Raw genomic sequence first — 72089 nt, forward strand, 5'->3', positions numbered from 1 at the left:
AGTTTTCTTTGTTTCTTGCTTTCCTTCTCTCTTTTTATTAAGGATACAATATAAATGTTTTTATAATACTGCTTGCCCATTTCAGAAATTACTATTTTTTTTTTTTCTCTATTAAGCAGTACTGCTAAGGGATATCAGCCTCAGTATTTATAACTTTAAGAGATTTTTGTTAAGAAGGCAATTTTCTCTTAAAATGAGCTTCTGGAAATAGATTAGTATAGAAAAGACCTGTAAGATGGGTGCTTTGTAATCATGAATAAAAAGCCAAACTACTCCTCTTCAAAGCAACATATCAAAGGTGCTCTAAAATTAGAGTGATAGCTCACTTATTTTTCTAAACAGAAAGATAAATGATGGCTTTAATCAATAGTAAGCATCAAAAATAAATCAGGAAGTACACAGGATATGTAACCATAGGGTTAAGTAGTCTAAACAGCAACTTGATATTTTGTTTTTAAAGAATTTTTTATTACATATTTTAATGAAGTTTAATTTTATTTATCATTGAATTGAGTGGTAGAAAGCAAAGCTCACTTGAGTCATTGAAATACCTAGGGTATTCCATTTAAAAACAAGAAATTAAAAAGAAATCTTACTGTTACTTTCAAGTGAAGTTTTGCTTTTTTCTCAAATGCTGTAACTTCTGATTTAACAAAAAATTATATCAAGAAAGAGACATGCAGCCAAAACTAAAAGACTAGATCATACTTTCACATTGTGTGTTTTGTTTGGGAAATTTACTGGAAAATCCCCATATATCTATGAATGGAAAAGGGAGTAGAAGAGAATACATTTTCACTATCTACTTCTATTCATTCTTTTATAAGATAAGTTGAAATGTTTGCCTATTATTAAAAGCTTCTGGATGAAAATGGTCCCTGAATTTTGTGAGACTGGTCATACCTCTAATTTGCAGGCCTTCATTTATGTATGTCTTATGCTTTTAGTTCTACCAGCAATGCAAAATTACTCTAATTGCTTACAAAGGATTAAACTGCTGGAGGGCTACCTTAGCAGGCTGTCAGAAAGCTGGTGCATCCACACAGGACTGTTCAATATTGTGCAGAAGAGCAAGGTAGGATTCTTCTTGGAGTGTTTTAATAGGACGATTCAGTTTTTCTCTATCTGCTGCAATAATAGAGACTTCTTGACCCATCCTATGGAAGTGTTGTTATTCTTTCAGTATTTGTCTTAGGAAAGCCTGGTGAGGTTGAGACCATGTGAAGAACCGTGAGAGACCTAGATATCATAAAAAGGGTAATTGAAAAGGACTGAAGTGTCAAAGATGGTGTCCTTCTTTGTACAGGGGTAGCAAATTAATTCATCGGTTATGTAGAGACAAATAATTTGTAGTAGTATAAAACAATTCTGTCCCTTTAGCATATTACATAGTGGTGTCTGTACAGATGATAGCACACAAAATTTTTTTTAGCAAACTTGCTGAATTATTTTGTGTATGTATAAATACAGATTTGCAAATTTGTATGTGTAAAAATCACTGGAAGGCAGTCTAAGATAATCAACATTCATTTGTGAATATGTTAGAGCTGCATTTTCAGCAACAAAAATGCTGTAAAAAAACAATAAAATACTTGAAAAATCTGGTACTTCTATGCAGCTGGAGGAGCCTATATTTTATTCTGTAAGGTAGATCTGTATACTGGAAAACCTGAATAGAATAAAATTAGCATAAATTCAGATTTTCTTGGGAAAAAAAAAAAAGTACATCTAGTTCTGGATAAAGAGTTTTAAGGGTATGCATTATACGCTGTCATAAGGATTTGTAGGCTTACTGAGTAATGTGTGACTCTGTCACTAGCTGCATAATTAAAAAAAAAGTTATTCCATCTCCTTTCTGCAGAATGCTTCTTAGAGTCTTGAGCTCAGTGACTTTTACAAACACTGGAAATGAATTGATCAAATAATCTTCAGAACCACTGTGCTGTCATTTTTTCATTCGCTATGCAATTCTTTTCTCTGTGTGCTAAATCATGTGGAAGGGAGAGAGGCACATGCTATAATCTCAGTAACAATAATTGGATTAAACACCTCATTTTTTTTAGTAACTCTCAGCATTTTAAAAATGTCATGCTTTGAAGAACCATGCGAGTATTAAGTGTAGACTTGCAAGTGTTTTCAATTTCCATTTCTGTGCTGCACATTTTCAAGTACTGTACAGAAAAAGCATTTACAAAACATCTAGGCAGCTAAATGTTCATGGTGCATAATTAATAGCTGCATGGAATCTGGTGAACAATATACTTAGAATACTTAGTCTGGAAGTAATTGTGCCATATGCAAATATTTCCTAGAGTCATATGATCCAGTCTTTTATTTACTTGTTTATTTTAAGGTTTAGATGGTATTATCAGTAACATGCAGAGAAATAAGGTTTATATTTTTCTGCTGTAAGCTGATCATCTTCACAATCATCATCTCACTGCTGTAGAGACCCTACTTTTTACCTGGTAACGGACAAAAGAAATGCCTTTGTTGCATACGCTATAAATTTTTATTCACCTATCTGTGCTATGTCAAATCCTGATTATTACAGTTTGATCAGTGTTCTGAAATTCAGAAAAAATGGATTCTGCCAAAAATAAGGTAAGGAAAAGATACCTTATAATTTATGAGAATGATTTTAATCGTGACAGTATCTCACGGCTCTTGTTTAATTTAGACTTATATAAATAAAATGTATAAATCAAATCTAAAGCTTTCTAGTTGACTTTAACCACTTTCATTTCTTTTGTTACTTCTCCTATTTTCCATTTTTCTAACTCACTCTCTATGCAGGCAGGTGAAAGAGCTCTGAAAAGGAAACAAGAGAGAAAGGGAGGATCTCAACAATCAAGCTTTTGTTTTGTTTTTGCTCTTTTTTCCTCCTAAGAGCTCTCATGAGTTAATTTTAAATAACATTAAAACCACTAACTCCACAGTTTGGTAATAATTTGAAAGATAGTTAGTGGACACTGAACAAATTTAAAGATTTGCATATTCCTAAATCAGAATTTTTGTGTCCCATTCTATCCATAAACTAAAGCTTAAAAAAGTAGCCAATGCCTATTTAAACTGCACATGCTTTAAGCCATGCTCCTTTAAAAATAATATTATTATTATTACAAAAAAAAAAAGCCTAAGAAGAAAAATCAGTAGGCCAGATAGACAAAACAAAATGGAAATATTTTTATATGCCTTTGTACTTATTTTCTTGAAGTAAAAGCTACTTTAATGGTCATGTCAAGATTAATCTGGCACTTCTAAATAAAAATGGTGTGTTTAATTAGTCAAACCAATATCTGGTATGTCAAAAGTCAGAACTGGTGCCTTGGTGGAAAAGCAGGGCTTCTTCTGGGGATTGGTGGACAGCCTTGATGTAGAGATGGAATACAAAATATGCTCAAAACAACCAACCAACCAAACCAAACTGAACAGGACCAACCAACCAACCAAAAAAAAAAAAAAAAACACAAAAAAAACAGCAAAACAAAACACAAAACAACAACAACAAAAAGGGAAAGACTGTTATCAAGATACAATAATGTGGACAAATTTCAGTTGAGACATACTGTTTTCACTTGGTATGGACATTAGTTCCAGATTCACTGGGGCTATAAAGATTTTTTATTTTTTTTTCTGGTATCTCTAAGGTGTAATCCTCTTGCTCCAGCAAAGCCATTCATCTCACCAGTACAATACTTGTAGGATTGAGGTTCATTCTAGGTTTTTTAAACTTCTGCGCAAATTGTGTGTGACCCACATACCTTACTGACTCCCCTTGCCTCCCCTTATTTGAGGTCATAAAAACTAGTAAAGCAACAGCACAAATACTATATTACCACTTGATGGAATACTACTGAATAAGCTTCAGCTTATTTACAGTGTACATAGAATAACACTGTTGCTTTTTTTCCCCCATTTTTCTTATTCTCTTTAATATATTCCCTTAAAAGCATGCTTACTTAAAGTAATAACTATGATTTGAGGCCTCAGTATAGTCTAAAACCTTTATGATTCACAATAGCTTTTCTTCTGGCAAGCTTTCATAAAAGTTTAGTGCAGCACTTGTGCTCGACAACAAATCTGCACATAATACAAGGAAATTTCACTCTTTGCCCCTGGAAAACGTGTTATTATGTTGCTCAGAGATGCTTGTGGTGACAGTGACCACTGTGTGGCAGGTGTACCATGATGTTTGATAATAAAATCCCTATGGGAAGCTGCATATTCTCTTAATGTCAATTCCTTCCTGCCAGCTTCAGCTTTTGAATGATAGATGTTTCAATTAAAGCTATTAAGAAATGCACAAAGTAACTTGCCCAATTCCTGTTAACCCTAAATAGGTCTGTGACGTTATGGAATAAATCTGACTGTTAATAAGAATACATTTTTTCAAAACTGACATTATTCCTAGCTTCCAAGCAAGAAAAGTAAAGAAACTGAAGAGAAATCTTAAAAGAAAGCTTCAATTTCCAAAGATGCCTCAAGTACTGGCCAGAAGTAGTGAGACAGTGAAAATTCCAAATGTCATTTTCTCTAAATCTTCTCTTAAATTATTGGCTTAATGCTGGTTTGACAAAAAAGAGAGAGTTTAGTTGCCCATCTAATTGGGGACTGAAAGAGTGTTCAATGGCTGTTTTAATACCATGGTTGGGTTTAAGGAAATCTCATTTTGCCTATGGCTCTCTTTCCTAGTTTGAAGTTATTATCCAATTAACATGTAACACTAGAAACTGTGCATGTTAGTGACTGGTAAATATGGTAACATGGTAAAAGTGATATTAAGGCCATGATTTTATTTGTCTGGAAAAAAATGGGACATTTAGCAAATAACCTATAACTACATTAGCTCTACTCACTACAATTTATTTCCAGGGCTTTTCATTCATGGGTCATGTGACTTAAAGCTATAATTTTTATGCTATAGTTTTTATGTCAATCACAGATTTGATTGAAATAAATTCAGCAAAAGTTTAAGAGAAGAATATCCAAAGATTATTGGGCTTATAGGAAAAAATTAGAAAGCAGACAACCTCCTCCTCCCCTTCTCCCCCACCCCATCCTGAGGAGCCGTAAGACAAATGTAAGGAGGGAAAATGAACGTGACTGATTCCATTCTTGGCTAAGTGATCAAATACTGAGTGTATATAACTCTGAAGGCTTTTGACGCATCTCTGGTGAGACATGGGGGAGGAACATATTTTTCATTTACAGCATTGATGTGTGCTTCACCTTATTTTTGGAATACCAGCTTCAGAGCTGTCATCTTGCAGCTTTCGTGAATGCAATCTTCATAGTAGATGTTAGCTCATATTTCAATCTTACATTGTCAAAGCTCATATCATTGTGAAGAAGATCATGGTAGAGTTTTAATACTTGTTTTTATTAGTTTAACAAAATACAAGAAAACCTCATGATGCCAAACTATTATACTGATAGAGACAGATTAGAAGAAAGGAATCAAAGACTTCAGGCAACCACAACTTCGGTCAGAAAAAGATAAACACTTACACAATGATTATTTGACTCCCATGCCAATTAACCCAGAATACCACTAGTATTTAGGTATTGCTCAGACCCAGCTTCTAGTACCTTTTCTTTTAGCAAACTGGAAAGTTGTGTGGAATCTTCATTAATTCTCCAGAGAGAGACTACTTTAAGAAACCTTTCTCTTTACAAACATTCTCAGTATGTTACAAATAATTATTTTTATTCCCAAAGGTAGAATAGCTTTATTTTATGTATATGTATGCATGCATGTACATACATAGGCTTACATGCATTTTCTACATGCATTTTCTAAAAAGTCACTGTTTACAGAGGGCTTTCTGCCACCTCTCCTCTAGTTTCATCCCCTAATAAATCAAAAAAAATAGATCACACTGCCCTTTTTAATATCAAATCTTTAAAGCACCATGCAGAAATCTAACTTTAGGTATACAGCTTTACTATATTCTTTCTTTAGACTGTGATTTTGTATCTTTTTGCTTTTATAGTTAACTGTTTAAAAAAAAAATGTTTACAGTTTGATCTGGGTACAGGATGACCTGACTACCTAAATCCTGGAAGCTAGTCTTTTTTTTTTTTTTTTTTTTTTTTTTTAACCCCAAAAAATCGAGCAAGGAAAAATGGAAGCCTGGCATTAAATCATTTTTACTTATGTTAAGTGTCTGTCTGGTGAATGTTCCACAAACAGAAAATAAGTGAAATTAGTTCAGCAATAAATTGATTTGACAATATACTCTAGTCTTACTAACTTTTATTATTGTATAGCATAATTAATCTACAATGTTCTAGCATTAGGAGAACATATATGTTAATGTCCTGATTTATCAATTTATATGTCATATCTGGAAAAATTCTGATGAAAGAGGAATAAACTAGAGTAAAATTTAAGCATAATTTTACATTAGTTCATCCTTTTGGTGTAAACTGTATTACAGTTGATACAACGAAGGAAGGGATGCCATCCAAAGGGACCTGGACAAGCTTGAGAAGTGGGCCCATATGAACCTAATGAGGTTCAACAAATCCAAGTGCAAGGTGCTGCTAGGTCAGCCTTGACCTGGGTCAAGGCAATCCCAGACGTGAGTACAGAGTGGGAGAAGAACTTATTGAGAGAAGCCCTACAGAGAAGGACTTGGGGGTTCTGGTGGATGAAAGGCTTGGCATAAACCAGCAGTGTGTGCTTGCAGCCCAGAAGGCCAACTGCATCCTGGGCTGCATCAAAAGATGAGTGGCCAGCAGGTCAAGGGAGGTGATTGTCCCCCTCTACTCGGCCCTTGGGGGGCCCCACCTGGAGTGCTGCATCCAGGTCTGGGTTCCCCAGCACAAGAAGGATGAAGACCTGTTAGAGCAGGTCCAGAGCAGGGCCGCAAAGATGCTCAGAGGGTTGGAGCACCTCTGCTATGAAGAAAAGCTGAGAGAGATGGGGATGTTCAGCCTGGAGAAGAAAAGGCTCCAGGGAGAGAGACCTCATTGCAGCTTTTCAGTACTTAAAGGGGGCTTATAAAAAAGATGCAGAGCAACTTTTTGCTCAGGCAGACAGTGACAGGACAAGAGGAAATGGTTTTCAACTGAAAAAAAATACTAGATTTAGATGAGATATTCAGAAGAAATCCCTCACTCAGAGGGTGGTGAATCACTGGAACCATTTGCCAAGAGAATTTGTGAATGCCCCATCCCTGGAAGTGCCAAAGCCAGGCTGGATGGGGCTTTGAGCAACCTGGTCTAGTGGGAGGTGTCCCTGCCCATGGCAGGGATGTTGGAACTACATGATTTTAGGGTCCCCTCCAACCCAAAGTGTCCTATGATTCTATGATAGCTGTAGATACCAAATTAAACTGTAATTATAATTCTTTTTTTTATCACTTCCTTGAGTGCATTTTCCTATCTCTTATACAGCATGTTATGTTGGCACCCAAGTGAGGTATTGTTCTTAGGAGTCTTTCTCATGATACAGAAGGTGAAAGGTGGTTATTAAAGAAAGCAATAAATCTTTACTTAATAACTTGCAATTCTGGCCCTGACATTTTGTGGTACAGAGGTCACCTTCTTCATTGACTGCGATTGTATTTGGTTCAGCTGGAAATCAAAACCACAAGAAGATATGAAATAGCAACGTAAAAATGCTAAGATGTAACAGAAGTAAACGGGATTGTCTTTGCTTTCTTTATTTCCAAAAAGAATTGGAACAATAACCTTATCTCAGATAAAATGACGGCTATTCAGTTTACAGTTGTAATTCAAGTATGAAGGTAAGCACAAGAAATATTACTGGAACTGAAACATTACATTCCACTTCCCTATTTTTTTTTTCATGTCACTCATCTTTAAAATACTTCAATTTATCATATATGAAATATTGGAACTGAAACATTACATTCCACTTCCCTATTTTTTTTTTTATGTCACTCATCTTTAAAATACTTCAATTTATCATATATAAAATATGGACAGTACTTACCTATTTGCTGTGATGTCTGTCAAGAGACAGTAATTCTTGTGGCACTTTCTGATCTCTTTCCTTGGAAGGTGCAGCATAAGAGAGGCAGTGGCCTGTATTGCTTCTTCTGTTCGTAACGAAAATCCAAATTTCAAAGGTGCTGTCAGGCAAGTCTAAGTGTGAATGTTCCATGATTTATTCTCAGTTTGTGATAGATACCATGATTATATTAATTTAGAAGTATGTGTGTTTTTTTTTGGTTGGTTTGTTTGTTTGTTTTGGTGTGTTTGTTGTTGTTTGGTTGGTTTTCCAGAGAAGATTAAAAAACAACTATGTAGAAATTAATTTTTCCAGGGAGGCAGGTCTGTAGGTGGAGACATTAGACCATATTTCAATTATAAGCATTTACACTTAAGATACTGCTTTTAATTTATGATCATAACTAGACGAGTCAACTTTAGGAAGAGACATGGCAATGGTAAGAGGAGCAAGAAACAGACTGTTAAAAAATGAATTGCTTGTTACCATGATACTGGAGGATTTTATGGTTACAATCACTGAGTAGATACACAGTATGCAAGCTAATCTTGTCCTTATTGCAGATTCGCAGACACTATATATTATGTTGGTGGACAACAGTATCCTACAATACATTTTTCTCCAGCTATTAGCACACCTATATTTTAAGGACTTAATTGTATAAAGTATGAGCTGCTGGTTGTTACAGAATTTTTGTTGGTTGCTTTATTACTATTATTATTATTAATGCTGACTGTTCTCTTCTGCTTTAACAAAATGCCATTGCTATCAACTTGTGATGGATTCTTACTGAGGACCTCTGAAAAGTTAGAAAAGATAGGCAATGTGTAAAAGAAATTGTTGCAGCTTTTGTTTGAAAAGATCTAGAGCCTTAACAGGTGAAATATCCTTAGAAAATGTATGTTTTAAAATCATACCTGACCTGAATTGTTGAATTTTTGAATTGTCTTCAGCTAAGTTATTCATAAAGTCAGGTTCTTCAAAGAGTTTACAGGATAGCATAGTTGTTTTACATATTAGTCCACTAGTGTAATTTTGTCCTGCATAAATAAAATATTCTTCAAATAAATTTTAATCCCATTTTAAAAAATAGGAGAGAAGCTGTTTAGAAGAACATTAGGTTTTTTATATTCTAAAGATATGGTTTATCTTTCAACTATAGATGTGTCCATGTATCCATGAGACATCATAAAATAGGAATAGCTGTACAATACAATATTTTATCTACAAAATAGTGGCCATAAATCATTTCAGAAAGAATAATGTAACAATAAACTCATACAATGACACTTCCCTAAACATCCAGGTCGCTGAGTTTTAGAATTTCCTCCTGTCAAAAAACAATACAAACTATTTGTTACAGCAGAGCAGTTCACAAATGAATGAAAATTTACTCTAAATTTTACCCCTAGATTTTTATGTTATGTTAAAGACTGAAGAATAAGCACTCCCAGCATCACAGAACTATGGTGTTATAGTAGTTTACCTGAAACGTGGAAAATATTATGAAAATACAAACTTAATTTTGATTAGGTTTCCTTGGGTAGAACTCCTGTGGTCACAAAATATGGGCCACATAGCTTTAGTTGTGATCTTAACAGTCCATTTAAAAACAAAATTAAATTCTCATTTTTCCTGTTTTCTTTTTGACTGGTTTGTAGAATGTATATATACATATAATTAGGATACTTCTCTTGCTTTATATTCTGTAGAAAACAACATAATATTGAAATATTTAAACTTTACTGATTCCACAAAGGAATCGGGAGCTAGAATCCTATTTTTACACATGCTATTCTAGTAAAAAACACGTCTTCTTAAGCAACAAGCAAAACCAAACAATATGTAAAAGCTAACACCCATATTGTCCTCCAAGAGCAAAAGTACACCTTCACTTTATCAGGGGATAAAGAGATTCAGCATAACTATCACAGGGGAATGTAAAACTTTGAAAGAGTAGTTGAAGTAACAGCTTTGTATGTGTGCATTGAATGCAAACAAATACCAGGTGCAAAACAAAACAAAACAAAAAAAAACAGCTTGTAGATATACTAGAATGAGTAAGTTATGAAAAACAATGTATCTTGTACAAAATTAATGTTTATTGCAGCCACATGGAAAAAAGCAAAGATGGAAGAGATGCTATTTAATTAGGCAGCAGCTTCATTTCGGTAATTCTTTTGGGAACCCCTTGCAATAATTTACTATTTAGTGCAGTTCATGATCACTTTCTTAATAATTCTGACTTGATGGAAGGCTCTATGCCTCTTAATGGAGAATAATCAGCTTTTATGTTGGATACTTCTAATTTGTGATACTGCTAATTTTTTTTTTATTTTATTTTTTTTTTTCCCGTTTTTCAGAGTACTAGATGACTGCATGCCCCATGGAATAACAACCCTTAATAGACAGCTTAACTGGTGGAGAATCCAAGATTCATATCCTTATTATTTCTGAGAAAGCTAATAGCTGCTTGTTTAACATTGAATGTTATTAATTCAATTTAATCAGAAATTAATCAGATTTAGACCTCAACTGATTAATCATTTTTTTTTTTTATATATATTTTATTTTATTTTTAAAAGAATCCTTCTGGTTCATAATTAATATATTTCCTGGACATATGTTGTCTGATTAACAGAACATAACATACACAGGCTTTTGTATTGGGCTTACATGGCAAGTTTTTGGTAGCGGGGGCTGCAGGGGTTGCCTCTGTGAGAAGGGCCCAGCAGCTGCCCCATGTTAGATACCAGCCAGTTCTAGCTGGCTCCAAAGGGCTGCTGGCCAAAATGCTGGCCAGAGCTGAGACGATGTTGTCTCTGCCTCTGTGAGAGCAGACTTAAGAAAGGGGAAAAAAATATGCACAAAAGCAGCTAGGGCACTGAGGAGTGAGAAACAGCCCTGCAGACACCAAGGTCAGTGCAGAACGGGAGCAGGAGGTGCTCCAGGCACACAGCAGAAGTTCCCCAGTGGCCTGTGGAGAGGCCCCTGGTGGAGCAGGCTGTCCCCCTGCAGCCCATGGGTCCCACATGGAGCAGATCTCCACGCTGCAGCCAGTGGAGGAGCCCCCGGTGGAGCAGGTGGATGTGGCCTGGAAGAGGCTGTGGCCCCTGTGGGAGCAGGCCCCGTGCCGGAGCTCCAGCCCGTGGAGAGGAGCCCACGCACAGCCATTTTCATAGGCTATTTATATATTTTGTGTGCTTACGCGGCTGAATGTGGGACATGCTGTATGTTATGCAGGATATTGTTCATATGGCCAAGCATATAGACCAAGCATGTATCAGCAGAGAGTCTAGGACTTCCAGTTGGGTCTGCAGATACCTCAGATGCAACAGTACTGAAAGTTGCAGCTGGTAAATTTCACGAATCTTGCTCTTCATTTTATTCACACCTTTTCCCAGAGCACAAAGGACTGACTGTGCAGGAATCTCCAGTGTTCTTCCTGGGGACCCAGGAGTTGGACTTGATCTTTGTGGGTTCCTTTCAACTCAGATATTCTACAATTCTATGATTCTAGGTTGGAGCAGTTTGCTCCTGATGGATGGACTCTGTGGTACAGATCCATATTGGAGCAGTTCTTGAAGAGCTGCTGCCTGTGGGAAGCCCACACAGGATCAGTTTGGGAAGGATGGCATCCCGTGGGAGGGACCCCAGCTGTGGGGTGGACTCCATACTGGGGCAGGGGCATAGAGTGACTGAATGAGTGGCGGAGACAAAGCATTACAGACTAACTACAACCCCCATTCCCCCTTCCCCTACACCGTCTGGGGGGAGGACATCAAAGAGGGGATGATGTTTTTAGTTTGCTTGTAGTTTTTCAGTGCTCTAGTCTGTCAGTTATAGGCAATAAATTATATTAATGTCCCCACAGTGAGTCTATTTTGCCTGTGATAATTGTTGAGTGATCTCCCTGTCCTTATCTTAACTCTTGAGCCCTTTCCATCACATTTTCTTGGCCTTTCCCTTTCAGGAACGGGAGTGCGAGAGTGGTTGTGGTGGAGCTAAGCTGCCCAGCTGGGTAAAACCAGCTTTCCACTTCCTAGTCAGTATTATCTATCAAAGAACTTAGGAAAAGTTTACAGCCAATATGCAAGTTAATTTGCTTTAAAATTCTTTTCATAAGATGCTTGAAAGATCAAATCCTTAAACATCCCAAACTGTCCCTAGCTTCCAACTTTGGTTGCTTCCAACTACCAAACAATTTCAAAATGCATTTATGCAACATCTGTCCAATGATGTTCTAAACAGAACCAGAAATAAATATTTACCCTCACTTCCAATTTCTTTTCCTCTATATCTTAACGATCTGCTGGTGTGCAGAAATGCTGAAACATCTGAGGTGCAGTAACATTCTAAGGGGAATTGACTTCCTACCTGAACGCCAATTATTTAATTGTTGTATGTGGATCAAATGAAATAGGAACTCAGAAGCTTTCATTTCTACACTGAACAGATTTCTTGCAATTCTAGGATAGGGAAACAGCTGCCACTTTCATTAAAGGGAAAAATGTACATTTTAATCAGTTCAGTACTCAAAATATCAACTCATTTCTTTGTGATACCTTTTGGATGTACTAGAAAACGACTTTTTTGGGGGGATGAGAAGAAATTTAGAATTAGACTATCAACCCACCAGAGTTCATTGAAGTTCTGTGTAATTAACAGAGTTCTCTTAAGACCTGGTGAGCTAACACTGAGTAGATTAAAGCCTAGAAAAATTCTTCAGAAGGTAAAATTTATTAAAAACAAACAAAATCCCTGAATGAATGTATAGTTTCTGAAATGTTCTGGTTTGACAGCCCTAGAGAACAGAGTCATATCTATTCATCCAAACAAAAGGTACAGTGGAAGTAACAGCATACTAGCTGCCCTCTATTTCTACCATTATGGGAGAGAAAGGATGGATGAGTGCCTCAAAGGAACCAGAAAGAAAATATGTCTGAAGTTGGAAAAGCTAAGTGGATCTGTTGGGGTGAATGCTTATAATAATGGAAACACATGCACAGCAAGCTCTGAAAGAAAAAAAAAAAAAAAAAAGAAAAAAAAGGGGGGGGGAGGGAGGGGGCTCTGTAAAAGGTTGTAAAAGTCTGACATTGAATTCAGTTTACTAGCAAGTTGAATCTGACTTTAGTTGTCTAACTTTATTCAAGTAATTCTAATAAGAGTACAGAGGCCAGGTTTAGACACTGTGCTTCTGGCTTAAATAGTACATGTGGCTGTCATCCCAACTCTTAGTCCAAATAAAGTGGAAGAAAATGGCAAAATTGAATTCATGATCTAGCAAGTGCTTCTGGACTTCTCTGTATCTGCTAGTTGGCTTATGCTAGCAGCTGAGTAGTTTTTATTAGAGCAATAAGGTAGATCACTCAATTCCAAATTCATCAGAATATTATACAGGCTATAAAAATGTAAGCTGAAGGGAACAGATGAGAAAAAAATTTTGTCATGTAGAAAATGTATTTGTTTTCATTGGCAAAACTCACTAAAGAATGGCTAGCAACACTTTGTCTTCTAATAACAGCCTTCAGCATCTGCTTTTATTTCTGTAAAATTCTCTTTTTCTATTCTTCTTTCTATTATCAGTGTATTTATGATAGTGCTCTTTATAGGATGAGAGCTTTCAAATAACAATGAGAGCGGCTACGTTTCTAGCAGATTCAAAAGCTAAAGTGTTCTTTATAGTAAAATGATTAAGAGAACTAAAGAAATAAATTGGTTAGCTTGGTTCTCTATAGGCAGCATGGCATACAAAAATAAATAAATAAAAATACATGGATATAATGAAAGTGCTAGTAATGCATGTGGTAATGTCTGAAGCAAAGTATGCTAATGTTATCTGTTTCTAAATGCAATCTAAGCAAAGAACTAGAAGAAGAAAAAAAAAAAAAAAAAAAAAAAACAACAACATTGGAACATATTGTACCAGTACCTTCAATGCTTTTCACCTTATGCTTTACAATTAATTTATTTCTCTTCCCTTCCTTCATAGTGTTGTGTAATCAAAGTGGTATAGCCTAATCTTATGGCAGGATAGAAAACCTTTAACAGCAAGTCTCTTGTGCTATAGTTCACTTTGACCACAGAAACAGATGTATAAAAATGACCGCATTATGGTAATGGACGGAAGTAATACAGCCTGCTGCCATACTAAGGGAACTGTTGTAGATTGCATTTTACTATCCTTTTGTAACTGCTGTATTTAATTACTTGGATGACATTCCTCCTGCAGTGAGAAGGAGATTTTGTACCATATTATTGAAGTTACATGAAAGAAACATTTGGCCCAGGACTAGAGAACACTTCTCTAACTACTTAGACATGGGCATTTCAAAAGAGGGAAAATGAAGTCGTTATTTAACAACAGACTTCCACTTATCATAGGGCAGGAAGTTATTAATGAATGGAATGAATAGTATGGAAGCTGTAATCACCTACTGTTTTCATATCTTACCGAGAAGCGTCAAAAGATGCAGTGCCAGAATTATTCTAAACCCATTTCCTTCCAGTTCTCTTTATCATACACAGGCTTAGCAGTTGACAAAGTGCCACTTGCCAAAAACTGATGTTAGCTGGTATTGTATTGGCCCAAAAGAGCAATCATCATTTTAGCTAATAAGGTTATAACGAGTCTTCCTGCCATTACAGTTCATAGTTGGCAGAAGACCTATAGCAGGTGGATTGAGACTTCTTTCTAACAAGCTATCATCAGTGTAGTCATGTTGTGTCAATAAGAAAACTGTTGTCACATACTCTCTACTTCACAGATTTTCTTCACTTGGATGCCTTGTGTCTAAGTTAGGTATTTTTGCAGTTGACATTTGTTTAAGCAATTTAGAGTTGTCCTGGAAATTTAAGCCAACTCTCAGAATTACAGTACTGATGGGGGAGGTATGGAAAAGTCTTCCATAAATCTTTACATAAAAGGATTGAAAAGAAAATAAAAACTTAAAAAAATACTTAGCTTACTTTAAAAGGTAGAGTAGATCAAAACAGTGATGGTGGTCAAGCAATATTGGTGTTATTGGCAGATTTCCACTGTCTCTCAATTTCAATTTAGCTTTTTCAATTTATGTCTGATGAGGTTTTGGACCAGTATAATAAGAAAATTCTTTGCAGGATGCACTGATAACTGCAGCAAGTGCCTCGTTTAATTTTAGTTCAAAGTAGAACTGATTTGGCTGGCATGTAGGCTGTAATATCAAATTCAAGTCAACAAATCACATCTGATGTTACTGATATTTATTCAAAAGCCTGGAAACACCAATATTTTTTTCTTTACTGACCCCCTGCTGTTCTTTAAAGTCCAGAGGGAATTTTACTTTAACATCTAAAGAGCTTTTTTTTTTTTTTTTTTTTTCCGCTAGCTCTTTGTTCAGATGTTGAAGCGCCAAACACAAGATTGTTGTCATTTTGACAACCACATTACGTTCTCAGATACACATGAATTCCTGCTGCAGAGTTGAACAGGCAAGTGGTTATTCTGTGACAACAGTACTGATAAGAGGAGGTGAACAAAATGTCTTTATGTCTGTATTTGCTTCTGTGCCATATATGCCACTGATTTCTGGTAGGTTACAAAAGGATCATGTTAGTAGGGATCTGCCCCTACTACTTATTTTATCTTCTTTAATATTTTCCCCATTGATTGTTCTACAGTGTTTCTGCAATTAGAAAGATCAGGAATGGGCCTCCATTAACAACAATCAGAGCTTATAAACCTTTGTTTATTTATTTATTTATTTATTTATTTTGTAGTACCTCTTCTATTAATCTTTTCTATCTTTAGGACTCACTATACAGTTAACAAAGTTTTTTCAAAGTTTTTTCAAAGTTTTTTTCAAAGTTTTTTACCTGCTGAGTAGCTCTTAGATTACTTAGGAAAAAAATAAATATTAAAGATTTGTTCCAGTCTGATTCCATTTGTCGTGTCCATTTGGCTGGGACAGAGTTAATTTTCTTCAGAGAAGCTCACGCAATGCTGTGTTTTGAATTTTTGACAAAAATAGTGGTGATAACACACGGATATTTTTACAGTGCTCACACAGAGACAAAGACTTCTCAGCTTTTGGTGCTGCCCTACCAGCAAGGAGGCTGGGGGTGCACCAGCAAGGAGCTGGGAAGGGGACACGGCGAGGACAGTAAATCATTCTCAGCAATAGCAGCTGGAAAAAGGAGGAAGGGGATGACGTTTGGAATGGTGGTGTTTGTCTTCCCAAGAAACCACTACATATGATGACCCCTGTTTAGCTGGGAATGGCTGAGTGAGTGAACCATTTAAAAGAAAATAAAGAGGTTCTAACAAGCTGTTTCACATGAAAAATAAAAACGTTTAATTTTGAAACTTTAATTGAAATAATGCATATAACCAGTTTGTGAAAATATTTGTGTTACTCTCAGCTCTTTATTTTTTTCTGAGAAATGTTCTGAATATTCTCCCTCATATTTTTAGCTACTATTGTTGATAGTAAAACAAAGTTTATGATCATAATAATATTGTTCTGTATCCTTATTCTGTTTTTACCAAATAAGTTTTATTATTACTACTAATGTGATATTGATAATGACAAGCATCAAAACTGAGAGTGAAAATATTATTATAATTGGAAGGAGTGGCAGGAGAAAATAGGTCTTACACCCCAACTCCCAAATCAAAATAGCAAATATTTTGCAATTTTTCCACCACCTATATAAATATCTTTTGTTATTCTACTATGAGTTTTATTATTAGGAAGAGGAATGAGGAGTTATCTTTCTATATTTAAAACATTGTGTCCTTTCATAAGGAAATAATGAAACAGTTGAACAAAGAAATATAAGATAATTAAGTAACCTTAAACTCGATATAATTAACTGCCTCTTTGGAAAATGGCCTTGGGCCATTTACTTTGTAACAGTTTTAGAACCGCCAAGGTGAAAAGCTCATCTTTCACTCCTAAGGTTATATTTTCACTTCAGTGTTACCCCATTGAGCATCTGGATAAAGGTGAAGCTTGAGGAGGTGACAAGGAAGGTGACTCTTACTGCAGAAATTAATGGTAGAGTTCTCCTTAGTCAGATTAATGGCTTGAATCACCGGGTCAGAGTTGTCCTTCTGTATCCAGAAATGCCAATAGTTTCTAGTGTCCTTTTATCAACATTCTTTGCTGCACAATTAAAACAAATATTTTGAGATAACTCAACCTTTTGATTTTAAACACACAATACAGGAAAAATCTGCCAAACCATCTATAACTTAAGTAAAATATGTTTTAAAATAGATTTTTCATTATCATCACTTATTTTATTATTTCTAATTGCTCTAAAATGCATGCTACTTAAAATTTAGTGATATGACAATAATGTTGTCAAATATATTTTAAAATATTTTGTCACAAAATTTAGAGATACAACAATAATATAATATTATTCAGTGACTACAATAAAAAAGGCAGTAAATTATAATGCCATAACATAAGGTTTCCTTGTAGCCTCGCTATAAATAGTAGAAATTGGCTATTGTACTTGGTACCAAATGTTTTCCCAAAGCTTTTACAGAAAAAAAAAAAGTGAAATATTGTCAAAAGAGCAAGATATTCAGTGACAAAATTGTAAAATGAGACTTTAAAAGAACAGCAGTACATACTAAATGGGCTGATGCTTGAAAATATTAATGAATAAATACATCTTATTAAAAACTATAATAACTCCAAATGATGTGAGAGAATTTGTATCATGATGGTTGCTCTTCATGGAAAATAAATGTACAAATTTAGGTTTCAGAAACAGTAACTATATAGTCAGAGCCAATCCTTTAATGTATATATTCAGATTAATACTGTAAGTAGCATATAGATATGTCAACTCGTTCTCATCATTAATTCTCAAGTTTAACACAAAAGTGAATCATTTAGTTCCTGTGTTACTCGTGTAAGAAAAGAGTCTTACTGCAAAGACATTATCACTTTATTTCAAGGTTAAGGGCTGCATTCTTAAGATAGATTAAAAGTTGAAGAGGAGCAAGAAATGAAAGCAAACAATGTGATCAAATGAAGAGTAGATCTCAAAAAGATCTGATGTATATCCCCTGGTGGAGTCAACAGACTTAATACATGATACAGGAGACAATCAGGACTTTAACAATGGAATTCACAATAAACAATTCCCTCATTAATCTAAGCTACCTAAAATAGTAAGCAGAAAAAATGGGGAAGAGCAACATGGTTATGCCCACATGGAAGAGTCTCTATCTTTTTGTCTCTACCTGAAGTATTTAATTTGCTGTACAACATTTGTATTTATGGAATCATAAAATCACTGAATGGTTGAGGTTTTAAAGGGTTTCTGGAGGTCATCTTCATAGACTGGTTTGGGTCAGAATGGATGTTAAGGATCATTAAATTCCAGCACCCTTGCCATGAGCAGGGACACCTTCCAGTAGACCAGGTTGCTCAAAGCCCTATCCAGTCTAGCTTTGAACACTTCCACAGCTTCTCTAGGCCACCTGTTCCTGTGCCTCACCACAGTCAGACTAAAGAATTTTTTCCAAATCCTCTAATCTAAATTTACCCTTTTTAATTTAAAAACATTATTCCTTGTCCCATCACTACACTCCCTGACAAAGAGTCCCTCCCCAGCTTTTCTGTAGGCCCCCTTTAGGTACTGGATGGCTGCTGTTAGGTCTCCCCGAAGCCTTCTCTTCTCCAAGCTAAACAAACACAGTTCTCTCAGCCTGTCTTCATAGGACAGGTGCTCCAGCCCTTTGATCATCTTTGTGGCCCTCCTCTGTACTCCCTCTTATAGGTTCATGTCTTTCTTACGTAGGGGATCCCAAAGCTCAACACAGTACGACATATGGGGAGAATCACATCCTACGATTTGCTGGTCACACTGCTTTTGATGCAGTTCAGGATGTGGTTGAATTTCTGGGCTGCAAACCCACATTGCCAGCTCATTTTGAGTCCCCTGTTTAAGCAAGACCACCAGGTAGGACGGTTGCCCAGGACCATGTCCAGATGGCTTTTGAATAAGTCCAAGGAGGGAGACTTGAAAACATCCCTGGGGAGCCTGCCAGTGCTTAGTCACCCACACAGTAATGTTTCCTCCTTTGTTTCAGTTTGTGCCCATTGCCTCTTGTTCTCTCCTTTTCTTCTGAAAGGAGCCTGTCTCTATCTTCTATGCACCTTTCCTTCAAGTATTTATGTACTCTGACAAGATTCCAGGCTGAATAGTCCCAGCTCTCTCAGCTTTTCCTTATAGGAAAAGTGTTCCTCCATCTTTGTGGCCCTCTGTTGGACTCTGTTCAGTATGTCCATTACCTCTCTTATACTGGGGAGCCCAGAACTGGACCCAGCACTCCAGCTGTATCTTACCAATTCTGAGTAGAGGGTAAGGATCACTTCTTTTGAGCTGCTGGCAGTGCTTTTCCTAATGCAGCCTGGGATACCATTACCATTCATTGTCACAAGAGCGCATTGCTGACTCATGTTCTGTGTGGTTTCCATTGGGACCTACAAGGCCTTTTCTGCAAAGCTTCTTTCCAGCTTTGGTCCCTGCCAAGCCTTTAGTGCAAGTAAAATTTCATCTGTAACAAATAATCTTTGACTTCTGTTCCAGAGTTCTTTGCTCCCTAGACAGAATCAGTAGCATGAATTCAGTAGAGGTTGAGGAGGTATGTAAATATTCTTCACCATGGGCTTCCATTAAACTTATGATAACAAAAGAAATATTTCATGTGCTATTAATGGGTGTCTGTGTCACAAGTGAGAGAACTGAGGAAAAGCATCATGAATGCTCCAACATCCTAAAATATAAAGAGATTAAATTAAGGATGGCTCTTGTAACTGGCAGTGAATATAGATGAAAAAGTGACTTTTTTATCTTAGTAAGAAGTCAGAAAATGGCATGTTCTATAAAGACAGCTATTACTCTGAAGTCAGTTTATGGAAGATGGAATAGTGCATAAATGTATATAAGTTGAGAAATCAAATGAAAATATTTAAGTTGATAAACTATACTCAAAAGTATAGGCTTTGGCAGGTCTGAGTTATGGTGACAATGGCTGACTGGAATAAGAATTACTGAATAAACAAATCAGCATCTATGTCAGTCTGAGATTTAATGTTATATTTATATATTTTATTTTGTTTCACAGCACAAAGTGTCTTGAATGACCAAAGTGATCTGAGGCAATCTTACAGACTTATTTAGGAAACAGCTTACAAACTGGAATGAAGTCTACATTGAACAAACTTGAAAGGCTTTGGAAGTTTGATTTAGGCAAGCACACAAAGTGTGAATATTTATTTGAACCTACTTAACTTGTAGCTTGTTCTTATTCTGGATCTAAATGACTCTTTCAAAGCTATATTGGATGTATGGTTGCAGTAAAGGAGAAAATATTAACACCTTTTCAAGTGTTTTAGTTTGAGCTGGCAAGGAATAGTTTTCTTTTGCCAGTAATATTTGAAAGATTTTGATGTTTTTCTTCTTCTCTACCTGTAAAATACTGATATTTTGTCATGAAGAAGAATGAAAAAATGGAGGCAAATGAAGAAGGAGACAGAGAGTACACCATAAAGTATTGAAAGGGTGAGGGTGGTTACCCAGAATGTGGGCTCAAAGTCCATGTGTTACCTACTATATGCTAGGAAAATTGCTAATTGACCGTGTAGTGAAAAATGTTTTTTATTCCTTAAAACTATTTTTGAACAGAAATACATAAAAGGAAGTAATAGAAACATTTTAGAAGGAGTTCTTGCAGGTATTCACTGATAGGAACATGTCCTATAGATTCAAACAAAACCCATGTAAAGAATTAACTGCAGATAAGACTTATGTGGACGGCAGGCTATTTATGTTACCTTGAACATCAGTTGAACATCAGTTGTGAGGAAAGGCTTAGAAATTATTTGAGAGATCAAGTGAGGAATACTTTGAAGGACTCAGCTTGATTAGGAGCAGAAAAAAAGTTTTGGGAAAAAAAGTAATTTGTACATTGCTTTTTTTTTTTTTTTTTTTTTTTTTAACAAGAATACCACTGAAACTTCTGAGTGAATTGAGCCTGTACAGTTAGACATCTTTTGCAAATATTTTCTTTGCAGTTGTGGAAGTTTTATAGAAATAAATTCCTGAAAAAATATGTTGATTCCTTGAGCTAAAGGATAATTATTAAAATGACCATCTTACAGCAAATTATAACTGGAAGAATACTTATGTCAGGATGTAATTGTTTCTTTTCAAGAAAGAACAGTTACAGATTATGCAAAATAGTAATGGCATTCACCATTAGGTAGGAAATTCATGTTAATGTTTCTCTTAAATTATGAACAGTAGAGATGTAAAACTGCCTAAGTTTTGTCTGGATCGAGAGCTGTGACTATAGGGCTATTGCCTATCCTAACTTCTGTTTACTTCTAACACCACATAGTTTACAAATACTATTGTTTCATAAATTACATTCTTTTCATTAATTTATAAAATATTTGATTTTCAAAAATTAGGCTTTTTAAATAAAACACATTTTTTACCTTGCCAGCCTTAAGCATGCTGACACTGTAACATTATAGTAATTGTTTATGAAAAAAAGCCTCCGGGGAGGGCAACTGTTTTCAGATTTAATACGTTATTAACACAATTTCAGGGTGTATCCTAAAATTACAATACACTTTTCAAATATGTGGCTTAGGATTCAAATTTAGAAATGGCAGGTTTCAGTTATATACTGTCTTCAAACTGTCAGGGTTAGGTTTTTGTTTGCCACATCATTTGCAGAATTCACATACATGCAAGCTTACTACAAATCAGAGTGGAATGGTAACCAGGGAAAAAGCAGGAAAATTATTATTACTGGGATAATAAGAAGTTATTCCATTTGAATATTCTCTGTCTAACAATTGATTAACTAGAAAGCCAATCTTTGTATTTTTTTTCCTCTGAACCTTTAACTAATTATTGTTAATATGAGTAAAATACATTTTCCTTTGGTTTTCTTACAAGTTCCTTTCAGGCAAGAAATCAAGCAAAATTGTCTAACAGAAAAAATGGATAGCTAAGTTTCACTGCTGTGTTACTTGTAACAATCACCTGCATCTGCAAACCTACTCAATGTCATGTAAATGTTGGAGGCTGGTCACTAGTGGAGTTCCCCAGGGCTCAGTACTGGGGCCAGTCCTCTTTAACATTTTCATCGATGATCTGGATGAGGGGATCGAGTGCACCCTCAGCAAGTTTGCAGACGACACCAAGTTAGATGCGTGTCGATCTGCTCGAGGGTAGGAAGGCTCTGCAGGAGGATCTGCATAGGCTGGACCGATGGGCCAAGGCCAACGGTATGAAGTTCAACAAGGCCAAGTGCCGGGTCCTGCACCTGGGGCCCAACAACCCCAAACAGAGCTACAGGCTGGGAGATGTGTGGTTGGAAAGCTGCCTGTCAGAGAAGGACCTGGGAGTGATGGTTGTTAGTCGGCTGAATATGAGCCAGCAGTGTGCTCAGGTGGCCAAGAAGGCCAGCAGCATCCTGGCCTGTATAAGAAACAGCGTGGCCAGCAGGTCCAGGGAAGTGATTGTCCCCCTGTACTCAGCTCTGGTGAGGCCACACCTCGAGTACTGCGTTCAGTTTTGGGCTCCTCGCTACAAGAAGGACATGGAGGTGCTTGAGCGAGTCCAGAGAAGGGCTATGAAGCTGGTGAAGGGTCTGGAGAACAAGTCTTACGAGGAGCGGCTGAGGGAGCTGGGACTGTTTAGCCTGGAGAAGAGGAGGCTCAGGGGTGACCTTATTGCACTCTACAGGTACCTGAAGGGAGGCTGTAGTGAGGTGGGGGTTGGTCTATTCTCCCACGTGCCTGGTGTCAGGACGACGGGGAATGGGCTAAAGTTGTGTCAGGAGAGGTTTAGGTTGGATATTAGGAAGAACTTCTTTACTGAACGGGCTGTTAGTCACTGGAGTAGGCTGCCCAGGGAAGTGGTTGAGTCACCATCCCTGGAGGTCTTTAAAAGACGTTTAGATGTAGAGCTTAGGGATATGGTTCAGTGGAGGACTTGTTAGCATTAGGTCAGAGGTTGGACTTGGTGATCTTGGATGTCTCTTCCAACCTAGATGATTCTGTGATTCTGTGAAAAGAAAGTACTGATAGCTATGCAAAAACTTTCATATTGTAGAGATGGACCTTTGAAATTCAGTTACAATTAATTTTGTTTTTCCTTTGTAATTCTGTATTTTTGACTCATGAGAGTCAACAGCAAGGTTGTTCAAGACACCAGTAGATTTTAATTTATTTAAAATGTCATATAATAGCGAGAAGGAGTCTGAGGAATGGACAACAGCTGTTGGTAAGGCAATGTGTATGGTAATGTTATAGAGTATTTCATTCTAAAATCATTAAAAGAGGTAACATAGAGCAAGCATGATGGGAGTAGCCAGAGAAGAAAGTGTAATGATAAGCTATGAGAAATGAATCATTCATGTTAAATCAGTTTCCTAATGGAAACTGCAGGATCTAATGGTGTTTCAGTGTATTGGCTTTTGTATTTTAATTTAGTAAGATAAATTAATTTGGAGGATTGATATTTAAGAAAGCAAATTATTAAAGTTTCCAATTATTTTCCATAAGCTACCATTAAAGAATGTGGCATATGAATAAATACTAGCTCAAATGTTTTGCTGTCAGTGCCTAAATGATGTCCACAATGCAAGGATTTTTGTAAGTATCAGAGTTTTACTTTGAATGTAATATAATGAGTATGAATGCAATAAGTATATTCAGTGAATATGATTGCAAAATACTATTATTTTTCCTAATAGATAGAAATTGCTATATTGAGCAATACCCTTATGACACTATAAGACAATTTTTTTTTGTCTTAGCAAGAAGCAGGTAAAAACAAATATGTCAATTCTAAATGGGGAAGATAAGAATTTTCCAAGATTATGTGACTAGTTTGCAGTAGTTCTCTATTTCTTTGTCTTACAAAACAGACTTTAAATTATTGTTCTTTTTCTTTTAATCTTCAGGCTACTATAATAATCTATCACACACAAAAAATATTAATAATTTACCATGCTATACAGATATTAAAATAGGGAGAAATAACTATATTATGAGGAGTGTTTTTAAAAGCTAAAAATATTCTGATGATTAGATCATATAATTTACCTGGCATTATTTAGCTTTCATTTCATTAAAACTGATAGACATTGTGGAACTATGTGTAAAGACAGGATACATTTATTTATGTTTCTAGTTTCCTATCAGTTTTGTTATTTAAACAACTAGATGATGTTTTGTTCTCTCTAAATAAATAACTTAAGTTGTCATCAAGTTCAACCTCTGCTTCTCCCTTTCTTAGCATTCTGCACAGAATTAAAATACTGGTGATGGAAATCCATTTTTGGTAATGGTCTTCAGATCAAGCCACACCTTCCCATATGTTAGTCCTGAATCTGAAAGGACTTTGGTCAGGATACAGCAGTCTTTCACTGAGATCTCTTCAGAATTTTGCAAAACGCTACAAATTATTCATCACTGACCAAAGTCCTGTGCCAAAGCTTGAGCTGGAATGCCTGGAGGTGTTCAAGTTGCAGTGTCTTCTTGGGTTGCCCAGTAAAAAAGTCAAAGCTCCATCTTCCATACTCATTTTTCTTCCCATGGGGATATTTCTGTCAGAGAGAGGGAGAAGCAAATGGTCTGTTTGGTTGTCTGGGCCAAAGTCACTGCACTTTTAGTTACTGCCAGATAGTCACTTCTGTCCTTACAATGCTGGAGCCACCAGAATGTTCCTTCTTCCCAGTACTCCACTGAGGTCCTGGAGCAATCTCTCCTTTTAGAATTATTATCATAGGCTGTCTGCAGATGGGCAGGTTACATTCGAGTGATACTTTTAAGCTATTCATTGAAGCTAAGGTTTATGGGTGAAATTCTTGCGCTATTCCATTATGCTTACATTGGATAAGTGAGACACAGAGGTGTGAAAACTCTAAAATGCTTATTTATCTACTTCACTTAATATTTTCCCTTTACAGGAGCTGTTGATGACTGATGCAGGCAGGTGTCAGGTTATGTATTAGGAACAGAAAGATAATATCAGGACTGCTGCTGGGGATAAGGAGGCCTTCTAAAACTGGAATCTTTGTACAAAAGTGCTCTTGACTTTCCCAACATTCCAACTCTCCACCAAAACAGACAGTCTATTAAATTCGATTAGGCTCCCCTATCCATAACTTTTCATCTTCAGAAAGCTTCTGAAATAACTGAAAGCCATTGATGGAAGGATTCTGCTCTGTATCTCTCAGTGATGTGTCACAAAATCTCACTCTTTAGTGTTTTACTTTTTCAAAAAGTCAAGGCAGAGCTTTTATGACAATTGTGCATCCTTCACACACATTGCTTTCCACTAATTTTATTCTTGAAAGTTTTTATTACATCTTATGAAAGGGACGTGTTAACTCCTCTTGCCCCAAATTCACACTTGTTGTCATGAATCCTTTTATTCCTAAACACCACATCCTGCACATTTTTGTAACTGAGAAGTTCAGTACACTGATAACGGGATTCTGCTGGTGGAAAGGCTGGGGACTCCCCTGGGGAACTTGAAAGTTGTGCTCTGTTAGATCCTGATGATGAATCATTACTAAGCTGGGAAAAAAATGGTAGTCACTCAATTAAATTTTCACACACATGCTTTTAATTTGATGAACAACTGTTTAAGGACATATAAAATGTATGTTCATAGTTTTGGAAGAAAATGAAAGCTACTCTTTCAGAAAATAGTTCTACAACTAATATGACCTCAATCATTTTCTCCAGTTTTCTAGATTTACAGGTGCTATACTTAAATGAAAATTAAATTACTGACAGTGAAAAAGGATATGTTTACTTGTCTTTAGAGTGTTGTTTACTGCAATCGCTGTATAGCAAAGGAAATGCTCAGGGAAAAACAGACACCACATTTCCATTTTTGATCAGATGTGTGGTTGATATTTAGAAGTACCTAGGCAGACTTCACATTTAATAAATGATTTATTGGATAATTTTAATGACAAATGCAGCTCTGCATGGTCTGCCATTCTCCAGGCAGACCATTCAGTCAGCAGTGCTCTACATTTCTGCACATCAGCTAGACAGAATTGCGGTCAATCTTTTATCTGCTTTTGGAAATGTCCAAGATGTTTCTAATTTTCTTTTGAAATACGTCTTACTGGGAGGGAAGGTAGCACACCTTAAAATAAAGAGGGTTGATCAAAGCATGATTGTTATCATTCTGACGCTGTAACTCTTTCCTGTAGCGTACACCTGGTCACATATGTTTGCTTAGTTTTTTTTTCAGAGCATCCCCACAGCAAACCATGAGGAAAGTTGGTGTGCATATGCATGACAGGACAATTCTGATGTTTTAGCAGACACTGAAGGACACTGGCACCAACACTCTATTGTCATAAAGCTGTTCAGAAGCAGTTCTTGCATTGCTTTCCATATTGATTTGGCTTATATTTCATTTTGCATCATAGCTACATATTCATTGTTGTGAAGTATACTTTTGAACAAAATTTGTTGAAATATCCTTGTTTATTTAAATTGTGCTTTGTAAAGTAGTGCTGAAATTACATATGAGTCATGTTTTGGAATATGCTTTCAAAAACAAAGAAACAGTTTTAATAACTTTTGGTCCTGTTTACATAGATGTATATTCCTTACATGGTTTATAACAGACCAGGGAATAAACCTGAAGTATTTTTTTCTTTTGTTGAGTTTCAACAGCTGAATGCAGGGTGTGACGTGATCAGCTGTCTATTACAGCAAAGATAGGAGTTCCATGCAGAGAAAGAGAAGAGACTTGGAGAAAACCCATGCAATATTTTTTTCTGACAAAATGGAATTGTGAACTGTAAGAATGAATCTTTGCAATGTGATCATCCTTGCAATATGATCATATGTTATGGATCATTGCTCTTACTAACAACAGAAAGAATCTAAAGTTTTAAGAGCTCTTTTTCTCTGAATTACAGGCATCTGAAGTCAGAACCTAGACACGCCAAGTTTCATTCAAGCTTTAATTCAACCTGAATTCAGTTTGTTCAAAATTAAGATCAGTTTCTGTCTACAGGCCTTTCAAGTTACGCAGTGTAACACTGAAGAGCCGTCAAAAAGATGGAAGGATGTCTATGTCATTGCTTTGAAACAAAGGTTCTTGAACTACTGTCCTTAAACTGTGAACTGTTGGTTTTGCTCCTGAGTAACATATCTAGGTTTCTTTTTATCCTTCGTTACAGACTGTAATACTTTCTTTTCTGACCTATGAATAGTAGAAGAAAGGGAAAAAGGAAAGAGAAAAGGAAAGGGAAAGGGAAAGGAAAAGGGAAAAAGAAAAGAAAGAGAAGCAGTGATTCTCCTGGAAATTTCAGTCTTAGAATTGCAGTCCTACACAACAGCATCAATTCATGGCTTATCACCTTACATTGGATAAGAATAAAAATTAGGGAAAAAAAGCCAAGTTGCTATGGGAAAATGGGATAGGAAATGTGAAGGTAGCATGGAAAGCAGTAGTTTTAGTAGTTTCTCTTTTCATTCCCAACTGCAGATATTTAGCATTCTGCCCATACTTTCAGTCTTTTATCCTGCCTACCTCATGTTTCTTGTTTTCCTGGCGTTCAGCCGTACTTTGGCTGCGCTGATAAGAAGCAGCTGGCTTGAAGACTCATTTGCATCTTTCTCTAGCTCTGCAGTAACTCAGTGTGGTAGGCAACAGCAATGGAAGTTGGAAGTGTATGTATGAAAAACTCCAGATAAATTAAGATCCTGGAGAAAAGGCGAAGAAGGAGAGAGCAAATAGTAATTAGGGGGAAACCAAAGACAGAGGGTGCTAAAGAGAACGATGCTTCTGAAAATCTGCAGGGTACAAAGACTGTTCTTCATAAGTGCAGAGGAGGAGAATTGCTCTGCAAAGGTCTTCCAAAGACTGGGAGATCAGACATGGTGAATGAAAAGGGATTTATTTGGAAAGGATTCTTAGGTGGTGTTTTTGTATATTTGTTATCTTCCTTAATTAGTGTTCATGAAAGCAATGATAAGTTGATGCTCTCATTTTTCAGCTTATATTTGTATTTAACATATAAACAGCAAATCCACTAAACATATGCATAGTGAGGGAGGGAAAAGGCATATCATAACATGTCTAGCAATTTGCAGTATTTTTTAAACTGCAGTCTAGTGTATTTGTCCTTTTATTTGTTTTTTAAATTAATATATATATGCCCATATTAACGCTTTTTCTATCTTTTGGATTTATGGCTTGTCCCTTAAAGTATACTTTAGAAAAATGATTCCAGGAATGTTATTTCAACTCCAGAATGCGTAGAATCTACTAAACAGCATCGATTCCAGAAGAAAATATTTCAATAATGAATAAAATACAGATATATTTTTCATATTTTTAATGTATTTTTCCTTTCATGGGAAAACTTGACTATCAAATGTCTGGATTGGAATATTTTTCTCTGAATATTCATTATGAATTCACTTAGCAAGCTATTGTATGAGTTAGAAAGATTTCTGATTCCCAAATGATTGGCAGTGTCCTCTAGTTTTGGCTACTGATGCTTGTTTTAAGAATAAGAAGGCAGGAAAGTATTTAAGCAGATACTGAAATTAATCCCTATGGTGTGATTAAGCATAAGCCTTATACTTAGCATGTTAAAATAGTGTAAGAGCATAACAATTGCTCTTCCGGATCAGATCAAATGGTCCATCAATTTCAGTGACAGGGATAGATAATGTTTAGGGAAGGCACACAAATCTGGCCAATATCTGATACTCATTTTCCTCATGCTTCTCCACTGTCATAGGATTAATAAATCTAACTGTTCACCTCAGCATCTCATTTGCAAGCCTGTCATTTATGAATTTGTCTAATCCCTTTTTGAGGCTGCTGATACCATCTACCGCCACAATCTCTTGTAGAAATACAGTCTAGAAAATTTCTGGCCGCTGTGTGAAAAAGTATATTCTTTCATCTGTTTAATCTTGTCTCAATTTGGTGTTCCTAAGTTTTAGGGTTAGGGAATTAGGTGAACAAGTCCTGTGTTCAACTGACCCACTCCGTTAGTAAATTTGAAACCATGTTCTTGTATCATTTTTGTCCTCTGAGAAATGAACAATACCCTTTTTTATTTTTAAAATGTCTCAATTTAAGGAGGTGAGATGCCCTTCATCATGTTAGTTGCCCTTTGTGCTTATTCTGTGTGAGATACAGGGAGCACTTTTACATGTACATCTACAAAAACAAACAAAAGAACAAATCTTTACAAATAAATCCTTCCAAACTAATGTTTCTACCTCTCTCAGGAGGAAAACAAAACAAAACAAAACAAACAAACAAACAAATAATATTTAATACTAATTGTATTTAAAACTCAAATTTTACAGCACTGAATGAGATTTGAGGAAGAGAAAATAATAGAACACAAATCAAGTTCTTAATTTACCATTAAACCATAGAAGTGTGATTATGTAGTTATTAAAATTGCACATAAGAATTCTTTTTCCTGGGTAGGCAAGATATGATTACTTGGACAAGAAGTAAAGATGTAGACTTTGTGGCTGATCTTAATACTTCTTCATTCTACTGTGATAACTGACAGTTATTTTGCCACAGAAAATTCCATGATCAGAAACTATCACACAGTGACAGAAAGAGTGCCTTGCACTCCACTGCAGAGTAATAGTTCAGAAAGAGTGTAAATTGCCAGGATATCACGAAAGATTTTTAGAGCTAAGAAAGACCATTCTCCTCGGAGACAGAGGCCAGTGATTCTGAGGCTCCAATATCTCTAAATGATAAAAGTCAGAAAAGGCTTATACACTGCTCAAAGTGGTGTTTGCCATTATGGCACCATCATAAGAAAGTCTTTGACATTCTAGCCCTCCACCCATCCCACCCCAGCCCTCAAAGGAAAGTTTCTGATATTTTAAAATGAAAATCTGGCAGTTAATTTCTTGCATGAGTAAGATATGGCCTGTTCACATAACTGCATGTGATTTTATTTGTGCAGTCAGTGTGAGACAAGACATAAATAATTTCACTCATAATTGTGCCTTAATTATGTCAAAACAAAACAAAACAAAACAAAACACCACCGCTGCCACTAATAAAACAAAACAAAACAAAACAAACCTTCGACTTTCCCTGGTCAAATATTAGAAAAAGAAAGAAAAAAAGGGAGTTGGGTATTTCAGAAGGCTTTGCTGCTGCTGCTTCTTCTTGCTTCTTCTTCTTCTTCTTTTTTTTTTTTTTTTTTTTTTCAAAACCATTTTAAAAACTTAATTTTAAATTACTTTGAAAAGTATAGTGTAATAACATACAGAGATTTTTTTTTCCTTAAAAAAAAAAAAAAAGTTGTAATGGCCTTCTCAGGTGGGCAGATGCGTCCTGTATGCAACATCTTCTCCAGACTTCGTTATTCGTCACGAAATCCTCATGAATCGACAGCTATTTCCTAGTGACTGAAATTTTCAGCAAGACTTTTACATGATAGTGACTCTCTCGTGGTACATTGATACGCAATGTTTTCCTTGCAACATACCTTTACCCTGTATGCTAAGAATGCTGAGTCTGTTGCAGGGTGATGAAGATGTTTGATCTTGTTATTTGTCAGGTAGCATTTTTACAAAACTGCCCAGCTTTCTGAATGCATTTTAGCTATTTCAACTCTGAGACACAGGTATGGATCTTTTGTTTTAGGAAGCCTCTTGTGCATCATCAGGTTTTCTTGTCTTCTATGTACACTTCATAAGCTTCTTGACATATTTTTTTTTTTTTTTTTGTAATCTGAAACAGAAGCTTGACTGTTTGCCATCCTCATCAATATTAGTAGTATAGGTTATGATTTTATCCTGTACTGAAGAAAAGATGACATAGGAGCCTTGCTATTTTTTGCCTCCTTAGATCTTACAATCTGCTGATGAGTCAATTCTGACATAGGAAGCTAATAGACAAGGTATGAATTGCTGGTCCACCTCACAAAAAGCTAAGGTAAACCACTTTAAAAGCTATGCAGATATTTGTGATTTGCAGTTCCAGTCTTAAAAGTGCTCGGTTAGTTTTATGTCCATGGTAAAAAGTTATCAACTTCCAAAATGAAGTGAAGTAGATAGGGGAAATAAAGAACTGCTCCTGAGATATGATATCCTTCATGTAAAGATGTTGAAAACAATTTTTAAAAAGTATTTTTTTTCATGGTAATTTGTAATACATTAAAAATGGGTGCACTGGAGATGGAGTGCACCTGGTTGTTAACAGCCAGTGAACACTTGGTACAAAGTATCTCTGGATTTAAACACTCTTAAAGACAGACAGGGTTCATGCTCATATTTCTCACACATTGACAACATGATGGCACAGTTCCTATTACTGTAATTTATTACAGATCTGTAGAAACATCGTATCTTTGCAGCAGAGATAAGGTCTCTGAATGTCTCTGTGTTCCTGCTCTATTTTTTTTCATTATCCTTTAAATATACATTTTTCACAATTTTAAATTCTACTTGGTGACCTGTAACCTCATCTCTTTTCAAGGGCACTTCAATTTAAGAGCAGCAGTAACAGCAACAGGAATAGCAGAAGTAGCAGCAGCAGGGATTCTGCCTGTATAGCTATGAGAAGTATTTCAGTAATGAAAGGGATAATTGTGGCTCCCTGCCTCTGCTGTAATTGAAAATCTAGTATAGTGCCGTTTCCATTTAACTTTATTGCTTGAGTTCAAATCATTGTAGAGGAGGGAAAGCAACACTAGAATAATGTCTCTAATGTTGCTTTCCTGTCCATTCACCAGTTTGAAACCTAACATTAAAGTTAAAGGGAAGAGCAATTAGATATATTCAATTATTGCATAGGAAAAAAGCTATAATTATAAATTTCAGTAATGGAAAAGTATTGCTTACCGTGCTTAACAAATATTTACCTACTAGTTCTGGCTACCAGATTATCTTCAATGAGATGGAAAACAAGTAAAATTAATACGATAGTCCAGGTAATTTATGTTGAATTACAATGCAAAACTTTTTAATTATTGTAATTGCAATAACATGAAACAAAATGGCTATAGCTGTTTCATCAACTGACAGAGCAAAACCTTAAATCTGCCAAGTGCTAAATATTTTCACTTCCTCTGGTGTTAATTGTTAATGAGGGTATGTAGTACATTGTGCAGTACTTCAGTAAAACTAGTCTTAGACAACATGTTTTTCAAATGTTTTTTCTGGCAACCTGATAACTGAGATTCTACAACAGTATATACATCAATAGAAACACAATAGGTTTATTAATTCTATATGCATTGAAATACACGTTCATTATTTACGATCACTTGTATCACTGTAGAAAAGAATAACAATTCTGAGAATAGCTAATAATTATGCATTTCAACAGTGTATTTACTCTCTTCTCAGAAACCATTGAGCCACAACACCCAGTGTTCCACTCACCGAAGTGGCCTCAATTGGTTTCTGTTTTCAAAGTAAAACTAGTATGAATAGTCTGTACTGATGAGCCCATAAATTTCAATTTTGTCCATATTTATTGTATATGCCCAGTACTTATTTTGGTATATTTCAGGTAAAAGGACCTGAAGTCCTTACCTTTTTGAAAATCAGATGAAAATTTGGCTTTGTATTTAATGCACTGGAATGGAGAGAGAGACTCAATATTTTGCAGCAGCAAGGAAAGAATCTCCAAGGACATGAAATAGAAAGAAGTAGACCATTCATCACTCATCGTCTTTGGCCTTAATGAAAAATGACAAAGCCCTCTATATTTTTTTGTGTTTGTATGTTTTATTAGCTACTTGCTAAGGGAAACAAACTTTTTAATAGGTGGATATCTCTAGTATGTGTAAAAAGATGGTGGCTTTAAGCTGGACTTTCCATTCTATATCAGTTTAATGTTTTTTGAAGCATCCATACATGTCTAATTCATATCCTGTGAAGAGTCAGTCATTCTGTGCTAGTGTTAAGAAGTGTCATGGAAATACATATATGAAGACAAAATTGTTGAACAAATTAAGCTATCAATGTCATGTATGATGGAGATGTCTATGAATCAGCTAAAACAGTGAGAATTTCATTTTTACTTAGTCATTAGCTAGAGGAGTAGATTTATTTCAGGTGTAAACAGAACAGGGAAATGGGCAATGGTGTATGAGAAACTGACCAAACTGATCTGCATTATGGAGTGTTTTGACAAAGCAATTACTTATACTGATTCTTCAAGAGACCTCTAAAATGTATCCTTTTCACATCCTATAAGCTGCAGTAGGTAATCTGTTCATTGGTTTTCAGATTTAAAAATCAACACAATGATTGAACTCTAGGTTTAAGTGGAGTGACAAATGTAAGGAAAAAACAAGAAAAGGTAAATGAGATGTTTAAACATAAATGGTTTTAAAAAAATACCAAAAAGGTATTTCCAGATATAGCTGGTGAACAGATTAAAAACTAATGAGGTTAATAGAACTACGAAGAAATTAAAGTAGTACTATGGCAAAAGTTATATGCTCTTCTTTTAAACTTGTGATAGAAAAAACAAATATTTTCTTTCTGGGTTCTTGATACAATACTGATACCTATTTCAAAGGCACTTGTATTTACTAGACTTCTAAAGACAACATGAAAAAAATTACCCACTTTATTCCAAAATTTATAATTAAATAACTAGTTCTAAAGTTCTAAATATTTCAGGAATTATCAACTGATTGAAATTACTTGATAAATTAAATATTAACTCACCATGAAGCATTACCAGCTTTTCAGTAACCCAGTGAATTTGAATGGTGATGCTTAGCATTTTAGTTGTCTGTTACTTAACCTGTAGCAAAATGTTTCATATTCTTACAAATCACTTTGCCTCCATTCACAGCTTTCTACAAGTGGTTCCAGATAAATAATCCAGTTCTACTTGGATTATACAATTACACAATTATACGTAATTGTCTCTGTTAAGATAAGGATAATAGGAAAGTGACATTGAAATCCTATTTATTTCTGTCCTACAGAACTGGTGCTCTGTTGCCACAGATGATAAAAATGGGATGAGACTTTTGACATACCATATAATTTCTGACCTAAACATCATAGAAGCCTACATTATTGAATTTTACAAGCAGTTTTACTACTGAAAGATCTTACGGTAAGTAACTCTTTTATGTTCTTTCTGGGCAGGCGAAAGAAAAAAATTTCCATTACCATCAGAAAGCGCCATCCTGACAGGTAGAGGCAAAATCTGAAGTTCACTAGCTTCATTTGTTGATTTAGCTCCAGCACAATAAATACAAACGAGAAAGATTTCTGTTTTCTGCACACTATATTTTGTTCAAGTAACATCTAGAGACTCTAAGTGGTTTGTCCAATTGTATGACTAAATGGAATCTATCAAATTAAAACTGAGAGGTTTTACATTAAGCTGTGTGTAAGGTAGACGAGTGAGCACTTTTCCCCCCAACAAGCAAATCAAAAACTTTTTTACCACCATTGTAATTGACGTAGCTGTTTTTAATTGCAAAGAATTAATGTTCTCATTTCTTGATAATACTCTGTTAAAGTTGTATATTAAAAAAAAAAAAAAAGTGTGATGAAATTGAATGCAATGCAGGCTGAAATTTGAACAAAAAGTGCTAATTATCAGTAAAGAATATGAGAGAGTGAAGAAACTATGGCATTTACACCTCATAAAAAAACATGCATTACATGGATGCGGATCAATGAAGGGGAACAGTTTTGTACGATAAACTGGAGAGAGTGGAAATCAGTCTGAGATTATAATTCTGTGCACATTCACCCTTTTGGGATCAAGGCAGGATTGGACACATCCACACACTATTCTTATTCCAAGATCTGAGCTAAATCACTATTTTAAATTATTTTCATGTATCACTTTAACTTCTGGACATGCAGTTTCAGGCTTAGTGGGAGAAGCACAGTTAAAATGCACATAATAGTAGGTTTACATCCTTTTTTTTTTTTTTTTCCTGTAAAATATGGAGGTCAAAAATGTTGTTGTTTATGCTGAATGGATGCTTACAAAGTTGTGCTTTTCCTAATGGAACAGTTTTTAGAACTGAGATTATTTCAGCTTCCTGGCATTCTGAGATGCATCAGGATATGTCATATTCTTCACAGCAGGATATTTTGATTTTGTACTATAAAGTGTTCTGCAAATACATAGGCATAAAAAATTGTAATTTTTTTATGTGTAAGGAATCAGAAATTTAATTAAAGAATATTGTTACCGTAAAACACAACAATATTGTATCTGGGGGAAAAAAATAATAAAAAAATCTGAGAATTATGACTTTGCAAATTATTTTATTAATTCAAAATAAAATCATTCTTATAAATTCTTAAAAGCTAGTATTGCTTGATAAGGCAACTCATATATACTGTATATCATGAATAAAATTAAAATTTTATTTTCACAGGCCTACAATGGCAGGGGAATTTTTCTTCTCTTGGTATAATCAGGGTGAACATTAGGGATACTTTACCTTCTTTCAGTTCATAAGGACTATATCTTCAGCTATGTGAGGTGATGCAGCATATGCTGGATCTATGGTACAGTGTTTGCCAGTAAGTAATAGTAGTCCCAGGGGAGGGTAATTCTGCTAGGTGTTCTCTGAGGTGATTAATTGTTACTCCTTATTTCAGTAAGTGACTAATTTACATTGTCAGAGATTTACTGCCTACTGTTTGGCATGTGACAAAGTGATTCCAAACTGTACTCTCTGACTTACTTCAACTGTGGCAAGGCTGGAGTAATTCCAGTGTTGTGTTAGTGGAATTTCAATGGAAGCTGTAAAGATAAACCCAGAGAAGTGCAGAGGGCTCTTTGTTCTGCTGTATATATGATGCCGCTGCCATACTGAGTAGTGTACCTGTAAAGCAATTGATAAATTGAATATAAAGCTTCAACTTTTTATTTTTTAAAATTTTTGATTAATATTCAATATTTACTTTGGAACATAGAATTTTACATATCTTTTCAACTTCTGTTAAAGCACAGGCTATCAGGAAAATGTTATAACTCAGATAATTTCTGGTAAAAATTGGAAGGAGAATCTAGGACCAACAGTTGCTACTCACAGCTTTTGAAGCTGAGATTGGAACAGAATGTTAGTGTAAGATATGAGAGAGATATTTCCTATTCCCAGCCATATGTTCAGCTTTTTCCATAATGCTAATAAACAAATATTGAAAAAGCTTCTACACACTAAATACTAACCCTCAGCTTTTGTGTTTAATTACATTAGTAAAGTCTTTCACCCAATACACAGTAGCTCAGACTGATCATATACCTAATTTTGTGTTGTACAACCCTGGCTTGTTCTTTTAATCAGTACTTGAGGAAGATACGTAGTCTGACATTTTCCTTGTTAGTACATTCAACTCTTTTTTTTTTTTTTTTTCTGTAAACATGAAGGGCAGAATCTTTTGTTTAAAGGATGGATTGAATGTCATCTAAACATTTTATTCATACTTTCAGTTACAAGAGACATCACTATGAAGAAAACAAAACAGAAATTTAAACATTGATCTAAATACAATAAGATTTGGGATAGAATCAGCAGACCAAGAAACTCAGCATTTTTCTTTGGAAATTTCTTTTGGAAATCTGGTGTGTTCCTAAATCTTGTAAGACAAGCAAGAAACAGGTGCATCCAAAAAGTGAGGGAACATAGTTTTGACCAGTAGAAGTATCTATAAGAGATTTTTCCTCAAAGTTAAATTCTACAATTAAACACCTATGAATATTGTGCACAACCATCTATGAACATATTCAATATCTCTATTTGGAAGTAGGATAGATAATGCTCAGACAAGATAGATAATGTTCAGACAAGTCTGAAACTAGTCCTAAGCTATGGTACTGAAGTCATGTCTCTGACAATGAACTTCCAGTTTTAAAGCCTCAAGAGTCTTTTACTGAATTTTTTAATAAATCAACCAACCTTGTATAAGGATCAGATGAAGAATTTGCATACTGGTAAAAGGTTGAGCAAATCTCTATGTTGGTTAGTATTTTTAATTTACATCTTTAATGACTTGTAGCATCACCAGAACTGCTGGTTTGATTTTCCTACATAGAACTTGAGTTTACTTTTGATCTACTTGCAGTCATCTCATTTGTGAAGAAAATATTGAGGCATATGACTTTAGAACTCAGAAATAATATAGATTTCCTGCTTATCCCAAACAAATTTACACACAGATAGGACATTTCCATGGACCAATCTCAGGCAAGAAGAAGGTTATCTCTAATCAGAACATTAGAATTTAGTTTATAAATCTGTAAGGTTAAGAACTAATGGCAAGATTTCATGATGACATACTAAAATTCTAGGCTGGTCAGATAATGTTTGCCTTTGCAACCAGAAAGTGCTGAAATTATTATATATTACTTTTTATAACTCAAACACTGATCTACAATTCACCATTAATAATGATTATGTGCAAAAGCTTTTGTTTACTTTCACTGTATAAATATAAATAGAATCTTTGAATGCAGGGCTGGTGCTTTCCAATGAAAATCTTGGTAAAGATCAATGCAAAAACTTATTGGGAAAATGCCTTTTAACATGATTCTTCTAAATTCACTATATATCAGAGAGAATAATGTGTTTATGGAAATGTGACTATTAGCAGATGTGAGCTTTGATGAGGAATATGAGAAAACGAGAACAACAAACTTGTGTGAAGAACAAAAGGTGCTGTCTTAAATTACTGATTCAGCTTTACCAGGACATTTTTAGTTCCTTAGTTTGAATTTAGAACATTTATTCCCTGCAGATTAATTTTTCATTTTCTGATCATCCTTTATGTTCTTTATGGTCCTTGCATAGAATCATAGAATCATAGAATGGCTCAGGTTGGAAGGGAACTTAAAGATCATCTAACTCCAACCCCCCTGCCATAGACAGGGATAAAACCTACTAAAAAAAGTTTGTGTTTTTTTGTTTGTTTGTTTTTTAAGTATTGGTGTTAGACAGAAATGGCATCATGAAAAACTACAGGAAAGCTAGTAGAAAAGTAAAAGAGGATACTGAAAGATCTTGTGAAAATGTATGGCAGTGTGCAGGTGCTGATAAATTGGTGTCTGTATGATTTCCAGCACCCTCACAATCTTCAGAGCTGTGTAAAGGGAACAACATCTAGTTGACATTCAGTTATTAAAGTGACTATAACCAAGACTATAACCCACCAAAGCTATAAAGCCATGACAAGAACAGATGTTGTCCTATAATATACCTAGTCTACCTGTGGTAGACATAGGGGAATATCAGTGTGAGCAGAAACAACATTTTAGACCCAATGTGAGACAAGAAACATCATATCTTCAAAAAAGATTGTGAAATTTATTCAGCAGATTGGCTTTGATGCTCTGTGAGGTAGTTTTCTGCCCTGTTGCAAATGTTGTTATATACAACAATATATTACAATAGCTGTAGCTACAGTGTATGTATGAGTCAGGGCCCAATGGAGGAATTTCAGTTGCTTTTATATTCATATACAGCATGTTAGCTGACCTAATGCCATTCTTGAAAAGCTTACCTCTAACATGAATACTCAAAAATCAGCTGCATAAATAAAATACAGACCTCTTGGTTTTGGTGACATAGTGACAAACATATAAATTAAAAACTTTACAGCTCTGACTTTTAGTCTGTTTGCTCATATGTATTCACTATTGAAGAAGGTATCAAAAATAGAAATAGAAAATTTTACCTTTAGTACAGATTAAATCTTTAATAATAGACTTCATATTTGGTGTGTACTGGGGAAGTTTCATCACAGAACCTCAAAATATTTTGCAAATTAATTTTATTTCATAGCATCCCCTTGAGAGTGGTGACAGCTTCTAAGAAAGTAAATATTATAAAGATAAAAACTAACATAGCATTTAAGATGTATATGTAGTTGTCATGGTTCTGAATTATTTATAGAAATTTTCTAATAAATTGTTATTACCTTTTAGACTTTTAATATTAATACTCTATATGAATAATTAGAGGGAAAAAAAAATGTACCTAGGGAAAATAATAATAAAAGCTTTCACAAGTCTTTCACAGAGGTTTATTATTATTATTATTATGTTCTAAAATTCTGGACAGCTGTCTCTGATTATTTCCATGTTTTACCCAGGTTTAAGTAAAATCATAACAAGTAGATTTAGAAATTGTATGAATTTAGCTTGATGATATACAGAGCAACCTTTCCTGGCTTTAGTTAAATACTTTTTTTTTTTTTCTTTTCTTTGCTGATTTTTATAAGAATCTTGGAATCATTTAAGTTCAAGCATCTTTTCTACTATTTGGTTAGTAAGATTATTTTTCTCTTTGTTATAATGAATAATGTCATTTTTGCACTTGTTTTAGTTCAGGGATGGATGATTGTACATTATTTTACGTTTCCTAGTATTTTTCTCCTTGGTATTCAAACTGTCTGTATGGAACAGTATAATTTTGTGAAACTTACTTGCTATTTACATTATCACTGAGCTATAGTGGCTTCATTATGCACCTTGGTGTCTTAATTTGTAAGAAATTTAATGTTAAGCTAACCCTTTCATTTATTGCTAAACTATTTAGATTTCACTGTAAAGACTGAAATACTTTCTTTATTAGGAAGACACTTTAATCTACAGTCACTAGAGAAACTGGTGCAGTCCAAAGACTGACTCACTCACCCCTATAGGATGGGAGGAATTATTCTCCGGAGTAGTCTATTTTATCTACAGAGGGATCTAGACAAATAATATATATCAGACCACTGCTTTTCTTTTTTCTTGAATATATTTCAAGATGATCTTAGATGCCTTCCTATTTAAATCAGCATATTTTTTGCATATTTTTATGCATATGCATTTTTTTTTTTTTTTCTGTGAGGCATTGGATAATCAGCCAGCAAAACACGTTAGAGGAAGCTGTCACTCTGCTGCATAGTCAAAGTTAAACAAACACTAAAATACTATTAAGAGACGACTAACAATGCATATTCCCTATTTAACACGTTTCTTTCTCTTGGTACTATTTGTACAATATTAGAACCGGTCGTTGTGATTGCTATTTTGTTGCCTTCTGGGAGTGGCTTGGTGTTTTGACCTTAGAACACGTTGAAATTACAAAGTTTTACCTTCAGCATCCTCTGAGGACTCAAATGTTGCAGAACCATGAAATGAAGCTGCCAGGCATTCAGATTTATTAAGCCTGTTGTAATGTACAGAGTGGGTAAGCTAATATTTTAGAGTGTTGGGTTTATAAAACTGATCTCAGTGTCCATGTTATTAAAACCAAGACATTAACTAAAAAGAACAATAGTTCCTTGTTTGTCTGATCTGGTATGTCTTCAATCAGAAGATCTAGCTATTCTAAGTAGGTTATACTTTCTAGAATATAAATTATTTTTTCCCTGGTAATAACAGCATACAGCACTCTGAAAGAGAAAACTAGATGAATAACTTCCTCTGGCAGAGTCCTTCCAGTAGCTCACACTGAGAGAAAGAGAGAAAGACCTTGTGGCATATGTTGGTGGCAGCTGATGAAGTGGAGGTGGGAGTGATTCTTCAGGATATCCCTGCTGGCTTCCATTCTTCTGATACAAGTGTCGCGTCTGCTTGGGAACCCCTGACTGGTCTGAGGTCCAGTGCAAGTGCTTCAGAAAAGTAGGTCCTTAACGGATTAAGACTTAGAGGTAAAGCTCAGATCCTACCAATCGCATACCCTTGCAGAAACTTATCTTCATATCAAAAAACAAGTATACAGCTGCTCTAAAAAAGTACATCTTATAAGAAAGATGCCACTAAAGTTCGCATGAGTTTCTTCTCCTGGATGTATCAATATAGACAGCATAGTAAAAATTCCTGTTGATACAGGAATTATAATGTAAGACATTGTTGTATATCAATACTAACTGTGGTTAATAATTGTATTCTTATTGTTTTTTGTTTGTTTTGCTTAGCAATGGCACTTACCCATTATTACAAGTGCATAGGTATACACATAATAAAACTCTACTAACATATGACATGCTTAAGAATCAACTACTAAAAGATAAGAAAAATGTGGCCACCAGATCATGCTAAACCAGATTTCATTGTTGGCAGCTGTACTTGCTGAATTTTATTTTATTTTATTTTATTTTATTTTATTTTACTGTGTTGGGTCTGTTGGGTATGTTTCACATAGTGAAATCTGAAATTCCCACTGCTTCTAAAACAAGGGAAAGACACACAAAGAGAAGGAGCAGCAGAAGACATTTCTGCACACAGTAAGAAGGTTCACAAAAGCAATACTGGCAGAAATGGGCTCACTGAAAGAATTTGAAACTGAAGACAGCAGGGGACTTACCAGGATGGTTTTAAGAGGCTGATCCATGCTAGGGGGAGTGGGAAACAGGGGACTGATGGCAATTTGAATAGAGGAAAAGATTTTACATTCCTGTAGAAAAGGATGAGGGACAAATTAAATGGATTTTTAGAGGACACAGTCTTCTGTACCATATGGTCCAATGCAGCAAAAGTGTGATTGCCTGCTGACTTTGGGCATGCGACTGGAAACACTAAATAGTAGTTGTGTTTGAGCGCTGATAGGCATCAGCACAAGTTTCAGTCAGTAAGCCTCACATTTCGCTAAGGCCAGTCCCACGCCAATCCCAGTAAGGGATTTTAAAGCTGCCTGTGGCGTTTTCAAATCAATCTATCAGTCTGTAGGTAGCAATGTAAAGAATGCACAGCAAGCACAATGCCTCTTCCAACCGCTGACAACTATGCTAGTGCATTCTGAGCAAGCCCCAAGCAATTCAAAAGTCCTGTGAGGAATGAATTACAATAAATGAGTCTCTCTTCCCAAGAGATTGAATCATGCTTACAAGGATCGTGAAAAAACAGTGTTTGGGCAAGGGCTAATACAATAATAATACAATATGAAATTAAAAATAGTCTTGCATACAGATCACCCTAACTTATTATAGCATTTGTCTTTCAGTATTTTTTTAATGTAATCTAAAGCTAAGGGAAGAAGTGCAACAGTAAGCTAACAAGACTATTCTCTTTCGCTTTTTATTTTATTTTATTTTATTTTATTTTAACTGTGCAGAGAGAAAACCCAACATTTCAGGACAAGCTTAAATTAATCCTACCGGATATGACCCATCATTGAAATCTATCCTGTCTGTGCAAAGCAATGAATTATAGTGCAGGTGAACAGGTAACTGTTTGCAATAGGGCTTATCATAATGTTCTCTGGAAGAACATAAGACAGACATTAGAGCCAGATTTAGTAACAGTATTAAAGCAACCAGCTGTCATCTGTAATGCTGCTTTCCTATTAAGAAATCTGTTTCAGTGAATCCTAAAATGGGCTTTATTTCCTGAAAGGTGATATTCAATTGAGAGTGCAAACCTACAGCTATTGAAGTAAAGACAAGACCTTTTGCTCAAAGGTTTCTCTGTGGCATCTTAGTGGCAGAAAATATCTAAACTTCTCTGCATACTAAGACTAGTATGCCTAAACGATTAAGAAGTCTTTTGGCAGACAGCTACTTTGTTTCAGCTCTATGTGAGGTCATTTGGTTAACATTTTTAAGTACTTTTTGGATTTCTCATCTTCTCATCGAGTTATCTAAACAGACAGTTCAACAGCAAAAACTTTTCAAATACCTCACTTCTTGAAATGCTCTTCAAATGTTTTTTTTTTTTTTTTTTTTTTTTTTTTTTTTTTCCCTTAGGAAAATCCAACCAAAATGGAGAATATTTGTCTTGAAATCCTTTTTTAATGGAATGATGTTTCAGTCAAACTTTTTGTCCTTTCTGGCCAGCTCTTACCTGTGTGTACAGTGATTAACACACCGATAAATGGAACTTTAAACTTAAAAATACCTTCCAAGAAAGAAAATACAACAGTAAGTATGATGTATTTCTTCTGACAAGTTTCATATTAAAACAAATGTTCACCACTAAAAGAACATTTTATGAGACCTCACTAGTCATACTCAGCAGAACTGTGGTTGATGAGATTTTCTAAATCATGTCCGACTACCTATTTTTCCACGATTAGCTTGTAATGCTAATGAAACCACAGAGCTCTTAATTGGCAGAAATCAAGCCACATAAAAATAATACTTTTGCTCTATGTACTGCATTAGATTATTTGCTGACACAAGTGTTAATGTCTACACAAATAATCCAGGCAGACTAAAGGTAAGAAGAAACATTTAGATGTTAGTAGGATAGTGTCAATTAGTCTCTTTGGTTTGACACTTCCTGAAGATATCATTTGAAGAAACATCAGAAAATAACAGTAAATTGATTATCACTGAAACTGACAAAGGAAAAAAATGTAGCTTAAAGGAAGAAGTGCTGGCTCTAAATTCCACCTTACATCAGACATATAAGAGGTACATATCTGACCTACAAGAGGTCAAGAGAAGAACTAAGACTCCAGTAAATAGAAAAGCATGTTTGTTTTATTCTCCCTTTGGCATATGTATATCACCATTTTTGGTTTTCCGTACTGATCTTTCCATTAAGCTTTTGGATCTGCATAACTATTTGATAGCCAGTAAGTATGCGTGTGTGATTAACACACTGTTAGTGCACATTATTGACTTCAATTACTATGTCCTTCTAGCTTCTGCTGCATCTTTTTTTCTCCCCACACTCCTTTCCAGCTGTGCTGGCAGCCAGGAGGGCCCACCATGTCCTGGGGTGCATCAGGCAGATTCTTATTTGTAAGATAAATCTTTTCAACATTTTTTTTTTTTCTCCTTAGATTTGACATTGTTTTCTTTTTAGTTTACAACAGTTTGTTTAACTTCATTTTCATGTTGATTTTGACCACTGAGACTTTTACCAGTGCAAAGTACAAGTATTTCACAAACCTTTAGGAATCATGTTTTGTTTGGTCATATGTCCAGCAAACTATTTAGTTTTAGATAAATTCCCATGTGAATACTGAAAGAGATCTACCCTAAATCAAAAGTAATAATGAACAAGGACTTCCAGAGAAAAGAGACTATAATTTTCTCCCATTTTTCACAATTCGCAATATATTTTCACCATGTCCAGTTCCATTATTACCCTCTATTTCTAAAGCGATTTGCATCTTGTGTTGTTACATGAACATAGTTATTATGATAGCTCAGCATGCAGTTTTTATACCAGAGTAGCAAATGAAAGGTAAAAATTAAAAGGAAGTTACAGAAGTAAAGATGTGATATTGAAATCTAAAGCTTTTGTGAAATTTAATTATTTCTGTAATATTTTTAGTAAATCATTGCTCTAAAAACTACATAATTTTGAAGAACATAGCCTTTAGTTCTATAAAATTTCAGGAAATATACATATATATATATTTACTTAGTTACTGCCAATGTCCCCTTGGAATTCTGTAATAGTTCAATAAAAACTGACAGCTGTACTTAGTACTTTACAATGGGTAATTACAATAATATTTTTCTACTGGTACATTTTATTTTTGCTCTTTTATTAGGATAAGCAGGTTTTGAATAACAACTATTTGCAATAAATTAACCAAAAGGGTTTTTTTGTTTTGTTTTGTTTTGTTTTGTTTTTCTCTTCTGTTTACTACAAGTTTCTGCTTGCCTACAATTTTCCATAAAAGTTAGTTAGTTTAGTTAGGTCATGGGTTATCAGTCCAGGGAAACAAAGAGGAAAAAAGAGTTGAGGATAATAAAAGTATATTGGGAAAAGAATAGTTGGGAAAAACTGTTTTTAAGAGAATATTAGACTCAAAGGATTTAGACTATGGAAGGAATTAAAGTCTCTTTCTCCATCTCTGAGGTGGAAAAATTGAACCCAAACTGAAAAACGGGATAATGATGGCCAAGTAATATACTGTAAACAAATCAGAGAAAGTGAGATCTTAAAAGAGTAAAATCAGTCTTCTTAGAATGTTGGTACAGTTTTTTGTATATGGAGATCTGTTACAAAAATAAAAAAAAATACAGGGAAACAAACAAACAAACAAACAAACAAACAAAAGACCCAAAACGTACATGTTTTCAAAATTTGGAGTATTTAGCATGTGATTGAAGATTATATGACCATTTTTGCGTCATACACTGATAACACCAAAACCCTGCTAGTAAAATGAGCTCCTCAATGCAGAAAAGTCTCCTGTAGCTATTTTCAAGGATGCCTGGCCAGCACCTATTATTGCCTGCTATTGCTTGCTATGACTTGGGAGACCTGACAAAGAACTTGGTTTCCATAAACAAGTCAGGGAAAAGCATCACTTTGTGGAGGTTCAATTTCTTACTTCTCTGTGACTTCAACAGTGTCAATGTCTTGGGCATCTTTGGCCTGGGTACCAAAATGAATTATTCTCAAAAGCTGTGCCCTCAAATACACAGGCATTGCAAATTTTAAAAAGTCATTATTGTTCAAGTGTAGTGTGCTTAGTGTAAGAATGGACCCATGCATTTCTATAGATAGCCAAGTACACAAATGTGTTCCATCAGAAAGAATGGTTCTTGGTCTATTCCTGACTCCATTCATTCATTCATTTGCAAAAGCTGAATAGTACAGCATTGGAATTCAAAATAACAGTGATCACAAGCAAGCCATAGCTACATTGCATCAGAGATCTATTTAAGAACACATAGTGCAAAAAATATGGTATAATGTACTTAGCACTGACTGATACATTATTCTTTTCCTTTTCAAAGCACTTTACAAGCATTAACTAATTAATATGTATAACTCATCATTAGACGGCATTTCAAGGACTCAGTATATAATTCTCTAATGGCTGTTACTAAGAAGTCCCTTTGAGAGGCACTCCAAAAGGTTAATGTTCAGTGTGGAGAGATCATTAGCCCAGCCTTTCTAGACCAGTTGCTCTTGTAATTATTTAAGATAGCCCACATATTAATCAGTCTGTGTGGACTTAGTCTTTGAAGCATCAGGTTTTACATACTTTTTCCTTTTATTTTCTAGAGAAAGTTGCATTTTATATAACTTTTCTTATTATTTTCTAGAAATTTATTTGCATTCTACATTGTGCCAAAAGCCTGTAAGAAGACAAGCTCGGCAAACAACAGAAACATAGGGGTGCTGCGCAGCACCCTGTGTTTCCTTTGAGAATTATCCAGTGTGAATATGAAATGAGAAAATATCCAATTGCAATGGTGTTGCTTTCTGACAGCTTTTTGAAATTCTTTTTAGAAATTTGCTTCCTTCAGTTGGTTTTAAAATAGCCACTTGCATGACTGTAATTTTCCAAATTTGGGAAAGATTGATTCTCAGCCCTTTAGCAGGTTGCAATAAGAATTTTTATTTGATTGAGGAAGCACTTAAAGTCTTTACTTATAATACTTAGGAAAAACAAGCAACCAAACAAAAGCACCACCTATTTTCTTGGCTATCTAGTGATTTGGTTAATTTAGCTCATTTGCCATTTAACAAGTTGCACAGCAATAATGTGCTGAAGCTGACAGCTGGGACATGACAGAATTTTGTTTATCAAACTTTTATGGGCATTTGATTAGATTTATGAGATAGGATGGCATATTTTCCCAAGGAGGTTTATATTAAAGCTTTTTGTCATATACAAAAAGAAAAAAAAAATGCACAAAATGAGTAAGTGTAAATAACTACAGATCTTTTCTTTTTTTTTTTTTTTTTGACTTTTCATTGAACATCATACAAAGAGATCCCTAGAGTTATGTCTAATTAATTTTTATTAGTCATGCCAGAGGACAATAAATTTCCAATGCAACATCTGCTTGGAGAGGTTGGATCTGTACATCCTCTCAGTCCGAGCCAGTCTTTTCCAATATTCTCCTTCCATTGCTTGAGTTTTCCTGCCTGAGTTGGTTTCTCCAGAACTGAACCAAAGTGAGAACTGCAGTTCAGGCAGTTGTAGAGGGGGGCAAGAAGACCTACCTTTGTAATCCCATGTTATGTTCAGCTGTACTAAAAAAGGGCTGGCAGACATGTCCTTTGAGGAGATTCTGAGGACACATTATTCATGACCATGCCTTACTGTTACCATCTTTTATTCTTAGGACGCTGTCTCCACCTTGTTACATTTAAATAGTTTCAGACTGTACTGCTTATAAGGTTTCAATCTGTCATTCTCAGATGAATGTGTAAATTAGAGAGTGAAGTGTGTTTATAATATATTCATATCCGAAAAAAGTGAAGTTTGGTAGAAGTTTATACTTATTTTCTTTAGGAAATAAAATCCACTGAGTTCTTTAATAAAGTTCCTTTGAAGTTGTTATGATAAAATAAGAAGCCAGGATATTTCCCTTTCCCTTTCCTTTTCCCTTGTTTCCCTTTCCCTTTCCTATGGGAGAAAGAACCGGCTGAAAGCTTAATACTGCCCAATATTTAATTGCTTAAAAACAATTAAATCAGATAAAAATAAAAGGAAAGCACAGCTATTGACTACACTTGACTTCTTGAAATAAGTCTTGCTCAGTACAAACCTTGCCATTCTTTTACCACACTTCATTGTACAGGAATTGTATCTTTGTGCTGTGGCATTGTGATTAACATGCACTTCTCCCAAATTTATAGTTTGGAGAGTCCCTGCTTTGGAGCTAACTCAGTTTCAGTTCTGTCAAGACCAACATTACACATTGGAAATATTCATAGATTAGAATCATTAAGGCTGGAAAAGACCTTCAAGTTTGGTCCAGCCATCACCGTACTACCAATGTCACCCACTAAACCATGTCCCTAAGCACCACGTCCAACCTTTCCTTGAAAATCCCAGGGATGGAGATGCCACTACTTCCCTGGGCAACCCATTCTCCTGACTACTCTTTCTGAGAATAAATGTCTCCTAATTTATAACCTAAACCTCCCCTGGGAACAACTTGAGGCCATTCCCTCTAGTCCTATCACTAATTACCTGTGAGAAGAGGCCGATGCCCAGCTCCCCACACCTTCCTTTCAGGTAACTGTAGAGAGCAATATGGTCTCCTGTGGGCCTTCTCTTCTCCAGACTAAGCTACCCCAGTGCCCTCAGCTGCTCCTCACAGGAATTGTGTTCCAGGCCCCTCACCAGCTTTGTAGCCCTTTTCTGGACACATTCCAGGGCCACGATGACCTTCTTGTACTGAGGGACCCAAAGGTGAACACAGTACTCGAGGTGCAGCCTCACCAGGGAATAGTACAGGGGGACAGCCACCTCCCTGGTCCTGCTGGCCACACTATTCCTGATACAAGCCAGGATGCCATTGGCCTTCTTGGCCACCTGGGCACACTGCCGGCTCATGTTCAGGCGAGCATCAATCAGCACCCCCAGATCTTTTTCCTCTGCACAGCTTTCCAGCCACTCTCCCCCAAGTCTGTAGTGCTGCATGGGGTTGTTGTGGCCAAAGTGCAGCTTTCATCTTGATAGTCCATGACATTGAAGACATTGAAGGATTATTAGATTATTTAATCAATAAAATCCATCATTTGGTCAGAAATTGAAAAAAAAAAAAAAAAAAAAAAAAAGAACTCCTATTCGTTAGTTCATGGTATTTATTGTTATCAGAATCGTCACAAGTTTCCAATTAGTTATTAATATTTGTCACAAGTATTAAAATAAGATTTGCACTGTAACTCAGCATTGATTAGCCAAGCCATCATTTTAAAGTGCTACAAAAATTATACAAAGTAGCTGTCTTTTGCTTTCAGCTATGTTTAATTTATGCTCATTACAGTTTCCAAGGATACATTTTTTGCTGCATATGCAAATGTTATGATCATCTGTTATTTAACAAATTGAAATAAATCTTTTGACGGTGAAAGATTCAAATGAAACAAATAGGATTCATGCAGAAAAAACAGAAAATGTTTTTAAAGAGAGAAAATTTTTTCTACATTCCTCTAAATTTGTAGTGAATAAAAATAAAAACAAACACTACTGCAGTGCTGAGGGGTAACTAAAACTGCAATTAAAACAGACCAAATCACCCCAAAATACCAAAAAAGGAAAAAAAAAAATCACATGCAAAGGCAAATAATCATGTTTCCTTTACATAAGATTTACTAAAAAGACTTTGGGACACATAGTCATCAGCATAAATTACTAAACCTCCATGTCTCTTAGATGCCAAACAGATTGATAATCATTCTAGTATACACTACAGATGTTGTTTCAGTTAGAAGAAAGAGAAACATGCTGCTATTGAATGTAACAGATATTTCTGTACAGACAGTGTATGGTACATCCATAATTTTCTACATTCACAAGGGTCTAATCATATCTTGTAAAGTGAGATATTACTATTGCAAACATATCCCAAAATAGCTTTGTTTAGTAAATATTAGATAGGGAAGATGAGGTCTAAAGTTTCACATTGATTTTTTATTTTTCTTTTTTCTTTTACCGTAACATGGTCTCTAACTGGCATTCATGAAAATTATGTCTTTTTGACTGTGGGTTAATGGCATGAAACCTGCATCTAGGTATTAGGCAGAAGATGTTCTAGGATACAAACTTTTAAATAAATTATGAGTCCTGCCATTTAATTCTATTACTCGTTTATAATGCATTAAACCCAACCTACTTAATCTTCTACATGATTATCTTACCTTGTTTGAAGAGATGGGAAACATGATCTGGTCTGGTCCATCTGTAAGAGAGCTTGGTTCAGCTCATTGCTATATTTTGTACTATGAATTCTGCCTACTTTCTCACTGTTACAAAAGAATTCCATCCACTCAGAAGAGAGTTATTTTTCAGTCTGGATTGTCCTTAGGTTTTGTTTCAGCTATTGGAAATTAAATACATAAGGAGGAAGCTTATTTTACTCCTGTAACTGCTGCTACTTTGGTTAATCTGTACAAAGAGATATAATACCATCACCAGAAGTTAGTATTTTTTATACTCTGGAGACAGAAAAAAAACAACCATATTTTGTGCTTTTATAATATACTCTCTTGATAGATCATACTTCATTCATTAGGTAGCAACAGTAACAGAAGAGATAAAGTGAACTTTATATTCTGTTATGAATAGAAAACTAGAATTTTCATAAGATAAAAAGGTTTTAAATGGTTCATTTCACTGTTTAGACAGGGAGAGATGGTGCGTTATGTATGACGTGTTCATGAATGAAGAAAGAAATATGCTCAAAAGTTTCAAGAGAAAAGCTTAACCTATATCAAAGTGATTAAAAGAAATCATTTAAAAAAAAAAAGGCTATGCAATGTGCATTTAAGCTAATCTTTTTGCAAAAATGTTTTATGATTAGCTAATTCTGCTTTTGAGGGCTGGTTGGTGACTTAGCTGTAGTGTTAAGTCTGATTACTTTCAAATGCTCTTTCAGATATTTTAAATGAAATTAAAAGAACACAGATGGCTCTAAAATAACTTACTACATTTGGACACAAGCTGGTGTTCATCTGAGAAAGTTCAATTAGTTAAAAAGGAAATCTATGACAAAAATCAAGTGGGAAAAAATAATCCAATTTTATATATACCAGAAAATGAGAGAGATCTTTTAAGAATTATTTTTTGAAGAAAGCTAAAGAATTACCAATCTTTTAAGAATTATTTTTTGAAGAAAGCTAAAGAATTACCAATCTCAAAGTACCATATGCAAAGTAAGAGTAAATTGAAATAAAGCTTCTAGCATGTTAGGATTACAGTGATTTAAGATCACAGAAACTTAATATACGATTTTTCAATTAATGTATATACTGCAGATACATAACTGAATATTGAAAGAAAAACCAAACTCTGTTTTTTTACTTTGGATTAGCAAAATAACAAATTTGGAATACTGTGAAAAGCATAGTTAATAAACATTTGTAGTTATATTTGTTCTGTGAATGTTATTGCCAACAAATTGCTAGAGTATCCAAACTAAAAGTATCTAAAAGTATCTAAGAGTATAAAATTAAAAATTATATTTTAGAAGTTTGTATATTTGGGTACTTAAAAAATATAAATGCTCCTATAGAATTGGCTAGAGGGCAACTCATGATGTAGTGAATGCACATTCATATGTCTTTGAATATGAAGATGCCTTTACTTCTGGACCCAGTGAACAATATAATAAAATATCTACATAACCAAGAGCCATGTATTACTTACTTGATGCAAAATGGAGATTGTGCTTTTAACTTACATTATCCATGTTTCAAGACAATTTTTTCAAATGCATATTTATAGCTATGGAAGGTTACCCTACATTTTGTGTTATAAAATCGATTAAATTAGTTAAATAATTTTCTAAGAAAACATATATTCTAAAAACTGTGTACTGTTAATATAGTAAGAAGACTTTAGAGGACATACTGATGTGTTGTGCAGATACAAAATCCCAGTCTTTTATTTTTTTAAAAAAAGTAGTGTTCTTGTCTCCAGACTGAATACTGCATACTTAAAATATAAAATAAAGCTGCTTAGACTCAAAAGACATTCTGAGTACACTAGACTGATGCATGAATGTTTTAAATTAATCTTTGGTGATGTCTCATGTGAAATATCCTAACTTTATCTGGCAGTTTTCAATGAATACAGTAATTTGCTTTTATTTGTAAAGACCCTCTTCTATTAGTAAGAAGAAGACTGCAAGAGATGTGTTTATTATAAGATAATAATATTATTGAGGGAAAAGAGACACTTAAAGTACCTGTTTCTTGAAATGCTTCAGGAGTCTCATTGATCTATAATCAACAAGGTTTGGATAAAATAAATGTGAAAGTAATAAAACACCTATGGGGAGGAACTGTCTGGGAACATTACAAATTACATGCTTCTGGAGACATTTGCTACAGATGATATCTTCGGCATTTCTGAATTCAGTGTCTACCAGAGTTTTTCATATCTGCTGAGAACTTGGTGTCCAAAATGTCTAACTCAAAAGCACTGTTATCAAAGAAGAAATTGAAAGTCTTTGTACAGTTGCATAATATATAGTACATTCTGACTACCTCTGAATAGAAAGAGAAAGCTGAAGTCTTTTTAAAGTTTGCAAAATGATCAGTCCTGCATCAGCAACATATAAATGAGGACTATTTATGAGTAAGGATACCAGCATGCAACATTGATGTGAGAGTTGGAGTATAACATGTCTCATAGAGCTCTCATACTTGTGTGTTTTTGTTTTGTTTTGTTTTTATCCTTGACTGAAATGCAACTGAAAAATCAGAATATTATTTTATGTGATGCCTTTATGCAAATTATAACACTCAGATTCTAATTTGAATATAAACACATATATGATTTCCTCAAAGCCTGTATTGAAAAACAGGACTAAAGAAAGATCTCTAGTAGGTCATTTAACAGGTTATTTAACTAAGCTGATGCCATAAATAGTGGTTTGAAATTTTTGCTAGAATACATGCTTTTTAAACTTCTGAATTCCTTGGTGCCAGATACTTTCATTCAGATATCCATATTTTTCATCAGCCTCCCTCCCTTCCTCCTTTTCCTTAGTGTACTTGGAAAGTATAGTACTAGTTTGGGGGAACATTTTTGGAGTTCTGACATCTACTTCTTTGTAGAAGGCGAGCACTGAAATATGCTCAAAAGATTGTTAATGCAAGTAGATAGGCAGCTGCATAGTAAGTATAAAGTAGGAAGCTGACTGCAAGTGATAATCTCTAAAGCAAATTTTTCAGGTACTGAAATTTGCCTTAAAAATTCCCTACAACATATAAAATCAAATTCATAAGTATTCAAGAACAAACTAGCTATTATCTTTCTCTTCCAGTCCCGTGAGATTCTCTTAATGATGCAAATGCAATTTAATTTTGATAAGCACTGGTCATTAAAAATGTCTTTTTGCAGGAAACTTGCAATAAGAAACTGGAGATTTTGCAAAACATGACACATTAATCCCCTTTTACACTCCAAATTAGTTTAGCTGTTTTTTTTGTTTGTTTGTTTTGTCATTATTTGGTTTCATCCCTCCAGTTTCTGTGTAGACTGTTTATATTAGCATAAAATATACCTTGAATGTCATATATAACCAAACATATATACCCCAAAATAATTTATCGCTATTTTGAAAAACACTTGGCATATACAAGAGCTGTAGTTCAAGTAAATGTCAGTGCTTCATCCTTTAGCTGAAATTTTCAAGTTATCAGATGTTGTAAATGTGTCTAACAAAAATGGTTGTAGAGTATATGTATATATACTATTCCTGCTATAAAGATTTGTCACTTCTCAGTGATGCTGAAGAAAATGTAAATAACTCAGGTGTAACTTGAGTAATAACCAGATTATACGACAGGGGAAAAATGGGTAGAAAGCAACTTTTCAGGGAAGCTCCTGGGGACCCTAACAGACAAGCTGAAAATGAGCTAGCAGTGTGCCCATATGGCAAGGAAGGCTAATGGTGTCTGGGCTGTGTTAGGCAGAGCATTGCCAGCAGCGCTGGAGCGACACACCTGCAGTGCTGTGTCCAAGCATGGTCTGCCCAAGACAAGAGAAACATGGAGAAACTGGAGTGAGTTCAGTGAAGGGTCCAAAAGCTGATGATGAAAGGGTTGGAGTGTTTGGCATACAAAGAGAGATGGAGATCTTGAGCTGTTTAGCCTGGTGAAGAGATGGCTTGGGATGTGTGATCTTAACATAAGTATGTTATGAGAGGGAATAAGGAAGACAGAGCCAGACTCAGTGGTACCCATTGCCAGGACAAGGAGCAGTGAGCACAAACTGAAACACAGGAGGTTCCATCTGAACATCAGGAAACTTTTTCACTGTGCAGGTGGTGGAGCACTGGCACAAGTTGCCCAGAAAAGTTTTAACATCTCTCCCTGGAGATCTTCAGAAGCTACCTGGACGTGGTCCTGGGCAACATGCTCTGGATTGATCAGGAGGATTTGACCAGATGACCTCCAGAAGGTCCTTCCAACCTCTCCATTCTGTGATTCTGTGAAAGGTATTTCCAGACAGTGGCTTAGAAACAGATCAAATCAATCTCACTTTTCAACAGTGTTTGTGGATTGGCATTTCAAGTACACTTTATAGTTATTGCTGTTTATGCATGTAAGACATACTTATGGCTTTCTCTAATTGCCTAGATACAAATGGTGAAAAACAGCTTAGAAAAAGAAAACTTACAATGAATCTGTATGTAAAACACCACACATCACTCATATAAATATATATATACCACCCCCTCATATAAACACTATATGTGTTGATGCAAGATCATGACAGATGAAATATTCCAGATGCCAAAAAATGTTTACATTATTATTTTTTTCCATAAGATTAATTTGGTGCTATTTATTTATTTTTGGTCATTTTTCAGTTAAAGTCAGTATGAGATGTATGTATTTAAAATTGTAAATAAAACCTTTTATTTAGGCAGCATATTTAGGCTGAAATACAGATACTTGTACTGTTTCATCTGTATTTTCTCTTTTGTATTATTTTCATTTTAAATTGAGATAAAACATAGGTAACTATGACTAAAGCCAGTGTAGACACATACATTTTTAATTATCAAATATGTGTAAACAAGCCTGTGGTTTTTAGAGTGCTTCAGTTTGTTGAATATAGAAATCTCTTTCACCAAGTTCAAGACCATTTCATTGCACTCCAAAGGATGTGACACATCATTATTCAACTATACCTGAATGAAGAGACCAGAACAAATTGTTGTATCATTGTATGTTGCCAGTGAAAATAGAACCATTTGATGTACATTAATTTCTATTTCTTAAAATATTAGTATAAAAGCATAAGCCACGTCCAAACTCAGAAGAATGTTTAAACAGAAAATTGACATAAATACTATCTGAATATTTAAAGTAAAACTATTTCAAATAAAAGCAGAAAAAATCTTCTGCTGAAGATAATAACTTTAATATTGTTAGAGCAGAACATCATTATGGTGAGTCATTGGACATTTTAGTTGTTTTTTTCTTTGCTATAATTTGTGAATAACATTTCTCTTGCGCTGTATACATGGATACTTTATACAGTATTTTTATACTGTAGTTATGGTATCTTTTTCAAACCTTTGTACTACATCTCAAATAGCACACATACCTGCATAAAACCTTGAAAATGAAGTCAGAACCATTTTGATTGCAGCAGTGCTGCTTTTTGTAGCTTAACTTAATAAAAACAATTGGCTCCAAATGATATTCTTTAAAGGGTGACTGGGGCCTTGATACTAAAGGCAGCATCAAAGAGAAACAACAGGTTTGCCATGTAGTTGTCTGCAGGCAGCAGAAGCAATCTCTGGCAAAGATCATCATAAAGTAGTGCTGCTGACAGGGCTTGCCCCTGAAAGTAAAGTCTTTTTTTTTTTTTTTTTTTTTTTTCTTTCATTTCCAGTTGTTTGGATATTTTTTGTCAGTTGCTGGCAAAGATCTGTGCCAGGAAGAACACTGTGAGAGAAAGTGTAGTACTCTGACAAAATTAGAGATGGATAAATGCCAACATATGTCTCTTTTTGAGGACTGAGGGAACTACTGTGCTGGCACAAAACAATATAGCTTCACACTAAAAACATTTACAAAGAAAAGGGAAAAAGCCAAGATAACAAAAATATTATGAAGGCAGTTTGCCAGCGACTTTAATATGATTTAATTTGCTAATTGAGGAAAATGCTGGTGCAATTTACCCAGCTTGCACATGCTACTGCAATCCTGTAGAAAGGGGAACATCTATTTGAACCATATTTGAACTGACAGTGCTATGTACTTGAACCTAAATTCTGATTTCTAATTTTTTATGTACTTTCATGTAAGCAAAGTTTAGGCATTTAGCAATAAACATTCAGGATGTGTTACTTATTTAACTATGCATTTGACAGCATTTTGTAAGAGGTTGTTTCCTTTCTTCTTGGCTTCCAAGATTTGGTTGAGATCCAGGCATTTTGAAATCAGTCAAGAAAGGATGTATCATTTGTTTCCAAATTCAGCAGAGAAAAAATCATCCTACATTCACACATATTGATGACCACTAGTTACAGAGCAAATCTGAAAAAAAAGGGGCCTAAGGGTTCTGGTGGAGAACAAGATGAACATGAGACAACCACATTGTTTCTAGTTTCTTAAACTACGACTAATTTCACAATGCCTTCCTAATGTGGATGGCTATTGCCCTGCCTTTTTTTTTTTTTTTTTTTAATTCATGTATTGGTTTTCTCACTCTTTTGATGATATTGGCCCTTTTTTGAATCAAATAGTAACTTAGTTGGTCCTTCAGATCAACCCAAAGGTCAAAGTAGGACTAAAATAGATCAAGTTTCCTAGGGCTATTTCAAGTCTTGTCTTCAATACCTGCAAGGACAGGGTTCAAAAATGTCTCTGGGCAGCTTCTTAAAGTGTTTGGCTATCAACATGAAACAAAATAAAACAAAACAACACCGACCATACCTCCCCCCCGCCCCCAGCAACTAAAATGTAATTAGTATTTGGCATGTTACAGATTATGTGATTAGGTCCCTTTCCTATCATCCTATCACTGTACACTTCTGGGGATAGGTTGGCTCCATCTTCTCTGTATCTTGCAGGAGTACGGCTGTAGGCAGCAATAAGGTCTCCTCTTAGCCTTCACTCCTTCTTCACTCTTTGTGGCTGAACAAACTGAATTATCCAGCTTCTCCCCACACACCTTGTGCTTCAGTCCTCAGCTATCCTGGTGGACTCTCCTGAACTCACTCCAGCAGATAAATATCTTTCTTGCATTGGGGAGTCCAAAATTGGATGTAGTACTTCATATATGGTGTCACAAGTGCCAAATGGAGGGAAGGATCACTGTCCCTGCTGGCTACACTCATGCTAACACAGCCCAGGATGCAGTTGGTTGCCTTTGCTGCAAGGACGCAGTGCTGGTTCATATTCAGCTTGTCCTTCAGCAAGACACCCAGGTGCTACTTTGCAGAGGTGCTTCCCACATAGGCAAGCGTGTTATTTAGCTCCTTTGCTAGCATCAACTCCAGCTGAGCATTTGCTTTCCTCACTCCATTCCTATACGAGTGGGCAATATCTCTGCATTCCTCCTATGTCCCTGTTTCCATCATCTGTGTATATCCTTTTTGTGGCTGAGTTCAGTCAGGAGCTCCATGTTCATCTGTTTTTGCCTTCTGTTCTTGCTTGGCATTCTGTCCATTGATGTGGACCATCAATGCTTTACTTGAAGGGAAATAAATGGACTAGGTCCAGATGATAAACCACTTGCTTCCTTATATTCCATAGTAATTATCCACATTTTCTAAAATTTATTAAGGATTTTTAATTAATATTCAACCCATTTAAATATTTATTTTCATTATGTTATTTATTAATTGATTTAATTTGTCTTAGATACTTTGGAATCTTCTGCTAAGTACTTTTGAATACATATATATTAATATATTTATAAGTCTTATGCATTAAATCTTAGTAAAGCAGAAGGCACAATTGCCTCCAAAATCATAAACAAATAGAAAATAATTCATGGAAACACCCCATAAGTTTATCTAGCTCAGCTTGCTTCTCACACCCCATAAGTTTATCTAGCTCAGCTTGCTTCTCCTAAACATAGAAAATGAAACTGGTAGTTTTATTGTCACAAATCCATGGTGCCAGATGGGATCCACCCAAAGGTGCTGGGGGAGTTGGTGGATGTGATTGCTGGACTGGTTTCCATCATCTATCAGTGGTCATAGTCATCTGGAGAGGTCACAGATGATTGGAGACTTGCTAATGTGACACCCATCTATAAGAAGGATTGTAAGGAGGACCAGGGGAACTATAGGCCTGTCAGCCTGACCTCAGTGCCAGGAAAGGTGATGGAACAGGTCATCTTGAATGCAATCTACATAGCATATGTGGGACAACTGGGTGATCAGGCCCAGTCAGCATGGGTTCATGAAAGGCAAGTACTGCCTGATCAACCTCATCTCCTTCTCTGACCTGGTGACCCACATGGTGGAGGAGGGAAAGCCTGTTGATATTGTCTACCTAGACTTGAGCAAGGCCTTTGACATAGTCTCCCATGGTATTCTCATGGAGAAACTGGCAGCCTATGGCTTGGACAGATGCACTCTGCTAGGTTAAAAACTGGCTGGATAGCTGGGCCCAGGGTGTGGTGGTGAACAGAGTGAAATCCACCAACATGTCACCAGTGGTGTTCTCCAGGGGTCAGTTTTCAGGCCCATCCCATTTAATATCTTCATTGATGATTTGGATGTGGGAATTGAGTGCACCCTCAGTAAGTTTGCAGACAATCCCAAGCTGGGGGAAATTGTTCATCTGCCGGAGGGTAGGAAGGCCCTGCAGAGGGGGACCTGGACAGGTTGGCAGAGGCCAATGGGATGAGTGCCAGGTCCTGCACAGGCCACAACAACACTATGCAATGCTACAGGCTTGGAGCAGAGTGGCTGGAAAGCTGTGCAGAGGAAAAAGATCTGGGGGTGCTGACTGATGCTTCCCTGAACACGAGCCATCACTGTGCCCAGGTGGCCAAGAAGGCCAATGGCATCCTGGCTTGTATCAGGAATAGTAGCCAGCAGGATCATGGAGGTGAGCATCTCCCTGTACTCTGCTCTGGTGAGGTCATTGAGGCCCTGGAATGTGTCTAGAGAAGGGCTGTGAAGCTGCTGAAGGGCCTGAAACACAAGTCCCATGAAAAGCAGTTGAGGGCACCTGGGTAGCTTTGTCTGGAGGAGGCTCTCGGGAGACCTTATTGCTCTCTACCACTACCTGAAAGGAAGGTGTGGAGAGCTGGAGCTCTTCTCACAGATAACTAGTGATAGGACTAGAAGGAATGGCCTCAAGTTGTACCAGGGGAGGTTTAGGTTGGAAATTAGGAGACATTTATATTTTCTTGTTTAAATTTTAGTTTGTTGTTTTTGTCCTATTTCTAATAGATATGGAGACCTATTCTTTTGTGACAGCCTTCAGCATATATGAAAATTGTTATTTTTGACTTTTTTTTTTTCAGTTTACTCTTTTAAAAACAAAGGAAGCTGAAATAATTCAATCGTTTCTTTTGGAGATTATATATATATATATATATATAGATAGTTTGCTTATCACTATTGCTGCTCTATTCTGAATTTCTGAAATTAGTGTTCACCTTTTCTGAGACACAATGCTCAAAGTTAAGCATGGCATTCTAGGTGAGACTTTTGCATTACAGAGAGAATTTGTTTTGATGCTTTACATACAAGATTTATGCTAAGAAATCATAAACTGAATTCTTTCAAATTACTTTGGCAGTTTTGACTTCTTCAAAGGGAGATGCCAAGGAATCTTAGAGGTGAATTATTGAGCTGGACTGAATTTACCCATGATGTTTCTCAAAATCAGACTATTTTGTCAGTTTGATTTCTGATTATGAAATATTAATGATCCACATGGTTAAATGGTGTTCTAACTACTGAATTCAGTAAAGAGCTGGTGATAGCTGCCTGCACTAGATGTTCATAGTAAGTAAATTCAGGAAGATAAAGAATAATATAGAATTTATTAGAACTGTAGATTCAGAAAAGGAGTGTTTGTTTTCTATGAAAGAAACATCAAGTCAGCAAAAGTAAGAAAATATTCCCTTTTCGATGAGGCAAACCATCAGTCAAATGCAGGACATGAATCTGGTCTCTGGAAGTTATTTTTATTTCCAGGAAGTGATACCACATCAAAGACAATGAAGAGTGCCTACTGAAATGTAATAATTTTGATGTGAAAAGTCTAAATTTCTCTGAAATCAGAGGACTTCAGAGTACAGACTAATTGCTTGTTCCATCAGAAAGATGTATATGCTTAGTGGCTATAGTTTGAGACATGCATTGATATCTAGGAACCATTTAAAATGGGAAGGTCTGGAAAAAAATAGAAAGACCTGTAATCTGAAACAGTGTTTTTTCACATTTCTTCACCTATATATTTTATAAAGATTATAACTGCATTGCTTACTTCAGATGCTATAAATGTATGCTTTTATTTTAAAGCATGCCTTAATCAAACATGAGCTAAGTAGGATTTTAAAGTACCCAGATAAAAGCAAGATTTCATCTATTACCTAAGTAAGTAGTCATTCTGTACTTACTGAGGCTAGCTTAACAAGCGTTCATGGGATTGTCATCAATGATGAGTGTGTCATCAGGGAGGCTTTGCAGGCAAGGTAGAGAACTGGTATTGTAGTCAAAGCAGGAAGAAGTGATTTTTCAGTCATAATCAGAAAGTCTATTTGGATAAAGGTATATTAGTGTTTAAGTCCTCATTGTCCCCAGGGACTTTGTCACTGTTTATCAGGTAGAAAAAGAAGGTGGAGCTTGATGTGCTGCCTAGTATGTATTAATACAAGATGCCATAAAAAAGAAAATGGGATCTCATTATTCCAATCAGTGTGCCTTTTCCTCTACAGATGGAGACGTTTTAGAATTGCATACAACTTCTTGGAAAGGCTGTATTTGGATTCAAATATTCAGTTGTTCCAGTAAATAAGCTTAAGGAGGAAATGAGTGCAATGAAGAGCCACTGAAATAATAAAAGTACTAGACATCTTAAACTACATTACCGTACTACATTAGAGACTAACTGAAAATAAAAACAAAACAAAACAAAACAAAACAAACAACAACAACAACAACAAAAACACCTCCACCAACTCTGGGAAAGACAGACAACTTCCTAATTAAAAGATGATGATGGTATAGGTATAATAACAAATGATGATATGTTGATTATTAACAAATTTATATTAAAAGAAAATTCAGAGCCATTAGAGCAGGAAGGTTCTGGAGTGGACTCTTCCAAAGTAAGAATAATGAAGAATAAAAAGCCTTGTTACTTCTAATATTGAGAATTTATATTCTCGGAGAGAAATAATTTCAATTTAATCTCTACTGTTGAGATTAATGAATTTATGAAAATGGGAGATGATGTGGTGTCTCAGTATTGGGTACTATGTTGGGTGATCCACGTAGTCACTTTTATTCTGTATAGAGGCTGTTCCATGACAGCCTCTCTCACATTCTCCTCATAGTATCAGGAAAGAAATAACTAAGATTTGTGTTCAACGTTCTTCCTTCTATATGTATGGAGAGAAATGTAAGGGTGTACTTCCTGCAAATTCCCTTTTTAACACCAATGTAGCCACCTTTTACTGGAACTAGAGTTTAACAGTGTAGATGAGGCTAATCTCCTCTGAAAGGGAATGATTCTGAGTACATTCAACTTACTAGTACAAGCATAGCCTATATTTCCTAATTTCTCAAATATATATCTTTAAGTTTAAAATCCACTCTTCTGTTGATATTTATTCATATAGCATCTGTGATAGGATTTTAAAAAGTATTATAACTATTATTTAGGAGGGCAAATGAGTGTTTGAGCATCTGAGAAAGAAGTGACTTCAGAATGCTTAACTTACTGAGGTGTGAAAAGACAGATATCCAGTTAAGCTATGCCTCAATGTTCCATGAATGACACAGTCCAATAGAAGATTGCAGTATTGTGTCGTAGCAAAGTCCTTTGGACACTAGTATCTCTAGCAGTGACCACATTTGGTTCTTCTGCTAGTGCCCAGTTCAGGAACAGGAATATAGCTTTCTTCTGCTGGCAGAGTTATTATTATTATTATTATTATTATTATTATTATTATTTATTTATTATTATTTTTCCCCATAGCAAGCAGAATGCCCTTAGGACTTTCTCCATCAGAATAGATGGGCATTCTTGTAGGCATTCCCTACAAAAATGGATATCCATAGAATGGTACAAGTTAGAAGGGGCCTCTGAAGTTATGTTGTCCAAATGTTCAGCTTACAGCAGGATGCTTTTATCCTGTACCAGCTGGATTTTGGTTATCCTTCAGGTATGGAAGATATCTCTTATCACATGAAAAGGAAATACGCTTTAGTACTTTTGAGGTCAAGGTGGAATATCTGAGTGGAGGAACTGAATTGTGTTCACCCGGAGGAACAAAAAACAAAATTATATGGTTTCAAAGAAGTTACAGCTATTAAGGACTGGTTCTACAGTGCAGATAAACTTTCACACACTGCAGACAATCTTTTAAATGTTATGTTACTGATTTTGAATGAAAGTTTACAAAATCTTACTTCTTGATACATTCACGGAAATTTAACATGGTTAAATTTCTTATTTTATAGGCCTGTATATACCTGTAATTATATTATGCAGGGAAAAAGTAGCCTTGACTTTTTAATAGAGTTTCCTTCCTCTTAGTTGCTCTACAGCAAAGTAGCAAAACTTCAAGGAACCCGCTCCAGCGCTGAATGGATTCTCTTATCATCTGTATCCATTGTCCATATTTTTGTGCTTTATTAACTTTACCAGATTTTACCATGTGAGGCTGGCTGTCTCAGTTGTTAAAAATAGCTTTAGGAATTTTAATCTTCAGTGTCATAATGTGTACATCACAATTTGTATAATTTACACAAATCCACACACAAATTTATGACTTATATATAATTTGTTACTCATGCTATGATATGAAGATATATGTATATGCTTATTACAGTATTCAGTTATCCATATTATTCATAACAGCATTAAACATTCATATGCTTTTGGGTGTACCAGGAGCTATCTCATCAAGCTAATAATTAGGCATTAGGGATAAACTCTTGTCTCAATGGCCTGAAGCTCCCATTTCTTATTCAAAATTGTGCCAGAGATGGTTTACATATATCTACTTCTTTTGACAGTGAGAGTAGATTGGCTATAACACACATATTAGAGAAGAATATAGAATACAAAGTGTTTCTTCTCTCTCTTGCCATATCTTTCAGCAGTTGAAGAGTGGAGAAGGAGACTAGGAATATTTATGCAGAAAGTATGCGGTGTCGTATTGATTCCAAAGCACCTGTAGGACTGAGTATAATATATTCAATTCACACTCAATTTTTAGAGTGTGTAGTTCTCATGAAAAATATATGTTATTACTATAATTAGCGGTAATTACAGATATATTTTTTCAATAGGGAGATAATACCCATATTGTATTTGAAATAGAAACCAATGAGTTCAAAGATACAAAAGTCTACTCTGACATTAAAAAAAAAAAAAAAAGAGGCATTAGTTTTTTCTTACAATGACGTCTGCAGAAATACAAGTAATTAAGTAAATATCTAACATAAGTACAATGGTGATTCAATATGCAAAAGCCACAAGAATGAAAAGCTAGTGTTTCATCTGCTAAGTTAATGGACATAGATTTTTTTCTTTATACTTTTAGTTGAGATACTTTTGCCTTAACTGGCAAATCTCAATTATGTAATTATTTGATTATTTGTTTGATTATTCATTTGCTACACTAGCAGAAGTAGTCATAGAATAGATCCATTACTAAACAAACTATGTAAGATGTTTTTACCCAGGGCATTGTCTTGTGATTACCTTTAGAACATGACCGTATCTGTACTAATACTCTATCTTAATATTAGAAGCTAATATCCTAATATTAGAAGTATAATGCCCAAGAACCACATTTATATTTGCCTGGATTTGATCATTTATAAATAATATATATATAACATAAAAGGCTTACTCTGTAAGCCTTTTCCTAGCCTATAGCTCTTTTTCTCTGAAATACAGAACTTGAACATACTGAAAATACACTTGCGCTCTTTTCTAATGCACTCCAGTGAATTAATTTTTGCCATTCCTCTTTAAAGGTCATAACTATTAGATTGACATGAAATCACATGACCTCAGCACTTGCCTAATCTTGCCTTCAAATGAGCTGAGTTAGTTTGCTTTTATGTTTGGCCAAGTGGTCACTGACTCCCCTGTTTTATTTAGCTGAAGATCTGTGAATGCCACCTGTTATCAGTATCTGAACAAGGGTCATGGCAAAAGAAAAACAATCACCCTTTTTGTCAGCTGAGGCTGGGGGAGACTCCTGTGCAACTTTCATACTTGAGCTGGGCATCAAAGAGAAGGAAGCAGACTATGTTATCAAAACATAAAAAAAGGCCCATGGCAATCCCAAGGCTTCAAGATGTACTTAACATTGAACTTCTTGCAGCAAAGAAGGGCCACAAACAGTCAGAATATTGATGAGAGAGACTACTATTCAAAATAGGGATATAAAAAGATGAATTGTTAAATTCAAGGACAGCCGCAGATGCTTCCTTATTCTGCATGCTACCCACTAGACTACACAATCATTCAAAACCAACATATTAATTTTACATTGGCCTATTACATCTAATAAACTCTACCTCTTAGAGAAAGGTGATATAATTTGCTTCATTAAATCTGGATTTTATGAATGGATATTTACTAAAATGTGTGAGACTTTACAGCTTATGTGGGTATTCGTTAATCAACATCTTAATTTTGGCTTTGAAATGTTCATCCTCAGTAGAAGGGCAATTCTGTCAGAAATAGCAAGATGCCCTATGCTCCAAGAGTTCTTTCTTCTTAAGAGGAAGAATAACCTGCACTTCAGAAGAGCACTCCTGGTAGTCCTGTCAGACAGCCAATTCTTTTTAACTAACTATTCTCTGATTTCCAAGCTTGCTTGCAGTGCCTATGGACTGTATTTTTATTCAGATGTGTGCTGGGACTCAACTTGCTAGTGATTTATTGAGAGAGTTTCTGTATCATTCTTTCTCCATGAGGATAGCTGGAGAGGAGCCAAACACACAGGTGTTAAAGCTATGGTAAAGCAAGATTAGCACTGGAGAGCAAGCATCTTGTCACTCTTTAGTATGGAGCGCATATTGTAAACACAAAACATACTATCACACAACTTGGGAACTTCACAAAAGCCTTCTAATCTTCATATTCATAACTTCCTCTAACCTTATGTTGCAATGCATGCTTTAGTGTATCCCAAGGTCCTGGTCAGTGTGGGTCTCATCTAACCTAGTCCCGAGTTTCTTGTGAATGGAAGCTGTGTTCTTAGGGGAAAGCAAACAGAGCATGTGGGGTAAAGAACAATCAAAGACTGCGTTTGGACATGGTGGCATGGAAACACTGGTGCATCACCTAGTTTTGACAAAGCCAGGTGTGAACCTTCTTTTATAAAACCTACTATTGTAAAGATTGCCCAAAGATTTCTCGTGTAGAGCTATCATTTTCTTCTATGCCATGTTTTAGGAGCAATCTCTACAGCTGACTGTGTACTGTATATATGGGATATTCAAATTTTAGTTTGAGACCCATGCTCAAAAAAAAAAAAAAATAAAAAAAAATTACGTAATATTTACAATAATATGTGTGTACTTGTAAAGGAAGATCAATACAGCCACCAAGGAAAAGGTTTTCTTGCTATGTAAAAATCTCCACTAAAATAACACCACTTCTTTACTAAGAAATTCACTATATTCAGAACCACATAATGCTTAGCAGCATAGTAACAGTAACTCAGCCTTCAACTTACTGTAAAGTAATAATCCAAGTCATTTTACTATGGTTAGGAATAGACATTTTTTTAAACATTAAGTTGTTATGCACTTCTGACTTCTGTTTTCATTCTGGCAAGACTTTACTTGAGATAAATCAAGTAAATGGGTGAGCTTTCTTCTTACACTTACATTATAATTACACTAATTTAGTCCATAATGCCTTTCTGTTGCTATTTTGAGCAGCTGAATCCCAAAGTTCAGATTTCTTCAAAGAAAAGTGGAAATAAACTGTAAAAGAATAACTTAAAAATATTGCATTTTGATAAACCTTGTCACTCTCTGTGTGATATACAATGAAATTTTGAAGCACATTTTGAAATCAATATTTTACACTCACTTTAAGGCACTTGTATCAAGAAATGACTGATGTGATTTATGGGTCGAGTACAGATTATTTAGGTCATTTAAGGTCTAGTGATAAATTGTCATGGTTCTTTTCATGGTTTTACTCTTTCTTCCTTAATAACTACAGAGGAAGCTAAATCTTCTGTCTTTATTTTCTCTAGCATGAAGGGAAAAATGAAATATACCAAAACAGTTATAAGTTTTATTTAGTGAAACTTAAAAAAAAAAAAAAAAAAAAAAAAGTCTGCTTATTTGCTGACCTCCAAATATATCAGTTTTTTTTGTTGTTGTTGTTCTTTGTTTGTTTGTTTTTTAATGGGCTGGTTTGGAAGAGGGTAGAAAGCAAAGCAAAAGAGAGCAGAAAATGAAACGAGGATTAAGTGATGAGTAAGGTTAATGCCAGAGATTGACAGCTCTTTCCTTACATGTTTCTTTGTCTCTTTCTAGATAGTACATATAGAATAAAAGACAAAATGCACAAAAAAATCGTTATTACTGTTACTATAATGGATTCTAAAAAATTAGAGAGCTGTGCTATACAGTCCTAACTGTCAGAAATCTAAGCATAACTTAAAGGTTTTTTTCTTTTCTTGTTGTTGTTTTTGTTAGTTTTTGTTGTTGTTGTTGTTGTTTTTGTTTTTGTTTTTCTGTGAAGAGCACTGCAATGATTTTCCAGGTCAAGAAACTTTTCTGTCTCTGCTAACATCCTTTCATGAATCTGTTCTGTTAAATATCCTTGCAGTTATTTAACTTCAAGTAGTATTTTCTTTTATTCATAAAATGATGTGGAGTGGCTCAGTCATTATTCCCCAAGGTCAGTTTGCAGTTTACACTGATTTCACACACTTTGCCTTGTGCTATGAATTATTCCTTTTTTGCATTGTCTTATGTGACATGTATACCTTCCCAGCAATGTTCAGTCTACAGCGCTATACAGAAGAATTTTTTTCTTTCACTTAATTAATCTATTCACTGTAACATTTGTATAAGAATAGCTTATTTTATAGACATGGAGACTTAGTTCCTTTTATTTTTTCTGTAAGTTGTGATGCACTTATTACCTTTTTAATAAAAATATTATAAATATTATATTTTTTTCCCTTTTCCCCTTGTATGGGGAAAGAAGAAATAAAGAAAAAATGCAGTAGGAAAGTAGGAATAATGATAAATACATTGTGCAAAAGACAAAAGTATATATCTCAGTAGAGAAATGCAAACATTGAAGTACTTTCCTACAATGATTTCTATCATATTTTTACTGCACTCTTTGCAGCTGTCATAAGTTGTCAATTGCAGTGGAAAAGGGAAATGGAATCTATACAATTGCCAACTGAAAAGAAAAAAAAATACAGCACAAAATGGGACAGTTGGTAAGAAATATTCAAAACTGTTCTGCTTGTTATTGATGAAGCTGTGTATTTTAAAATAACTTTGTCATACATATTATTTTTTATTGTTTCTAAAACAACGCCTCTTATAGTTTCAGTGAAACTGCATTAGTTTAGGTTCAACTATTCTTTTTTTATTCTTTAAGGGTTTGTATCACAGAATTGTAGGGGTTGGAAAGGACCTCAAGAGGTCCTTGGGTCCAACTGCCCCGCCAAAGCAGGTTCCCTAGAGCAGTTTGCCCAGGTAGGCATCCAGATGGATCTTGCATATCTTCAGAGAAGGAGACTCCATAACCTCCCATTGCAGCCTGTTCCAGTGCTCCATCACCCATATTGTGAAGATCTTTTGCACATTGGTGTGGAACTTCCTGTGCTCCATTTTGTGGCCATTGTCCCTTGTCCTGTCCTCACAAACTACTGAAAATAGATTCGCCATATTCCTCTGTCTCCCACACCTCCCACACCTCATACACATTGATGAGATGTCTCAGTCTCCTTGCTCAAGGCTGAACAGACCCAGGTCTCTCAGCCTTTCCTCATAGGGGAGGTGCTCCAAGCCCCATATCATCTTTGTGGCCCTCTACTGGACTCTTTCCAGGAGATCCCTGTCTTTTTTGTACCAGAAAAAGTTTTTGTCACTTTGAAAGCACAAAATTTTAATGAAACTTCTGTGCAATTGTTTAAGACCCAAGAAAGAAAGCTAGACTTTGGATATTAGGAATGTGGATGAAGTATTTCATATTTCAGTTGGTCATGCACAATGCCAATAAACCTACTGATTCTGTTTGTAAGTAACATGGGCAGTGCTTTTGAGGTGTTTAGCTGTTCTATAAACTGAAATAATAAACTCAGTCAGAAAAAGAAAATAAAATTCATAAACATTAAAAAAAATGTAGGAAATTGAGTTTCAGCTATAAATTTATTGACTGTAAGTGTTGAAAGAGTATATATCATAAATAATATAGGATTTCATGCTTTGTACTGTGTGTGTCTCTTACCGAGCTCAAATAGAACATAATAAGGAAACAGGAAAGCCCTCTTCATAAATTGTGGGATTAATTTTCCTCACTGATGCCAAGTGAGTTTTTCCCCCCCCACAATATTCATATAAACAGCAGGAATGTATTTAATTTCACAAAAGCTATATATAACTGCTAATTATAAATGACAAGAATTGATTAATATATACCTGACCTAACATCAATTCTGTTTAAAAGGTTAACCATCTGTGGTTCAGATTCTAGTTTTTGAGAAGTCCTTTCATGTCTTGCATTACTTGTATGTTATGTTGGAACATTTTCTAAAATTGAAATGATAGGGCTTCATAAACATGTGGAATAGAATGAAATTATTCAGAGAGACAATATACCTTCAAGTATGCAACCTTATCAGTTGTAAAGTCCCAGTTTTTCTGCAGTTTAGAGATAGACCACTAATTAGTGAGACTGACCAGGTTTGTTTCTGGTTATTATTTCTGCTGTATTTGTCTGTTAACTCTGTGCATGTTGTGATCCCCTTCTCCGTATTTTGACAAGGTTCTTGATCAGATAATCTTACAGAAATAAGCATTGCTACATTCTACATACCCTCCTAAATTAGTATGACTGACCAGGTATGCTTCTCCTTATTGCCTCTTTTATCATTTGTTCAGGTTTGTGTCTGATTATGTTCTTGCTTATGGCTTCCCTCTTTTCTTATTATCCTCTTGTATTGGGTTTACATGGCAAGAGTTTGGTAGCAGGGGGGCCGCAGGGGTGGCCCCTGTGAGTAGCATCCAGAAGTTGCCTTATATTAGATAACAACCTGTTTCAGCCATCTCCAAATGGGACCCACCCCTGGCCATCGACGAACCAATTGGAAATGCTGTTTGTGCCTCTGTGAAAGCATATTTGAGAAAGGGAAAAAACTGCTGTGCAACAGCAGCTGGGAGAGGGAGGAGTGAGAGTTCCCCCCCAACCTGTGGAGAGGCCCCTAGTGGAGCAGGCTGCCCATGGGTCCCATGGCAGAGCAGATTTCCACGCTGCAGCCCGTGCAGGAACCCACAGTTGTGTTAGGTCTGTCTGGAATGCATCTGGAAGCATCCTGTGGGTGGGACCCAGTGTTGGAGGAGGTGCAGAGGGTGACTGTGAAGGAGCAGCGGAGATGAAGCATAAGGCACTGACCGCAACTCCCATTCCACATTCCCCTGTGTTGCTCAGGGAGAGAAAGTAGAAGAGGGTGGGTGGGGAGAGGTGTTTTTAGTTCGCTTTTAGCTTCTCATTGTTCTAGTCTGCTAGTGATAGGCAATAAATTATTTTAATCTCCCTGCGTTGAATCTATTTTGCCCATGACAGTAATTGGTGAGTGATCTCCCTGTCCTTCATTAAGCCTTTTCAGTGTATTTCTCCCCTTCCCCCCCCCCCCCCACTTTTCCTTTGAGGAGAGGGAGTGAGAGTGCAGTTATGGTGGAGTTACCCTGCCCAGCAGGATAGAACCGCCACACCCCTTAAGCATTAAAATCATCCTTGACCAGCTACAGAAGTGAAGGAAACAGATGTTCTTAAGATATTTAGAAAACTGGGATGTGAAGCTTGGAAAAGTAGACATTTTTACATGCATTTTATGTACTCTCAGGGTTTACAAAGTTGAATGTGGGACATCCTGTATGTTATGCAGTATATTGCCCATATAGCCAAGCATATAGACCAAGAATGTATCAGCAGAGAGTCTAGGACTTCCAGTTAGGTCTGCAGATACCTCAGATGCAACAGTACTGGAAGTTGCAGCTGGTAAGTTTCATGAAGCTTGCTCTTCATTTTATTTACAGCTTCTTCCAGAGCACAAAGGACTGACTGTAGTCATCTTCAGTATTCTTCCTGGGGACCCAGGAGTTGGACTCAATGATCCTTGCGGGTCACTTCCAACTCTATGATTCTATGACTCTATGAGAGGGTGGTGAGGCACTGGAACAGGTTGCCCAGAGAAGTTGTGGATGCCTCATCCCTGGAGGTGTTCAAGACCAGGTTGGATGAGGCCCTCAGCAACCTGATCTAGCAGATGCTATCCCTGCCCATGGCAGGGGGGTTAGAACTAGCTGATTGCCCTGGTTTTAGGTTAAGGTTCCTTCCAGACCAAGCCATTCTATGAATCAAGTTTCTGTTTACTGGAAATAGTCAACTTTTTGTTGTTGTTGTTGTTGGAGTTTACACCAAGTGAGTGAAAGAGAGGTTGGAGAAGAAGATGCCAACAATGAGACAAAAGAAAAGTAAGGAACACCTATTCTAGTAAGTAATAACTGCTAATATCTAAGAACAAGTTCTATAACAATCTGCAGCACAACTGAAAAATTATGAATTTACATAGAAATGTGCTTTTCATTTTCCTCTTGTTGGACTGAGAAATTGTTTTCTACCTTCCTCAGCAGAACAGGACACAATTACCTGTGAAAATCACATGGACCTAATTTGAGATATGCCTTACATTTGAGGAAAGTTAACAATTAATAAAACTGATTATGTACCCAATTCAGGAATCTGGGGATATCTACTTACAAAATCAGTAAAAAATAGATATATACCAATATTTTTATTTTCACATTTTAAAATGTTCTAGATGAGAAAGTAGACTTCAGAATGAAGACATTTCTAAGAAAAATATATTAAAAATATATTTTTAAAATGACAGTATTGAGCATGAGCACTTAACTTTTTATTTTTTTTTTATTTTTTTTTTAACTACCTTGAATTCTTTCCACAATACACATGTTTTTTCACTTGAAAATCTGTTATTTTTTGTACATAAAGCAGTTCTTTGGAAATACTTCCATTTGTTCTCTTGTGGTTTGGGGTATTAAGTATAGGACTTAAGTACACTGTAATTATCAATCTACTTCTGACCACTTCACCCATTCCCTCTTCTGTAATGCATATTCTTTAGTAATACTAGTCTTAAAAGCTGTTTTTTGGTGTTATTATTCTTTATCATGAATTGGAAAAAAAAATATTCCTTATCTCCAGATGGGATCTATTAACTATAAACACTATACTTCTGCTCCTTTGAGAAGTCCTTTGTACCTATGAAGAACTTAGAAAGACTAATGAGAAGATCTAGGTAGCCCTTGAGGCAGATATGTTCATTTTTTAATGAAAGAATTGGAAATTATAAATTTTGTAGCAGACTAGGGAAAGATTTTTAAAATCAAGTTTGGTAGTATTGTCAGTTTTGAAGTGTTATGCCATGAATGATCAGACTACGTGCAATTGAAACTCATAATAGTAATAGAAGAAAGGTTCTGTGTGTGTTTTCTTCCTGAGGCATACACAATTTAGTTCATATTAAATTAATTTCTTGGAAGACATTATTTACTCTGAAGGTGGTTAGGCTGCCCAGAGAAGCTGTGGATGCCCCATCCCTGGAAGTGTTAAAGGTGAGGTTGGATGGCGCTTTGAACAACCTGGTGTGGTGGAAGGTGTGTGTGCCGATGGCAAGGGGGGTGGAATTAGATGGTCTTTAAGGTCCCCTCCAACCCAAACTATTTTATGATTCTATGATTATTTAGACTGGATTTAAAGCTAAGGGAACTTAAGAGGCATTTGTAAAAATCCAGTGGATCTGATATAACATCTCTTCTCATATCCAGGTGATCCTCAAAGTTGGTTGTGCTATAAGTAAGGGATTTGATTTCAGCAGATCTCTAAATGAATAGAGCTATGACAGTAATCATGCAATCAAGACGTATTCACAAGCAGGAACATGTATTTTAGTTCTGCCTATAGTTAAAGTTTTTGGTAAATCAGCCAATCTAAACACACATAAAACTTCATATACCACGATGTTTTTTAAACGCATGATTGGATACTAGAAAATCTTTACTTACAGTTCCATTAAATGAGTCATATTTGTAATAGTAACAGCTACAATAATGATAATGTGCAAATTATTGATAACTTTTTAGTGTGTAGGATTATTTTTTTCTGTTTTATGATACTGACCAGTTACTCAAATTGCTTAAAAATTTTATCTGTCATTACTTTTTCAAACAAACCTCTTCATTTTCATTTGAGATTTTGC

The sequence above is a fragment of the Oxyura jamaicensis genome, chromosome 4, assembly GCF_011077185.1.
Source record: "Oxyura jamaicensis isolate SHBP4307 breed ruddy duck chromosome 4, BPBGC_Ojam_1.0, whole genome shotgun sequence".
NCBI lineage: Eukaryota > Metazoa > Chordata > Aves > Anseriformes > Anatidae > Oxyura > Oxyura jamaicensis.